Genomic DNA, 72,089 nt, shown 5'->3' with positions numbered 1-72,089 from the left:
TGAGCCACAGCGGATCGTTTTGTAACTTTTTATGCATGAAATATGCATATGGGTGTGAATTCATAAAAATAATATGAAAATTCTCCCAAAACTCTGTTTCTTACCATCGCTGTGACTCAGCAGTTTTCCTAACCTTTTGTATCCAGTTCATTTGTTCTCTGCACCCTCTGGTCCATGGCCAAATGTGAAGTTAATTATTCATAGAGGCGGAAGACTGAATCAGAGTTTTAAAGTTCAAACTCTTACCTGGCTAAATAATGAACGGGTGGCCCCATTTTAAAAGCACCCTGAGACAAGACAAAATCCATTTTGGGGGGCTTTTCTCCTAAATTCACCTTTCCCTGCTCTTAAGCCCTGCAGCTGACCCACCTACAATATGCACACCTCCATCCCATTTCTGTCATCACCCATGTTTTACTCTCTCCTGCCCTCCTCTTTCAACTCATCCTCTTTTCCCTTCATCTCCTCCCTTTTCAATTTCCTCCTGTAGTTCTGTTTCTCCTTTCCTTCACCATCTCCTCCGTTCTTCATCTCAGTGACAGACCATTGTGCTTGGTAACACGGTCGCCTCGAGTCAAAACAACACACACAAAATGTCTCTGCTGCAGTTTGATCCACACTGATAGTCACAGCTGAAATGTCATGGGTGTAGTCTGCTGCTAACTCCCAGCACATCTCATCCTCCACACTCCACGCTGGATGGAAAATAAAAATGAGCTTAGAGTATCAATCCACTGCTGCACAGCGAAGAGCGAGCAGTGCCGTGTCAAGTTCTGGGTCTGTTACATCCAAGTATTTTCATGCAAATGATGACGTACCAAATTAGAACGGCTTAGTGGAAACTGCAGAGTTTGATAAAAAAAAAAGTCTTTTATATTCCCAAGAAGTATTTTTTCGCATGCTTAATGCTGAAGCAGACGTCTTTGTCTGCATATGGTGATGAGTACACATTAGTGGAATTAAAATAGAAAGTTATTCATGTTGTCTGTCGGGGGAGCTGCTGCAAATACACATAAGCCCATAAATATGCTGATAATGGAATTACATCTGCATTTCTGTACTCAGTTGGATAAACATTTTTGGCCTGGAGGCTTTATATGGTGCAATTATACCCTTTCAAGTAAGCTAAAGTGAAAGCCTATCCCAGCTGACATTCGGCGAGAGGCAGGGTACACCCTGGACAGGTTGCCAGACTATCACAGAGCTGACACATAGAGACAGACAACCATTCACACTTACATTCACACCTACGGACAATTTAGAGTCACCAATTAACCTGCATGTCTTTGGACTGTGGGAGGAAGCTGGAGTACCTGGAGAAAACCCACACTGACATGGGGAGAACATGCAGGCTCTGCACAGGAGGGCTCCCCCACCCCGGGGTTCAAGATCCCCCCCTCATCCCTGGGTTCGAACCAGGAACCCTCTTGCTGTGAGGGAACAACATCAACCACTGCCCCACCATGCTGCCCTGGTCTTACCAGGCTATATGCACCTTACTGTCATGCTATTTCAATCTTTTTGTAGATTGCACTCCTCCAACTTTGTATTGCAACAGCTGAATGTTATCATCTGTTAAATCTTGGCTACTGAAAATTGTAGATTCTTATTGGCTGAGAAGTGTGGATTCATCTTTAGCAGTCACACATGATGTATGTGTTTGTTTACAGTCTGTGTCAGTATTAAACTCTGTAACAGAGGCTCAGCTGAAGAGTTTGGAGATAAAGGGTTATTTGTGTAAAACTGACAAACAGATGTTCAGTGAGAGCCGCACAGGTTTATTTCAAACATGTTAAATATTTGAGTCTGAGACGTCCAAATCGACTACAAAAAGAGGAGGTTTGGAAATAGCTACAGTGGATCTTATGCAGGTCTGAGGGACAGCTGCAGGACAAAGAAATGTGGCCAGACCTGCACAGAAATAAAATAAAGACTCTCAGGTAAGAGAGGGAAAGAGTTAGAGATGGGGAGCTGACATGTTTGTGTATGTGTGTAACAGAGGGAGGGTCAAATGTGACGACTTTAATCGACCTGAGAGAAGTCACACCCAAATTACTAGGACATGCTTGAAACACACGTTCAGTAAGTAATGAACTATATAGAAAATCAGCATCAGTAACCCTAAAAACTCCTATAAGCCAGCGTGTGTGTGATTGTTAGAGAATGGCTGTAAATTCTAATTTCTCTCAGAGGAAACACACACACACACACACCAGCAGTCACTGTGTGCAGGCGGTCTGGGTGTGATAGACATATTGCTAACACAACTCTGGTGTTGCATCAGTTCAGAAGGTGAGAAATCGTTTGCAATAATGTTGTGAACTTTAGACTCTTTTTAAAAATGAAAACCAGTTTTTGTGACCGACTGTAGTTTTTAGCAAGGAGTATAAGCAGGAGTGAAGGAGTAAAGCCTCTCTGCCCTTTATTTTAGTCTGCATATGAGGAGGAGGAGGAGGAGGAGGAGGAGGAGGGAGAAGAGGAGGAGGAGGGTGATGGGACGAGATGAGACATTCAGTACTGCCCCTGAGGAGGAACAGCAGCACTGGGGAAGCCTGATGAGAAGAGCAGGGCAGAGTGTGTGAGCATGTGTGTCACTGAATGTGTGTATAAAACATCTTATCCTAAATTTCACGCACGCTAATGACATTAATGAGACCAACTAAAACATTTAACATTAAGTGTGCACATGTGAGTTTCCACATACTTGTGTAGGATATCTGCACATACATGCAGGCACATGAGTGTGTGTTTGGGTGTGTGTGTGTGTAGAGAGCAGTGTAATGAATGGCCCTCACTTTACCTCAGCTTCTCTCAGCTCTGTGATTAACAAGCCCAGATATATCCCAAATTAAAGATGTGGGTTTCAACTTGAACCCCCGTGGAGCGGATCGGCACGGCACAGCCCCTCCCAGAGCCTGTGCAGCTGTTGCGGCCTGGCGATTAGAGAGCACTTTGATTTGGTCCAAAACAAACCCAGTGTGGTGAGGCTGAGCCTGAAGCAGGATACAGCTGGTCAAGACCCCCAAAATACCCATGTACAGTCATAAAACAGGGCTGCTGAGAATCCAGTACACATCTGGAGGGATGTGATCATGAAGATTCTCAGCCATCCAGGTCATGGTAATCCTGAGGGTGCTTTCAGACCTAGAGTTGTCTTGCTTTGGTCTGAATCAGGGACTAGTTTTGTTACAAAGGTTTTGTTACGAACTTAGAGTTGGTTCGTGTTGTCACGGCAGCATTTACAAGCAGACCAGATCAAATACCTTGTGTGAGAAAGCTGCTCTTGATTGGTCAGAATTTTCATGCAGGAAAAATCCAGGAAGTAAANAGGAGGCGCACATTAATAATCCTCCAGGACTGTAACATGCTCATGTTTAACCCAAACAATGTGTCATGTGACTGCAGTTGGTTCGGATCTCACCACAAACGAACTGCACCAGAGTTCGTTTGTAACCAGACCGAGACCAACTCTTCAAGAAGGTCTCGGCCAGGTTGTTTGGGTGCGCACCCGAGTGTGATTGCTGTGTTCACACCTGCCCAAACAAACCGCACTTACGGGGCAAACGAACTTGAGTTTGATTGAACTGAACCAAAAAGGGCAGGTGTGAAAGCACCCTTAGTGCTATATTGTGGGCAACTGGACTTGAACTTGGACCGGTCTTCAGTTCAGAACTGGCAACGCCTCTTGGATGAGAGGTGAAATGTCTTCAAGAAACTCAAGCAAGTGCAGTTGCCTACAATATCACGCTTTGGATTTGGAGGGATGCAGAAGTTTGTCATAAAATTAAGCGCCATATTTGCTCATCTAATATTATCTACTTTACCCACAGAACTGAAATGAGGTTGTTTTTTTCCCAGATGGTTTTGTCCTTCGTTTGCAAAACTTACAAAGTTAAATCAGCTGGATGGAAACTCTGGTGACTGTTGCAGGTTTTGATCTGGGTATTGGATTTCTGCCATCTGATGACTTCAGGGGTTTGGGGAGCGTAACTATCTATTAGACTTTCTTTATGGTGAAGTCTAATATTTTAAGTTGGCTGGTCACATTGCAGTTCTGTGCCATGCTGAGTCAAAGTCAAACCCTCAAAACACAGATTCTGCAGCTTTTGAAGTTGAAAAATGTTTGTGGAGGTTTTCTTGTGTATGTCAGTAGTGACTGTTGTCAGACTGCAGAGAGGAGCTGCGTCTTTGTAAGAGGATTCTACTGGATGCTGTTCTGAGCAGAGCTGTGGTTGATTATCACGTGGTCGAAATGCTGTTTTACAGACTTCCATGTGGTCAGAAACTTTTTCTGGACTGAAATACTGGACTTAATATACACTGTCTGCCTGAGACGAGCATTATAAAGTCAAACTATGAAGTCCTGTAAATCCAAACAGCTCTGACTTATAGTGTGAGCTGTAATAATTAGGTTCTGATCCGGATTTGGGATTTCTGTCATTCAGTGATTTTGGGGGGTTTGGGGGCATAAAGTCATGGAAAAGTTTAAACATTTTGGATGTCCAAGTTGGCTGGTAAAGCTAACTGTATTATGAGCTACTCTGACAAATAAAACACATAAACTGTAGTTTCTCAAAGTGAGGCCCAAGTGGTGGCCCTTAGTCCCAGGTGCTAAGCTCACACTCCTGCAGTAGTGGTCACATGATAAACTGAGCGAAAGGGGCAGGGCATGGAGGGGCTCAGCAAAGCAATACGCTGTGCACATCTCTACAATGAAATTAGATTTTACTTTTAGTAATAATGATGTGGTGAATAGGTGTATTTGACAAAATGGCAAGATCACCCCAGAATGCACACGGATTGTTTTCACTTGCATTAACTGCTGCAAGCACAACATCCTGGTTAAGTCTGACAACTTGGTTGCATGGCAACTAGTGGCACCTCATGTTGTTTCATAATCAGTGATTTTGGTGGATCACTCAGCAGTTTAATGTGGAAGTGAGATGGAAAATAAATGCTGTATCATTGAAGACAAACAGAGGTTTCACTAAAAACTGGTCAACTCGTACTTGGTTGGACCTCAGGAGACAAAATGATCTGCCTTACTTACCTGCAAACAGCTGAATTCAGTGCTCAAGGAATTTAATGTTAAACACCATTATGGGACCAATCACAAATCCTGTGACTTCCTGTGCAGCCCTCAATCATATGTTGGCTCCCTATATTGGCACATATTCATCAAACCTTTGAGAATCTTCTGCGTAAGCTTTCTTACAGAAGCTTCAGCTCTGAAGATAATACATGGTAATTTAGAAATGAATTAAACAACAACCTCGTAACTGAAACACTGAAATGCTACATTTCAAACGTTTAGAGTCCATTACTAAATTCATGGCAAACTAACTTTTGTCATCACGCAGTAACACTAAGACGGCATTGTAGTTCTTTTTTAATAATTTACACTTACTATTCAGTGATATAATTATTTTAAGGAGTTATGCATGACTGATAAATTAGCATTTTAAAAAAATCTGAAGTACCCCCTGCTGTGCTCCGAAGAACCCCAAGGGGTACGAGACACAGTGATTTAGAATATAAGCATATCCGTTTATTTAGGCCTATATTAAAGCAAGTTTGACAATGGTTTAAATTAATAAATTTCTTTTTAAACTGTTTCTCTACCAGAAACCTCAGTGGCTTAAGTTTATCCTGTAATTTTAGACTCATCATTTCCGTCTCCACAACAGCAAGCATGTGTGTCAACTCAAAGGAATATGTTCCGGCAGAGTAAAAAAAAACATGCAGCTCACTGTAAGATGATAAAAGCCGCAGCTATATGCTCAAACAAATGCATGAATACAGGTCTAGATTTAAAATGTTTAATTTTAAGAAAATGTGCATTTATCCCTCATAAAAAAGATGTGAAAATAAAACTTTTATTTTAACAAAATTAAAGACATTCACACCATAAATTCCTGCAGAAAAGGAACAAATTGTTGCATAACAATTCACCAGAATTCAGGAAATTCAGTGTTTAATGCTCAATTTTTTCCGCAGAGGACCGTAATTTGTGTGCACAGTTAATGTAGGCTATATAAATCAACCCACTATCATACAACAGTACCTGCTTTCTGAATAAACCAACTCATATCACCCGTTTTCAGGTACAATGACTGAATTGTTTCCCAGATTATTAACTGTTTAAATCAAGGCAAGTTTATTTATATGATCTCAAATTCTAATTTTGTTTCATTGGGCTTTACAATCTGTGCAACGTACAGTCGGACCCGTAATTCAGACCAGGAAAAACACCACATAAAAGCACAATGAAACTTTGCACTCTTGCAGCCCAAAGTTGTAGCAGCATGTAACTTTAAAATCTGTAAATGTTTGATGGACTTAATTACCCAGAAATCATGTAACATGACATCAGTAAAGAGCTCAGTGCTTCAGGAAGCACTCAACGTGAGAATATCATAGTTTTGCTGATTAGCTTTAACACATCACTGCCTATAGACACAGAAGATTCAACGCTAATAACCACACACGCTCAAGTCTCACTTTAGACAACTGGGCAAGCTCGTCATGTCTCAGATGGACTTCTCTGTTGCAGCCCCAAACTTCAGATTTAGCCATATGTGCAGCCTTATTCTTCTATGTCTATTATGTATGCATTTGTGGTGGAGCTGAGCAGCTTAAGAAAAGCTGCAGAGACCATTTATGTCATGTAAATGTTCCACCGTGTCTCTTCTTTTGCTTCTTCCATCCTGCCCTTCATCCATCCCTTCATCCTGAAAGTTCAGCACAGCAGCGGCCATTAAACATTTAACTGCTGACTTTTACTAGTTTCTCAGAGCAACAAAATCCTTTTCCCTCAGCACATGAATATGCAAGGAGACTCTGTCAATGCCTGAGCGGTATGAAGGCAGACCAGGGCACAGTTACACTGCTGGCTGAAAGCCGCTGTTGTGTAGCCTTACATCACATCATCTCCTGGTGCAGAAAAGCACACTACTGGAACACTAACCCATTAGGCTACAATCTCTGCTGGCTTTTTTTCTGTGTCACGGCTTCCTTTTCTGTGTCATCACAGCTGGAACGCATGCGGCGGTCCCCAGATGGGTGACTCTCTCAACTGGGATCCAGAGAAGTTCATATTTCTGTCACTGCAGTAGGAATCCAACACTCTGCAACAGTGACAGGATTCTCCAAACAGTTCTTGGTGAAGTAGTGATGACCTACTGAACACTGGATGTCCTTTTCTTTCACATCAGTGCTGTGGCTCCCATACAGCTGAGGATGTTTTATAAGGTTTGGTGCAATCTGACAGGACATACTGTAGCTCAAGATAAAGACGTCACGACAAATATTTCACTTTAAACTTGATGTAGCCTCATTTTAACCTACATGCCTAAAACCATTTAAATCTTGTTTAAATAGTTAATCTACATTGCCCAGTAGTGCAGTGAGCATGTAGCAACACGAAGAGTCTGCAGCCATGAGCCACTTTCACACATGCAATCTATGTCAGAATGTTCCTGAACACTTCCTGCATGGGTATATTGTGTGTGTGAAAAGGATCAGGGATCAATATCCAGGGAAATCTGTACCACCAGTTTCCTACCTCAAGACCTATCGTCACAGTGGGCACTTTTGACCTGCCGTACATACCATCTTCTCAGCTCATTCAGTAGCTGTCCACTCTCCCTGTCTCGCCAGCACACCTACCTGGAAGCCTATCACCTGTCCACACATTTCCCACTCCTGTCAATACACCACACGAGTCTGGTTTCACTCCAGTCATCGAAATCAGGCGCTCGGGCAGTGAGTTGTGGCATCAGAAACCAACGAAAAAGGCATCCTTTAATGTCAGCATGATACGCGGCTGGTTGCTGTTATAGTTTAATGGCACCCAGCGGCATCATGGGGAAACGCAGCAGGACAAGAACAAAAGTTAAGGTGGTGAAAGTCTAGCTGGGGCAGGTGAGATAGGTGGTGGATGGGTCCAACAAACACCGACTTTCATCTGAGGGAGCGGTGTTCGCATCTCGCAAGATTCTAAAGCCAAACCCTGTTCTTTTTTCCTAAACCTAACAACGTGTTTGTTGTTGAAGGAAAAAAAAACGTCAATTCTCGGTGTTGTACTGTCGTAGAGTGTTTATTTTTGAAAGAGACCGTATGTAAACAGTAAATTTCCTGTGAAGATGGAAGTGTACTTTGAAAGAAGGCAACGCATGTTCTGTCCCAGAACATCAACAACCAACGCAACCAGGGTACGTACCTTTCATGTCCTATGTGGATGTGGAAAATTCATGACCAAACGTAAATATGTGACGAGGTCAGAGTGAGAATGTTGACCACACCCTCCTGCCACTATAAAACCTCAGCTTCACAGCCTCTCCTTGCCAGATTGGTCTTTGCCACTCCCATGCAAGACTTTCCAGTGTTTGCTCCCAGACTGCTTCCTCCTTGTCCACCCGGCGTGCCCCTGACTGTCCTGTTTCATCTGCTCCCCAGTAAACCACTCATCCTTCTCTTGCTGACCAAGAACTCTCCTTCAACCTCCCTGGTTTCTGTTTGCCTGCTCCCCGTGGCTGAACTGTTTGCTGTGTGTGCGAATGCCGGCTACTAACCTGTTTTTGGCTTTGGCATTCCATGCTAAGAGCTTTAGACTGAACCAGCTTCTTGGAAAGCTCTGAACCTCGACACTGACTCGAGGCAGTGCTGCCATTGTGAGCTGAACTTTTGTTGGACAGCATGTTTTATATCTGTAGCTTGCTTTGAGAGCACCACAATGAACATGGAAAGGCTGATCCCACCACCCCCCAAAATCTGCGATCCATTCAGCCATACCTCGCATGGCTAAAAAATTCAAAGAAAAACGGATTTCATGCTTATGTCCAGTGATTTATCTTTTGACCTCTGACACTCAGGCAGTGAAAAACCCAATCAATATATTTACAGTACCAAAGACTCTTGGGATCAATAAGGACTAATGGCGCTTCACAAACATACCAATGAATAAGTTAATCCATCAGCCACGAGCTATCACGAGAGTCAAATAAGCTTCATGGAGCCACAGATGCAAAAAAAAAAAAAAAAAATGCAGAGAGGCAGAAATCACATGAAACCACAGGACAAATTAAGGTCACTTACAAACATTCCCCAATGGGAGCTGCCCAGCAACATCATAGTGCTCTACTGTTGTGTGACTTGCTCACAGGCACAACAGTAGTATTCCCTTTGGGAGAGTATTGCTCATTCATACACTCCCCCAGTTTTTGCCAGTTGGTATATAAATCTCCGTCACACACCCTCTTTTCTAACCTGTAGGCTAATGTTGCCCTATTTGCATGAGAAAATGAGTCAGGACATTTGTGTTCTTGCTTGTAGCTGAATTTAATTAAATATATGAAATATGAAGGGCTGTGTGTGTGTGTGTGTGTGTGTGTGTGTGTGTGTGTGTGTGTGTGTGTGTAGTTGCCACCAGCACAGAGCCACATGACAACACGGCCAATGCTCAGTGCCACATATAAATTAAATCACAGTGCAAAATTTGAAGGGGGCTCTTTGTGAAATACACATGAGTTGTGTGGACACTGGGGGTGAAATGGTTCACAAGATCATATTTCTCCTGTTTTAGCTTCTCTGCACTGGCTCCCTGTAAAATCCAGAATTGAANAATTTGAAGGGGGCTCTTTGTGAAATACACATGAGTTGTGTGGACACTGGGGGTGAAATGGTTCACAACATTCACGGTTCAGTTTGATACAATACAGTGGTGTCACGGTTAAGTATGTTTTTGATACAGCAAAAATGTAGAAATGCCAGAGAACTTTCCTTGATTTCTAAATTTCTTAATTAATTCATTTATCGAAACTAACACCATAAAGTACTTTGACAAGGAACAATGATGGAGCCATATCTGACTGACCCATCTTTTGGGGGTATTTTCTAACCAGCATATAAAACAAAAGCAAAAGTCTTTTTAATGTATATAATACATCATAATTCCCTCTATCATATCTATTTCATAATGCTGTGAAACATCAACAAATTTCTCTTCAAACAGCTGTATTTATTCAAGTCTCTCACCACCATTTTAACACAGATTCGTTGTTTATGATGTACCATTAACAGGGAAACAAAAGGGGAGTTTACTGCGTCAATCTCTGTTTGTCCAAAACACATTTTACCAGGACGTCGGCTGCTACTCGCCATCTCATCACACAACGAGATCATAGAGCCTATTTGCCTTAGCCATCCACTGCCATCTTACGAACCATCTTGTAACGAGCTAGCTTAGCGTAGCTGCCTCCCAGCGCACTGAGAACATAATATTTAACACAGTTTAAGCTGTTTGTGTTTCGCAAATGTAATAAGATATCGTTTGGTTGGTAATGTGTACCCAACAGAAAGCCTCGTACCAAACAGTTCGATACAAAAACATGTACTGTTACAGCGATAAAGGGCCACAGTTCTCAACATGGAGGTGGCTGAGCCGGCAGCTAGCAGCTAATGTGGAAAACTCCCCTAAATAATGGCATCAGTGCTGACAGAGCTAATGGGGTTAACAAGGGGAAAACCACAAGATGGGCGATACGCTGACAATGCTGGTGGTAACTGCCATATGAGCACCATGCCAAGCAGCAGCAATTAAATTAGAACGAGAGTCCTAAAACCCGGAAATGAGTTAGCGTTGTAGAACTCCTGTGTCCCACATTTAAAATTCAATTGAATGGATTTTTGGTTAGTTGCCTGAAATAAGGTCTGTGATTAACTCAAGCTTAATCAACTTCCATGTTTTGTTTTACGACATAAAATATGTCAAATACTACCCTAGATAATTTTGAAGCTTTTAGGTGTCTTATAAAAGGTGGTTGCTAACAAGTGGCTAATTGAGACTTCCGAAGGTGCCTGCAAAGCTAATGACACTCCCATCAGTCTCTCTGTTTGGTGCTAGATGGTGTTAGCCTGCTCATGTGCTAAACTGAGATCTTAGCGTTTAACTCAAAGCACAAAGTTTCGAATTAAAGGAATTCCACATTTTCAGAAGGAAATTTTGTGCTGAATTAAGATTCTTAAAAATAGCAGCATCAGGCTCCCATGAAACCGAAGCCGGCTATCTTTGGATAAAAATGCCTCGCAGGCATTTTTGTTTCTCTGCAGCTGGAGACAGTCATTGCGAGGTTAAACACTTCAAACTGATTTCCAAGTTAAAATCCCTCACAGGTGTCCTTTTCTCTCTACATCACTCTAAGCAGGTTTTTGTTCGCATCCTTTTGGGAGCTGAAACAGAAATATTTAAGCCTCACCTGGCCTGAGATGCTCCCAGCTGCTGTGTGTGTGTAAAAGACAGAAAGATAGAGATTTACCCAGTGGATGTCCATGTCTTATGAATGTGCAAGTACACGACCGTGTGTGTGTGTGTGTGTGTGTGTGTGTGTGTGTGTGTGTGTGTTGGCAGTGGCAGCCGGCCCCCAGGGGACTCGTGGTGTTACAGACTGCCCTGCTGCTATTATTAACCAGTTGCTCCTCGGGGCCAAATGAAAGACACAGTTCAGCTTGTTTTCAGGAGACAGAGCGTCACACAGTCGCTGATGTCGGACTCTCTTGGGTATCACTGCCTCAAATCATCTGTCCCCAGAGTCACGTATTCAAACTGTCATTGTATTTTATCAGAGATATCAGAGACATACAGTAGCTTTAAACACAGGCCCATTCCTTTATCAAGCTCCAGCTGTAGGAAATGTACTTAAGTAGATATTTTACTTTTTACTCCAATGAATTTATTTGACAGCTAAATTTACTGGTTGGGTAGCTAATCAAAATTTTACACACGAAACACTGAATCAGCTTAGTAGTAAGTCTGATACACTGTTAAATATTGAACTACCCAACAATATGTACAGTGGACCTGATTAAAATCTGAAAACTTATACACGTAATTGATTAATCATTTAGTCAGTTGGTCTAATCTACATAACATAAATAATTGTTCCGTCCCACCAGCTCCAGCACTGCACACAGCAAATGCTGCTTACATGTTGCGGCATCATTGAGAATAAAATAATATAAGTATAATGTCCAGTATGAGAGGGACTGTTCTGCAAAATCGTACTTGACCTTAAATTACATTGATAATATGAATAATAATTATCCATAACAACTGCAACAGTGCTGACAGACCTAAAGATGGCAATAAGCTAGCCAGTCGGACACACTTGCAGGGACTCACATGCACGAACTTGCTTGCACAGTCGGACTGTCCACCACAGCAACAAACAGAGAAGCTTGGATCACAACCAGGAAGTTGATGCCGATTTTTATAGTGGCCCAACAATGGAATTAGGTTCCTCACATTGTTGGCATGTGACCCAAAAAGACTTTTTCCCATAGACTTAAATGGCTAAAGAGATTTCTGTAAATCAGTGGCTAATTGTTTCTGAGCATCATAACCCCCATGAAGTGACTTGTTTTACTATCAGAATTCAATCCATTTGATGATTGACTGATAACATTTGGAAAGTCTAGTCCCCGTGTAAGTTAGCGGAGCGCTCAACCAGCGGAGGTCTCTAGTGCATCTATGGGCCACACAGCAGAAGCAGCGCCGTTTATTGAGGCTTCATGCACCGCTGAGCAACTTTCAAACGAGTAAGCCCAGCCTCCAAAGCAATCTCCAGTTCTCTTTATACATCCATGATTGGGCTACAACACACACTGATATCATTCCCAGCTGAAGACGCCATTACTCCACCATATCTTTACATAGCAAATAGCTGTTTGCTGCTACCTTTAAATGCAGGACTTGGAGTAAAGAAAATGGAGCATGAGAGTATATTTTACATTGTAGTATTTTTGCTACTACTCTAGTAAAGGATCTCACTAATCTCTACTGTCAGCCTCACGTTTTTTAACATCTACTAAATTCAACACCTGAGAGCTAAAAACAAAGCCGTCCTGGTCTTTGATTGTTGATGCTTCTGTTTGTTATCCTTTCTCACACCTTGCTGTGTTTCCATCATGATAAAACTGTCTGAAACCATTTGAGGTTCATATTTGGATGTGGTGGCAGACGAGGTGTTTTCAGTGCTCGTCATGTCTCCAGCAACACTGGAGGAGAGAGAGGCGATTGCAGCACAAGGTGCAGGGAGGACATGTGACAGAGTGTAAAAAAAAAACAAAAAAAAAACCCTGTGGCTGCTCCCTTCCCCCCTCATCGCTCCTTCAGCCTCTCTGTCTGAATTAAATGGGGCCTGTCTTCTTCCTCACAGCTGTAGCTGAGCTGTAACACTGTAAAACGAATGACAGACACACGCATTGTTCCTCACCCAGAGTGCTCCCCTTTGTGCCGACAACTCTTGGAAAAATGTTATGTCATTTTGTCATTTTCGGTCCTAAAACAATTACTTAGCGGGAACATACATGTTAATAATAACAGCGGGCTGACACGTGTAATTGTTGCTATTAACATTTCTTGTTTTGAAAAGGAGGTGCGGGGTGTGTTAAACATGACAAATCCTCTTTGACTGGATACACTGAAGCTATTTCGGTGCCTGTCTGCGAAATGATTTCCATTATGTTGCAAAGAAACCACACACACACACACACACACACAGAAAGCAAACCCGAAATGCTTACATGTACACAAACACGCTAATAGACACATACGTCAACTAAAACATTAATTAGACCCACAAAAAAGTCCCAAACTCCTCTCACATGCAGATGCACAAGCACAGATTCACATTCATTAAACACACACGCTGAAATATTCCCTTTGGTGAAGTAAAAGCAGAGCAGCGGCTGTTTGGTGTTTATTTACAAAGCAGGAACTCGGGCCATAAACTCAAAGCCCAGAGGCCCAGAGAAAATGATGCGGGGTCTGTGTACCTCTTTGTTTTTCATCTAAACCTCTTTCATTTGTATTCATCTTTAACGAGGCAAATACCAAAAGACGGTGGTAATTCAGGCAAAGACTCAATTCTCTCTTTTTTTTGTTTTTAGGGAGGAACTGGATGGTGCGCTGCTCTCTCTTTCAGGCGATGAGTTTGTGTTTGGGGATGGTCCCGGCGGCGTTTCACTGTGCTCTGATGATTTTACCAGATGACACAGTTTGAAACATCAGTGCATCTTCAGCAGAGACACACGTGCACGCACTGAAAGGCGGGGAAGCATTCATATGCTTATGTGTGCCACTAAAGCCAGGGAAAGAGGAAAGAAAATCAAGTTTCTTCTTTCATGCCCATCGAAGCCAATTTGCATTTGTGAACATGAACAAACCCGGCTCGTGAAACCAGAGAACACAGACACCAATCAAGGATCTCCCCCAGCAGAGCCAGGGCTTCTTCATGCTTTAACATTCAAATGAGTTTACAACTGAACTGTCTGCACCAGAAAATGTCTGTTTCCCCTTAAAATTGCCCCCAGCATGTCCAGCGTGCTCCCAATTCCCTCTAACGTTTACTGTCTGTGGATGAGCAGCAGGGTTTGCCTCTTGATTTTACATTATTAAGTGAGCCTCGCTTTCACCTTAAGGAGAAATGTGCTCACAGTTGCACAGACTGAAATTTGTTTTGGATGAAAGTGTTTTTAAAAGTCTTAAAGTCAATCTCAAAACAAGATACAAGTTATGAATGAGCTGTTTGGGGGTTTGATGCTACATTACGTGCACAGTAGTATCTTTTTTTAACAGTTTTTCAGTCAGTCATATTGACACACATCGAAATATCTCAACAACCAGCTTATAATCATTCCCAGGTTGCATATACCAACGCTTTGTCACACCCTATTGGTGTTTGATACAGACGTCCAAGGCACCCCTGAGATGCACCGGGCTTTTAACTAACTCCAATGTAAACCCATCTGCAACATTAACTGACGCTCAGAGCAACTGATGAAGTATAAGGAGCAAGAAACTCCTGGGTCAGTAGATAGGTCAAACAATCGCAGACTTTCACCCACGAGATCACTGTTTGTGTCCTGTGTGCAAGCAAAAGTCCACATTGTTTCAACACAGCACGTTGTAACACACCTAGGGACATGATGTACTTATGTCACTCATGTTACGTACTTATTATGTTTTTTCTTATCCAAACCAAGCAGTTTCATTGCCTAACCACGAGTGTTTGACAACATCAGCCACATGTTACATGTTCCACCCAGGACACAGCTGCGCATCATATACAGATGCTAAAGGATGCCTTGTGCATTGGTATGTGATGCAGACGGGGTGAAACAAAGCGTTGGTTTGTTTATCATCATTGGAATGTGGTCGCGCCACGACATTTTCAGAATAAAAAAAGGAAAGGCTGGAGTGAGAGTCTCTCTCGATGGGATATTATAAAATAGCAGGTTTGTGCATTGAGACCTTGTCAGGCAAGAGCAGGGGTTTGGTACTGACAAGTGAGGATTAGAGTATGTGCTGGTTGAAACTCAGAGTCATGTTTTTAAATGCTTAAAGATCCAATCACCATCATAGCATATGTCATTCAAGAGAGGCAATGAAAACAAAACATCCTTTTACTTTATAGGTATAGTTACTAATGTATGAAATATCTGCCACAGTATGAACAGTGGTTACAAAACCAGCCACAACTCACCCCTGAACAGGAGGGATGGTTCTCTATTGACCAATCAACGTACTGCCGAGTGTTTGTAGCTCCTTCTAACCCCAACAGAGGGGTGACGAAAAATGGGGACAGATCTATTGGTACCGTCCACAACTTTCACAATGGAAACAAAAAAATAACCATTTTAATTAGATGTCCTTGGTCCTAAAGTCCCACTTAAGTATGTGGACCCTGTGTTAAGATTATTCACCAGGTGTCCCCAAGGTTAAAAAAAATAATCTCCACACTCAACCAATTAATGCTGTTCAAAATTAACTGGCACAAGCTCATCCCGCAGCGAGAATCGATACAAGGGGCTACTCAAACACGGCAAAGCAAAGAATGCCACATGCAGCCGGTCCTGTATGTGTGTACAGGTGTGTGTGTGCACGAGTCAATGTCTTCCTGCCAGAGCGAGCGAATGCATTAGAGTACCCTCAGCCCGCACAGAGCCCGTATCTCATCATTATAAAGATAAAGATGTGATAGGAGCAGACAGATTGACAGGAAGCCCTGGAGGCTCAAACCAGCGTCGATCGACCTTCAAGCCACCGAGGAGGAGCAGCGAGCTCACCTGAACCCACACTGTCTGTCTGTCTATCTATCTATCTATCTATCTATCTATCTATCTATCTATCTATCTATCTATTTAAGAATTGATTCATGAGAGTCAGACATCATATATCCCAAGCAGGTTCAGCAGTCGTTAAACACACACACATACACACATCACACTCATCAGTATTCATGAGCGCACACTGCAAGCATTTATGCTATTGTACAGACACACACACACACATACAGACATGGACACACACTCTCCACAGCAGGGATCGGCACAGTGATTACACTCTCAGAGAGGGGGGCCTGCCTGATGTTGGCAGGTTGGCTCCAATGGAAGCAGATTTGCTGCACCTCGATGCAACATGTCCAAACATTCAGACAACACGCCGGGCTCTGATATCAAAGCCGGGCCTCTATTAGTAACTGAGCACTACAGCGGGACAGCGGAACAGCGGGACGCCATAACAACATCAACAGCGTTACGCAATCCAGTGCAAGAGCCCTGCAACAAGTACTTCAACTGTGAGGTTTATCTTGAATATGTTTTGTGTCAGAGAGGATTTGATTCTACTCTGTGGTGATGTCTGAGACAGAGACTGGTGGTCTTGTTGTGTTGGAGAATTGGTTTTCCTTTTATCTAGTCCATCCTTTATGTGAGCCATGAATGAAAGCAGCATCTCTGCTACATCTGGAGAAACAGGTGGAAAACAAAAAATGCTATTTATTTGGTTCAGTTTCAATTTAAATTCACACACTGTTGAGACACAAAGTGATTTGAGGTTTGTTTTTTATCCAGTGAGTCAGACCAGTGATTACTTTTCCAGGTGTTGAGATTTCCAGTTTTCAAAAATTCATTTCCATCCCACCTTAAATTTTCTTTTCCCAGCTGTATACAGTACAGTGAGTGTTATATGCGTTGTTAGCTGCTCACAAACAATCCCACACCATGAGCGAAGGACCAGCATAACACATGATTTTATCACACTGAAGTTCATCACGGTCTCAGGCAGCTCTTACATCAGCTGCAGTGCCGTGCGAAAGTATTTACCCCAGTTGGTATTCTTTCTATTTTGTTGCCTTACAACCTGGAATTTAAATGGGTTTTATGATTTTACGTAACGGACCTGCACAAAATACTCCAAATTAATGAAGTTAAATGGAATTTTTTGGAAGTTTTCCTCAAGAATACAGAACTGAAAAGTGGTGCGTGCATATGTACTCACCCCCTTTGCTATGAAGCCCCATCTTTAACCTTCAGAGGCCACATAATTAGTTAAATAAGATCCACCTGTGGGCAGTCTAAGTGTCACATGATCTCAGTATATATACACCTGTTCTGATAGGCCCCAGAGTCAACACCAGTGCAACACCACCAAGCAAACAACACTATGACGACCAAGGAGTTCTCCAAACAAGTCAGAGACAAAGTTGTGGGGAAGTACAGATCAGGGTTGGGTTATAAAAAAATATCCCAAACTTTAAGCATCCCACGGAGTACCATTAAATCCATAATTAGAAAATGGAAATATTATACCACCCACCAAAACTGAAAGACCGGGCAGGACAATGACCCTTAACACACTGCTAAAGCTAATGGTAAATGGACCTGCACTCGTATAGCACCTTTCTAGTCATCTGACCACTCAAAATGCTTTTTACACTATGACTGACATTCACCCATTCACACACACATTCATACACTGGTGGCCGAGGCTACCATACAAGGTGCCACCTGCTTCTCAGTTGTTTACACACTCACACACTGATGGAGCAGCCATCAGGAGCAATTTGGGTATGTTGGGTTTGGGTACATGTAGGCTGAAGGAGCCGGGGATCGAGTCGCCGATCTTCCGATTGGTGGACAACCCGCCCTACCTACCTCTGAGCCACAGCCGCCCACAGAGTGGCAACACTCCAGTGGTTGAAGGAGAAACAATACTTACGTGTGAAATGTTTCCGACAATGTTTAAACTCAGAGAAATCTTTAACCTCTCTAGCTGCTCCAGGGGAAACGTGGGAAACACCAGATGATACGTCAGAGAGAGAGGAGGGAAGTTGTTGAGCCATCAGTACGTTAGCTAACTTTACTTGCTTACAGCTGTTTCATTAGAATGAAATGACATAACGTGAATAAAACTTTAATACATCTGAACATGACTTTTGTCGAAACATGTCACATAGATTTCATCGGCAGTGGAGGTTGTTTAATATTGGTCCATGAACCCACACTACTTCATGATGTCATCAAAGTCTGCAGCAGAAATGACATACTGTGCATTTAAATCTGCACATTCCCTTGATAGGAAACAAATACTTACCAAATAATGTTGTCATTTTGGACATTTGGGTTTTGAATGCAGCACTCATGCTGTGTGCTCTGTGCAAACAGTGTTGTGTATCCTTGAGATCTGACTCTGCAGGATCGTCCATAAAAATCGTTCCCACTCCACAGCTCCTAAGTGACTATCCAGCAGTATTTTATCCAGTCTTTGTTACACTGCAGGAAATTAGGGCCACTCAGGCCACTTAACGCAGACAGCAGCTGTGGATACTCGCTTCTTGAGAGTCCTTTTTGAAAGAAATATCAACCTGCACCATTTCAATAGGCTGCAACACAGCCTTTGAGAGGCAGGGCACTGTATTCAATTAGCTATTGTTGTGGGGAAATGGCTGTTCATCTGGGTGATATTTAGCTGTGGGTCCTTTGGTGTGTAATCATGCTCCAATAAGCAGCTCAGTATTCAGTTCACTCATCTCTGGCTGTGTAGTAGAGAACCACATGGGGACGAGGAGACGATTATTCTTGTGTGTGTGTGTGTGTGTGTGTGGAGGAGTGGTGATGAAGACCGAGCTCTGTGATGAGAAGCCAATTGGCTGAAACCCTCCTCTTCCTCCCACCCTCCGACACACATGGTAGAGACACGAGAGTCCAGTGACGGATAAACGGATTTCCTCAGTCTGATTTTGACAAAAAAGAAACACAAAAAAAGTTCCCTTTGTTTTACTGTTCTATTGTCCGTTTAATGTGTTATGAAATTCAGCTGTTCTGAACTGTGTCTAGCCCCATCACCACAAGAAAATATTGGCATTGTGCATTTCTGCAGACTGCAGATATGTTACATTTGTACAGTTCATATCAGCATTTCTAAAAAGCCACCATGGCGAGACAGCTGCCAAGCTGCAGACCACTGTTCCACACCAGCACACAGCAGAACAGGATGTTTTTTAGCGGGACGTCAGCCGCGTTTCCGGCTGTGATTGTGCCACCAAAAGCAAATATTTTGAGCCAAAACATGATCTCTAATTAGAAACACTTATATCCATCGATGAATTTAAGGGCATCATCGAGAATGTGGTGACAGAGACATGTGATTGTTTTTCTTGAGAGGCCACTATGTTTGAATAATTGTTGCTTTACTATGGATTGTTGTTGCATCTTAAATGTGTTCTGATTGGCTGCTATCTCGGCCAGGTCTCTCTTGTCGGGACTTCCTGGTTAAATAAAGGTTAAATAAATATTTTCCCAACCATTACCGAGTGGTTTTTCTGCCTAAACATAACCACAGGCATTGTTGAAATGTAAAGATCAGAGAGTTTCAGCATATCCGCAACATAATAATGAATCTGTGGTTGCAGAAACTTATGTACTATTTGGATGGGATTAGTTTTACATAGGGATGTGGACTAATGTCAGTTTACCACAGGATGTCTCCGTAATCTCCGTAATTCTACCAGAGATGGAAGTGGTAGCTTGGGTTGCGCCCTGGTGTCACCTCCCTGTCGGCATGTACGTGCTACGTTGCTTCCTGTAAGCATCAGCTGAAGGATAATAATAATTAATGATTAGCCCAAAATGAAATATTGCCCATGATCAGGATTGTGTGTACACAACAATTAGCAATATGGATTTATATTAGGCCTACCTAACACAACCAGAAGTCTCGTAGCTCTGATGAGTGCTTTCTTCTCGACCTTTTTGATTGGTCTCCCATGTAGGGCTATGCGAGCATTAGAAGAATGTCCACTATCACGACTGCCGACAACACAGAATGCCTCTTCAAGCGCCTCCATCATCGAAAAAAAAAACATGAAAAACTAGTTGCAAACGTGGAAAAATGGTTGTAAACAGGACATGACGAAATATTTACATACAATTTAAAAAGGATCGCTCTCGCATGGGATTAATATTACCCGAGGTATTTTCTCCGGACCGTTTTACCGAAGGTAAAAGTTGCCGTAATTTTTACTGACTTTACTGACTATCTGTAATGATTACAGACATGGCGCACTCGGATGGGACTAAAATCCCTGTTAATAATTACTTTACCCCACGTCTCCACGTTAAACTGATCCTGTCCAAATAGAGCTTTACTCTACCAACATTTACTCTGTCGATTCGGTTGCTATGTCACATTGATTTTGCTGTTTTGAAAAGGTGTCTGCACCTCACTGTCTGAAATTTTTTTTTCCCCAGAAATGGAAAATCTGGCATTTTATTTATGGCAACAAACAGAACATAATTTTACAGAAACAGTGGGGATTGTAGTGAATTATTGCAACACGTCCAACTTCAGCACTCAAAACTGACCGTTCACAAAGATCCCTCCCCTTACTGTTGCTACACCTTGAAGCTTTTCGTTCTCGTACAGCCAATTGACCATCAAAATTCGTAGTATTTTTTTTAAACAGTATATGTTTAACTTTTAAATTTAGATGAGAAAAGGCATTTAGAGGGCGGATTAACTAATTTGTGTGGCAAAGGTAATGCTATTTGACTGTGGTGGCTGCTAATGCTGCTAACATTAGCTATCCTAATTTCTGATGTAGTAGTATCCAGTCAGCTTTCACACGGTGAGGAAATACTACACAATGGATTTGAGCTGCAACTCCACAAAATAACGTAACATTAAATCCTCCTTGGCTGAGTAACAGTTAGGTTTGGATAAGAAAACCCATATTAAACGAGCCCCAGGGCTAATCAATCAAAGACCATAGTATTGATACGATCGGCTATCGGTTCTTAGTTTACTATTTATCTTAAAATTGGTACTTGATTGATTGATTGATTGATACATTCAATCTAAGCTGCTGGCTGAGACAAACAGCCCCTCCTCTCTCTACCAGCACTAATGTTACCTGCACATCAGGAAAGAGGGAGCAGGACAGAGGACAGGAGGACAAGAGGAATGACTTACAGTGACTAAACTTGTGATGTCAGTAATATTATTTATATAGTAACTTTGCTGTTGTAAAAAATACTGTTGCTGCTCTGGAAACAATATTTAGTTATATTAAAAATGTTCAATAACTTGGCTCTGAATTTATTCATTTTCAAATTACTATATTTCTAAAAAGCAATTATTTAGAAATGAAAAAGAACCGAGTATCAAAAAAATCTTAACGATACCCATCCCTACTAACAGTTACAACTGTAAGTAGGCTGGTAAAGCTCGTTAGCTGGACATGCTAATGTTTGCAAATCAGGTTAGAGAAGACAAAAGGACACATTCCTTGCACTTTTGCTTTGTTTTTGGAAATCTAACAGCCACCACTCTCCGAACTAACTACAAAGGCTCAGCTAACTGTCATTTTACAATTTTAATAAGCTATATTAGCACGTGACATTGAGATATGTGGTGGCTCGTGACAAAAAAGGGCAAATACCTGAAAATAATCAGAATACAATTAGCAATTACAAAACAGCTTCTCATTGAGGAATATTTTCATGAAAAGCCTTTAATGTTGAACGAGGACCTTACACCCTGAAGGGCAAATACTCCTGAATAAATTTCCCCTTAATGTAAATAGATATTTTTTTCATGCAGCACACATTTTCTGGTGTTTTGTTCTTATTTCACCGAAGGCACAGTGTGACTAAATGGCAAACCCCAGGTGAGGACTGAATGTGTAAGCAATTATACCTCAAAATGACTTTCTGGGGGCTGATTTATCTCCACTGTGCACGGAGAGTGTATTATGAAACCCAGTCAGCGCACAATAAAACCCTTATTACACAAGCAATGAATTTCATCAAGGAGTAGAGCAGAAGAGAAAAAAAAAGATCCAACCATCCATCCATCTGTAGAGTCACTGAGTCTACCTTGTGTTGAGCTGCAGCTGAATACAGAGCAGCCCAGGGAAGCCTCCACAATCCCTGGCAAGATATTCATTACAGCCACAAACCTCCAACTCAGCAGAACAGGAGAGCAGGATTCAGTCAGAGCAGCCATCTCCAGTGGCTCTGATTTCATGCTCCAAGCCGCATTTCCCCCGTTGCGGAACCCCCCCCCCCCCCCAAACCCCCCCCACCCTTGTTTTTCCATTGTTCCAGCCGTTTTTCCGCTCGATGTCGGCCCACAAACGTGACTGCACGCAGAAAGTGGCCATCACGCTCAGGAGGGTGAAGCTCTCCTCCATGAGCTGCCAAGAGGAGAGGGATTGGATTTCATCACCTGACAAGAGCTCTATTTACCTGTGTGTGTGTGTGTGTGTGTGTGTGTGTGTGTGTGTGTGTGTGTGTGTGTGTGTGTGTGTGTGTGTGTGTGTGTGTGTGTGTGTGTGTGTGCCCTTAATTGTGGCTTCATCCATGAGGAAAAAACGCTCCTGCATTTCTGTAATATAAACCCATGTAATAATACGAGGTCCTCTCTGCTCCGTTGTCGGGGTTTTAAATCAATGGCGGAGGCTCTGCAGCCCTGACTCCAGTTCAGGGTGGATAATCACACAGAGATCCAGCACACACACACAGTCAGTTTTCATGCAACACACATTGTTCTGTTGTCACCAATTATTTTTTTCTGTTCTTATTTTTAAATCTCACAAAGGTTTAATAGCTGAGTTCTTCACATATGACTAAATGACTAATAGGAGGGAAGCATGTAAAAACTCTAACGGCAGGCTGACTCAGTGTTCAGACTCTCTGACTGCAAATGGCCAGATGTCAGCAGCTGCCTCATGAAGAATGTGTTTCTCTCTTTGAGGATCACCTCAGGGTCAAAGCTCATCTACCGCAGAAGCCCGCTGGTGATACACGTGTTCTGCAAGACAAATGCATATATAGCACGGAAAAGCAGAGACAAAAAGACGACATCAAGGAGGGTCAACCCTGTCCCTTAGAAATCATGTTTGTATGTTACTAAACTGCGTTCTTCATTATGTCGCTTGTGGAGGTGAAATCTCTGCCTGGATTATGATCAGAGTCAACATGTCTTTCAGGTAATGAAACATTACATTCATGTATTGTGAAGGCTTCACAAGGAGGTGGCTGGGGAGGATGGCGGGGGGTACAAAGCGTAGGACCATGACACCAGAACCTCAGGGTTCAGGGCTCAGGACTCTGGTCATAGGTTTAGGCAACAAAAGCACCTTGGTTACAGTCAGGGAAAGATCATGATTTTGGTTAAATGTTAATAAAAAAGGTAATAAAATAATATCGCTGCAGTCAAAAGTGGACACTGTATGGCAAGATTGCTTGTTTTTTTTTTGGTGTTTTTTTACTAAACATCTGATTTAGCTCTCTCAGACAAAATGTACAAAGCACACATATGCAGGAAGAGGTGATTACAGACAATCACGAATATACTGTTAAGCATCTATGTATCATATGTACTGTATATGGAAACACTCCGTCCCATTACAGTAGACACTGATGCAGCAACATTTAAGTAAGAGAAAAGACAATAAATACCAATTAAAAGACATAGTATGACAGAATAATAAAAAAAAAATAAAAGACACTTGGGCAGTGACTTATGGCATCAGACACTGACGAAAAAACTTGTCTTTAATGTGGGCATGGTAGGGAGCCGGTCACCACTGTAGTTTAACGGCGCTTGACGGCATCAGGGTGAAACACGTTGGGACAAGAATGAAAGTTAAGGTGCAAAAGTCTGAGTAAGGTGGGTGGGAGGGGTGGTGGATGGGTCCAGCAAACACAGACTTTCACCTGGGAGAGCAGTGTTTGTGTCCCGTAAGATTATAAAGCCAAACCCTGTTCTTTTTTCCTAAACCTAACCACGTGCGTTTGTTGTTGGAGGAAAAAAAAGTCAATTTGTGGTGCTGAACTGATGCAGTGTGTTTATTTTGAAAGAGACTGTATGTAAGTGGTAAATTTCCTGTAAAAACAACAGTGTATTTTGAAAGAAGACAACGCATGTAACAGGCAGAACTTGACACGGTGTCCCAGAACGTCCACAACCAACACACCCAGGGTACCTTTCACGGAGTATGTGGACGTGGAGAGTCCATGACCAAACACATCAGTCAGAGAAGGAAAAAAGTTAAATAAATAATAATAAAATACCCCACTTCATCATCCGAAAATGTCACTTTGCCAATTTTCAATACTGCAGTTTATCAATCCCCTTATGTTAGATATTCCATTGGTATAAGATTGCCTGTTTTGGTAGAAAACTATTTCAAATTAAGATTGTACAGATGACTAAAATATGTTTTCAGTGAACGTTTTGTTCAGTATAAACAGATTTGCAGTTTGCCAGATATGTAATTAGCAACACTTCCTCATTATGTTAACAGAAAACGTCATTTGCTCGACTTTAGGTTTCCCCTTAAAAAAACATATTTGCTGTTTCAAATTAGTTGTACATTTCTAGGAGACAGGGCTGTGAGGGCAGCACCATAAAATAATCTAATAACATAATTGCAAAACGTTTTGCCTTGATATGATTTAATATGGCATCTGATGGTGACAGCAACCGATTTTTATTTGCACTAAAGGCAACCCCCATCCATTATACAATAAAGAATACAGGAAACTACAGATAAGGGAAGGCATTATTAATATAGATAAAAAAGATTATAGTATCATAAGATAAATCTGAACCCAATTAAACCCACTGACTCATTAAGATACACAACAACTAGAAAAAGACAGATAAAAAGAAAGGAAACTGCTACTGAATAAATCTCTGAATAAATGTGGTGACAGAGGATAAGCATTAGGTCTCCCCTCCTCCTCCTCCTCCTCCTCCACCGCCATGAATAACTATGCAGGCCAATGACCTGGTGCTATATCACAGGGGGGACAAGGTTAGATTAGCAGAGAGGGGGAGCAGCAGAGAGTCAAGGCGCTGGAGTGAATTGATATTGAAACATCACTAACACCGCTGCAGCCATCGCCTCCTCTCTAATGACCAGGCTCGTACACACACACACACACACACACACTGGTTGTGGTGTGTAATAGTCCTGTGGGAGCTGGAGGGAGAATGAGGTAATGATGAAAAAAGCCTGTGACAACAAGAGAGGAGCTGTCGTCTAATGAGCTATTGACATTTTCAGAGGATGAGTTCGAGGAGACACGCTCAGCAGCTGGATTTAAAAAACATGAATGAAAACTGCAGAAACAATTGAGAGGCATTAAAGACGACTGACACTGACATGAGAAATTAAAAGCATCGCAAAAACAGAAGATCAGGTTGCAAAAATTCAATGATGAATGCATCAATAGTGAAATCATGCATGATGGAGGAGGAAAGGCTCAATGTGAGATATGATTTGAATCCCAAATCTTTTCAAAACACATAACAAACATCAGAAATAACTGCACAGCGTTGGGAACTCCCATTAGGGCCATTTTTATGCCTCTACAGTACAAGCATGGTGATGTCTTGAATAATCATACAAAACACTGCACATACTGTATAATCAACACCAGTAATGATGTTGTGTTTTGAATCGCTCTAATTTACAGAAGAAGAAAGAGATGTGCACACACTGTGTAGCACGGAGCCTGAGCCGTATTTTCCTGTAATTATCACAGCAATTTGTGTCGTCTGTGTGAAGTTAAGACTGATTACAAAAATATTAATTAGTGTATGAATTGATTTTCCTTCTTTTTAAAGCACTTGGGGAGTTTTAGCTGTGTATTTTCACATGTCTGAATCGCAGAGCAAAACATGATTGTTTGTGCCGTATGTTAGTCAGGTCACAATTTCGATGACTTTGGAGTGAGACCAGGTTGTGAAAAACTACATTCATGTATCACGTATGATTTTACAAGGAGGTTAGACCAGGCTACTAGGGGTTGCAATGTCTGTCGGTCCAACGCATTCTCACTCCGACCCTGTCACATATTGACTTTCTGCATCCACATATGACATGCAAGGTACCCTGGGTGCATCGGTTGTTGACGTTCTGGGACGCTGTACCAACTTAACATTTACATACAGTCTCTTTCAAAATAAACTACGTCGGTACAACATTACAAATTGATGTTTTTCACCTTCAACAACAAATACACATGGTTGGGTTTAGGGAAAAGATCAGGTTTTGGCTTTAGAATCTTACGGGACACAAACACCACTCTCTCGGGTGAAAGTCGATGTTTGTTGGACCCATCCACCACCCCTCCCTTCCACCCCAGTCGTACTTTTGCTGCCTTAACTTTGGTCCTTGTCCCACCACGTTTCCCCCTGACACCGATGGGTGCGTTAATCTATAGCTGCAACCAGCCGCGTATCATGTCGACATTAAAGGATGGCATTTTTCATTGGTTTCGTTGGTTGCTTAAGTGTTACCACAGTACAGAGGAAAAGGGGCGGGACTCAGGAAGGGTTAATTGTAGAAACTTAAAAGATCCATTCATTGTCATCAGGTCAAAATTTGAATTTGTCCAGTACTTTGGTTCATGACCAAATACCTGCAAGACTAATGACATTCCCATCAGCCACAGCTGCAACATTAGTAAGCAACCACATTAAACTGAGATGGTGAAACACTGTAAATATTATGCCTGCTAAACATCAACACACTAACATGCTGACATTAGCATTCTGCTCAAAGCCTCAGAGAGATGGTGGCATGGCTTTGGACTCCTTTAGTCTTGTTATGGGTTGAGTGTGCAGTCACGACCACAGACATTTGTGGTTAGTTTTTCTTTCTGTCCTGTGCTGTAATTTAATCTTTTTGTACATCCAAATGCTTGTATTTGTGAGTAATCGACCACATTTCCTGGAATAGCTGCCAGAGAAAACTATGTCACATGGTCTTCATCTCTGTAATTACTACCTACTTCCTAAAAGTCCTAAAAATGTGCCACAGATGGAATAATGACAGCTATTGAACTCACCATGCAACAGATCCATTTCAGTGACAACTCTGCAAACTCAATCAGCTGATGAAGACTGTGTGATATGGTTAAAAGCTCTGGAAAGAAAAATCATCACATGAATCATGGGTTTGGATTGTTTGGTTAAACTGCAATTTTCAAGGTCAAGAATAAATGTGTGCTTTCCAAACTGGAATTACCACCTTGTGGTTGCATCCCTCTGTGAACCACTCAAGTTGCAGTTACTAAATACATCCATATCTGTCCAGACACATATGTCGCCATGACAGTAGACACTTTTCAAATATGGATGCTGCTGCAAAGAAGCTACAAATCCTAAAACATGGATGCTTCACACACATCCTCAACCCAGCAGCACAGAAGATCTATACAGTCACCACAGTTTCAAAATGGGCACCCAGGATTAGTGTCACCAGTATCCGACCAAATGTTTCCCCTTCTGTTCCTCAGTTATGCCCTGTGTCCGAAATCATTCACTCATTCACTGCTCCATAGTCACTATAAAGGGAGTTAAATGTAGAGGACTATATAGTGAGCTCATCTGCAACATGGACAAACACTTTCGGACTCTACTCAGGTCATTTTCTAGGTGCCATTAATTACGTCATTGCTGTCACACAATTGAAGCATGTCATATCAACTTTAGCTGGTGAACCATCCATAACAAATACTGACATGTGTATGTGTGATAAAAACATGTAATTATATCTAGCATACAAAGTACTTTGTGGCGATTTGTATTGTGTTGTGTTGTGTTGTGTTGTGTTGTGTTGTGTTGTGAGATGCTGCTCTGCTCACATTAAACATGTTAATAATGTTAATGTTAATGGAGAGAGAGCAACACAATTGCAACCTGTCCTACTAAAATAATTATTTAGTGTGTAACCTTTGTTGTAATGTAATTACTTGTGAATTCAATGGATAACATTATGCATTATGACATTATGGCACAAATCAGAGCTAATAGCGACCCAGCTTGCTAACATTAGCTAGCATTATTAGCCCTACTCTGTACAGTAACTGTTAACCTCTACAGAAGATCAGTTGCCATTTTTATTTTTATCTCTTCAGAGACTGATGGTTACACATTAAATTTAAAGTTTATTACATGGCAAAGAAAAACTGGTGAAACAAACTTCAACATGTCAGTATAAGTTAAACATGTACAGAAGGTTGTACAAGAGTTGCTCTTTCTCTTCTCGTCTGTCTTGGTGTCCGTCCCATACAGTCCTGCTGTTCCATACAGTCCGTCCGTTCCTTTGGCTCAATGCATGATGGGATTTATTGCTTGGTTAGTGACCATCAGTTGTACACTACTTTTCACTGTGCACTGTGGGATACTTTGAGTCCACAGTGTGGTTCCAACTATACTTTAATTCCCACTATACATTCGGACAGCACAACAAAATGTCTAACTCACTTTATAGTGGACTATATAGTGAGTAGTGAGTGATTTTGGACACAGCCATGGTTCTACAGTATGTACAAGTACATTATGATGTCATAGTGAAGTTAACCTTTGATCTTTTGAATAAAAAATGTCACCACTTAATCATTATATCCTATATTATATCAGACATTTGTGTGATTTTTTTTCGTAACTAGCGTATGATTTCTTTATGGCCAAAAACATGTTTTGTGAATTCAAAGTGACCTCTGACCACCAAATTGTAACCAGTTCATTGTTGAGTCCAAGGGACGTTTGTGCCAAATTGGAAGAAATTCCTTCAAGGTGATGGAAAACCCCAAAACATAATTCCTCCAGCCACAGCTATCGCCTGCGCAGAGGCATGAAAAGTTGCCTAAACTTGTTTCAGTCATGTTGGAAGGAAGCTACAGTGATAACAATCTGGAAATCCATCGGTAAAAAAAACCTTCTTTACCTCTGGAGGCACTGCCCGTAGTTTTTCAACTAACGGAAGTGCGAGGCACTGCCCGTAGTTTTTCAACTAACGGAAGTGCAGGGGCCTCGGGGATCGCTCAACCCCTTCGCTTCCGGCGGTGCCCCCAGGGAATCGCCTTGTTGTTTACAAATACTTCCAGGTAGAAAACCAGCAGAGTTTAGCTATATATATATATATATGTATACATATATATATATTTATATTTGTATATATATATATCTATATATATATATATATCTCACATTTTTCGCGTCACTATATCACCGTGTAGACTAATCTGATGTTTGTATATAAACACAATGATTGAACAAACATTACTATTTATGTGTGCACGTTTTGTAATTAATAACATGGTTATCGTACATAGATTAGCTGGGCTAACCGTTAGCTGTTAGCCCCGTTAGCGGTGTCTGTAGTAACTCAGTAACTCAATAAACGGTCCATGAAAAAGATATTTTTTCCAGCGGATGTCTTAGTTACAACATGATTGAGCTAGCAAAGCAGTTTTATGTTGCTATGTGTGGTATTTATTCAGTTTTGGGAAATCACAATGTCTAGAAAGCATCAGTGGCTGCAGCTGACAGGGACAGCTAACAGCAGCAGCAAAGCTAACATCAGGACGTCATCTGTTAAAAGCCTCCGGTTGTCGGATACGACATGAAACTACTCCAGTTAGTTCAATCATTTTGTAACTAAGACATCCGCTGGAAAAAATATTTTTTTCACGTTGACAAGACGGCGTTTTGGGTGCAGCGGTCGCCATGGACGCGGAGCTTGCTGTTTCTGTAGGTACACATTTCCTGGGGACACCTGCATGTCTTGGCCCCGCCCCCTCCATTGTGATTGGCTAAAGCGCAGCATAGTTCAAACTCAAACTGCTGTAGAGTGAGTGACTAACAGACAGCAAAGTAGGACCTTGAACTAATGACTGAGGATAAATTTTGACCCCGTGGCTAGACTAGTTGCGAACCACTGAGTTAGAGCATTATCAATATAAAGTCAAAGGCTTTGCTCCAAATTCAGGAGGTTTAAAGGTTTAATTGGATTGTATTACATTGCTGTTGGTGGAAAACAAGATGTCCTCTTTTATGACTGATGTCAGTCTTTATGTTAGTTGAATATCTGTACAAAACAGAAAGCCTTGGAAGAAAGATATTACTCTTGAGAAAGCGTGACAAATATTTTGAATATTTTTACATTTTTCCTCAGACTGTCAGCTGTTTCAGGGGAAGCATCTCAACACAAATACATCATTTTTAAAGCGGCTTTCACCCTAAAAAATAGCTGCATCTGTCCGATGATCGTGATGAAACCACTTCATGAGGGTGAGATGATGGGAGCCATTTTTCTTGTACTATCAGAGGCTGTGATGCATTAGCACAATCTCGAGACAGACACACAGTGTTGCAGAGACGTATCACTAAGAGTAATTGACTGGAACTCGAGCCAACAGACACAGGAAGGTCTCAGTAGAGTGGCTGCCACTTTGGGTTTTAAACACATTAACATTGATTTTTCAATGTTCTCTTGTCATCACAAACTGTACAGGCCGAGAATCAGGAAGCCATATTGGATCAAGCTTCTTTTACAGGTGAAATACTCTGTGATGTGTCATAAATCTGAAGTGTGCAACATTTCAAAGGGCAGAGGTGGTACTGACCAAATTAACACAGTCAAGTTCAATAATGAAAAAAGTAATTATAGTGGCTTTTAATTAATTAAGCATTCTTCTGCCAAGGTTAGTACATACATATGTAATATTGTACTAGAGTTATGAGTTTCAATAAGAGGAAAGATGTGAGGTAGTTAGAGGCTTTAACAGCAGAACTTTATAGATGAATATCAGGAAATGATTATTCTGTCTTGTCATAAAAGAAGTCCATCAACTTTGTGATTCAGAGAGCAATAATGAGTTCGAAATGAACCATTAGTGATAAAGTGTCACACGCATGACAAGTAATAATGGAGCACTACAGAATCAAGTACAGACTTTAAAATGGACTGTTTTACAAATTAGAATGGACCAACAGCCTCTAATTTATATACAGAAATTTGGTAGTATTTGACGCCATGGGAATGAGAACAGGCTGAAAGCAGACTGAGGAGGGGTCAAGGTCTTAGTTGGAGTGGAGCCAGAGTCACATTAAATTGTATCATGTGCATATAAATTAATTTTGAGGTACATGTTATTTTTATAAGAATATTATTTATATATAATCTGAACAGTAATAGACCAAGATTAGAGCCCTGTGGCACTCCATCACTGATGATGCTGATTCAACACCATCACTCATAACAGTGTAAGCTCTCCCTGTAACAACCAACTGAGCGCAATATCAACTAAATACTGTAGTTTGTTAAGAATAGTTTAATGATCAACAGTATTGAATGCTTTTGAAAGGCCACTAAAGACAGCAGCTCAAGAATGGAGACAGTGTCAGTAGTTAATGAAACTGCAGCTGTTATAAAAGATTACTACTGTATATAAAAGTACAGCAGGTTATAGTGTTGCTGTTGCCTGACAGATTTGAAATATTCAAGACTGAGCCACATTGCCTCCAGTTTTCCATACACCAACTGTCACAACCAAAGAGTCACTGCTGTCTAAACAGTCAGGCCACAAACCTGTGCAGCTATATATGTGAGTGTAAACAAAGACACAGACTGTGCTGCACGGCTGCCTGTGTAAATACAGGTGGGATTTGCTGTGGACAAATTGCCTCTTATTCCTAATGCAAACATAAAAGAATACCAGAGGGGGAAAAAAAACATCATCCATTTTCAATTAGGTGTCACTGCTAATGAGATCTGAAGCCCTTCATTTTAATTACAAAACTGTGCGATCGTAATCACGGGCAGGCTGGAATATCCATGTTAATAGAAAATTATACATTCAGCAATGTGTGGAAGGAAAAAAACTAAGATATGGAAAGTATTTGGAAAAGACATTGTGTTAATATAGTTAAAATATATATGGGATAGTGTATTTGTTTAAGTCCAGAAGTAGCACCATCTTGTACAAAAATTGCCTTTAAATCTTCATCTAATTGAGACAATTATAAATATATAGAACGCACTTTCTTTGAATCACTGAAAGTAATATTACAGTCATGTAACAAATGAACAGACAAACACTAGAAATGGTTGAGAAACCTGGGGAACCAGGCATTGAAATATATGGAGTATTAGACAATTACCTGGGCATCAATACAGCATCAGTGTACATCATCAAAATAAATAAATTACAGACAGGAAATGGCAGATGATGAATCCTGGGAGGGCAAACGTAACCTTGCACTCCAAACTGCCAATATTCCCCTGACACTGAAGCTCATGTTCACTCCCTCTCCAGAAAATGCATTAGACGCAGATGATATCCCGAGCCCGGGCCTTCAATCTATCCCACACAACCACTAATCTGTTAATTGATCTGGCGAGGGGAAGGAGAGAAAGGGTGTGTGTGTGTGTGTGTGTGTGTGTGTGTGTGTGTGTGTGTGTGTGTAGGGGATGGGGGGGATGACATTACAGATGAAATATATAATCTTTTATAATAGGTTCAGGGACCTTGAGTGCGATGAAAGCTGGCTGTTGTTTGGAGGCCCTCTTTAAGAATTCATCCATCCCAGTTTATTGTTGCGATCTCTGAGAGCAGTTTATGCTGCCATTGTTCAATAGAGACTTCAAACTGTGTTGAAGATGTAATTCAGACACTTAAATGGGACATTTTTTGACAGATAGCACCACCCACAATACAATATATTTTCCAACTGAGAAAAGGTGTCAGATTTCAGAAGATACTGCATACATCAAAGTGGGACATCACTGGCATGATGATAATAAATCTGAAAATGTCAAATGAGATGCTAAATGGGATGTTTTACTCAATAAAATCAAATTAGAAGTTACGTTCCTGCCTTGTCTTTCATTCTCAGTGTGGAAACAAGACTAAGGGCCCTATATGAATAATTTATATAGGACAAGTTCATTAAGGGCACGTCCAGCCACTTTTGCTTGTACAACAGCACATAATCTGGCCATAAAGTAAGGTGCATGGGGAAAAGGAGTTATATTCAGTCCCTTAATTTATCATAGGTTTGTGTTTTTTGCCTCAAAATAGAAATACACTAACAAAATGGGAAACTGAGAGGCATAAAAATGGAAGCCATACTGTATGACAACACAAGTATGGCTTCCATTTGTATGCCTCTCAGTTTGCCATTCACTATTTTAAAAAAAACTACACCTCCCAGGAGGTGGAGCTCCTACCACCACGGTTGCACACAGGTGTATTGTATACAGCCAGTTAGACTGCAAATGGTTACTTTTTAACATCCTGTCCATTGTTGCCTTCTGTATGCCCTGATAAATGTAGAGCAGATAGAGGCATCAGGAAACAGCAGCTAATAAACATCAGGTTGCATCAATTAGGTGATGCTTAGTGTTACTGCTTGTAAGATAAAACATCCACACGTATCAACACCTATGGTCATGAACTCTGTGTAATGACCGAAAGAATGAGATCGCGGATACAAGCGGTGGAAATGAGTTTCTTCCATGGGATGGCTGGGCTCAGCCTTAGAGATAGGGTGAGGAGCTCAGACATCTGGAGGAAGCTCGGAGTAGAGCCGCTGCTCCTTTGCGTCGAAAGGGGTCAGTTGAGGTGGTTCGGGCATCTGACTAGGATGCCTCATGGGTGCCTCCCGCCCGCTGGAGGTGTCCCGGACACGTTCCACTGGTAGGAGGCCCCAGGGCAGACCCAGAACACCCTGGAGGGATTACATATCTCGTCTGGCCTTGGGGTCCGCCAGGAGGAGCTGGAAAGCATTGCCGGGGAGAGGGATGTCTGGGGTGCTTTGCTTGGCCTGCTTCCCCCGCAACCCTGCCCTGGATAACCGGATGAAAATGGATGGATGTATCAACACCCAATGATTTCAGCATGATGTAAACAGCTGCACTTTCGTAGAAGTTTCTAGACCAAGGAGCGGTTTTATCTGTTGATGACAAATGCTTCTTTAAGATAATATATCTTCACTTTGGTCAATTATTTTGGGGTTTTTGTATTGTCCATTGATGAATGTCTTTTTCGTGATGTGGTCTCCCGGAGCAAAGATGGTGGCACACCTGAGGCCTGTACTACAAAGCAAGATTTGGAGTTGGCGAGGCAACTTCAGGGTTAACTCTGGGGTTTCAGTGCTGTGAAGCTGGTTCTCCTTTTACCAAGATAAATCATCATGGTAACTTATGTTGAACAGCTAACTTGCTCTGGAGCAGGTTAATTTCAGAGTCACAGCCTGTCAACGACATCTGACCAATCAGATCACGGAAGAAAAAAGTATCCATGGACAACTGGAAGTCTGGAGTCTCAGGTAAAGGAGAGGAGCCTCAATACTGTTACAGGTCAGTAGAATCATATCATTGTTCCAGGGCTCTGTTTCCACTGGTTTTAAAACAGGTTTTGAGAAACACAGAGATCATTTACAGGATTTTAACTTATGCAAAGTTTATTTTAGTCTGCAGTGATAGCGTTGCTATTGATATACTCTGATTCCGTCACTGCAGCTCAAAATAACATGAGACACCTGTGTCAGAACCAGGACAAAACAGTCAGACAGTAACACCCTGCCTCTTGCACATGAATGTGCTCCTATCTGGATAGGAAAACCCAGAACTGACTGAACTAGTTGAAAACCAGCTTTGTAGTACCGGCTATTCAGACGGCCAGTGTTAGGGTTAGTCAAACCAGATAATGAAAAGATGTCCTGGGTAAGCTGAACTGGCTTCACAGCGGAGTCAGTCAGCTGTTGTTTCTGGACATGTCTCCCTGCTCCTGAGTAACTCCAGTGTTACAGTTCAGTCCTTCCACGCCTCTCTTTGTTCAGCAGGGTATTGGCATGTTGAAACAGATAGAGGTCTTCCCAAACTAAAATATATTTGTTAGCTGTAGCATTAAGTTTTCCCAAACTGGAAGGAGCCTGTCCTATCATGAAAACCGTTCCACATCAAAGCCCACACAAGTATGACGATATGAGTGTCCATTTACTTTGGTCATACAGTGTAAAAGCATGTAAATATTTGAGGGACTGTTACCCCCAAATCAGAGCTACATATTTTCCCTCTTACCTGTAGAGCTATTTATCAGTCAAGATTGTTTTGGTGTAAATGTGGAGCATTGGTGATATATAAGCTTATTATACCATGTTTTATACAAGCCCCAATAGCTGTATACTTGGGAGGATCACATTTTGTAACACCCAGAAAAAGAGTGCTTTGATTTGACTCAAGCCCACCTGGTACCAAACAGCCCTCCTACTTTTCTGAAGGGACCTGGAGAAGCTGGAGAAAGCTCAGACCGGGGGAGTCTGGAGGATGACAGCAGGCATTATTTCACAGGGAGGATAATGAATGCAAAAGTGTTTTGGTATTACTGCGCTTCTCAACCACTAAAGGGATTAAGGGCCCGATCAAGGCTGCAGTGTAGGTGATAAGAGTCAAAAAAACAAGAAGAAGAAGTGAGTCACACGCTCTAATCCCTTTTCCACCGTTCTCACCAGCAGACATTTAGCATCCTCCTCTGCTTGACACGTCCCCCTCTGAGACATAAGGAGCTTAGATGATGCAGCACATTTTTTTTCTCTCCTCTGAAAAATGTTCAGAAAACTTGAAGAAGAGCTCGTGCTCATGGTCTGCCTGGTTATTCTGACTCCTGATGAAACACAGACGCTTCTGGTAGTGTTACAGAATATATTATGCTGTAGGTTTCATTCAAAGTTATACGATACGATGCGATGCAATACGATAAGATACAATAAGATACCATACCATACCATATATGATGTGATATGATATATGATACCATATATTATATGATACCATACCATACCATACGACACCATGCGATACGACACCATACTATACCGTATATGATATGATACCATACCATACCATACCGTATATGATGTGATATGATATATGATACCATATATTATATGATACCATACCATACCATACGACACCATACGATACCGTACATGATACGACACCATATGATATGACACCATATGATACCGTATATGATATGATACGATGCCATACGATACGATACCATATGATACTATATATTATACGATACACCATACGATACGACACCATATGATACTATATATTATACGATACGACACCATACGATACGACACCATATGATACCGTATATGATATGATACGAAGCCATACGATACGATACCATATGATACAACACCATACGATACGACACCATATGAAACCGTATATGATATGATACCATACCATACCATACCATAAGTTACTATATATTATATGATATGATATGATACGATACAATGTCATACGATACAATACCATATGGTACTATATATTATACGACACGATACGATACCATATGATGCTATATATTATATGACACAATACCATACAATACCATATTTGAAATGACATGATATGATACGATACCATATGATACGACACCGTATGATACCATATATGATATGATACGAAACCATACGATACAACACCATAAGGTGTATGATAACATATTGATACGGTACGATACGGTATGATATGTTATACATTTATCATACAATTTTTACTGAAGTAGCTATCCCTTTAACGTGTATGGTTTGTTTTATTATCCATAAACAGTTTATCATTGATTTTTCCAGAATATAACAGCTGAAACAATTAGATGATTTATTCATTTAATTGTGAGGATTTACTTTTCTTTATCTAACGTGATTGTAAATTTAACGGGGAGCTATGCCCCATTTTCAAAATTCAAGACAAAACAGTTAGAACTTTGCAGAGAAAAGTTGCAGCTGTGTGAACTGGCCGTCTGTGCTGGACTCAAGCCGGCTGATGGTGTCTGGTCTTAAAACATCAAGCATGTCACCTGTTTCCGCAGCCAGTTGGCTTGTAGTGAAGTCCGCTGGTCAAGTCAAAATGGCTGCACAACTGCGTGTTCGCTTGCTGTGGCAGGTGCTCCCTCCCCGCTGAGCCCCGTTTCTGTCCTCACGTGATGTCACCAAGTATAAAGTCTGGAGCTGCTCCATAGACAGTTGGTGCGGCTGAATTTCAAGGAGGCTACATCATCTTAGGATTCATATTAGGAATTTTTATAAGATAATGTAAATTAAATAGGCTTACTATAAGGCACAAATATGTATTGCAGCACCAGATAGATTTTTTAAAGTAAAGGTCACCGACCCCTGTACCAGACCAAGTGAGGCTATGGCAATTAAACCTCTGATTGTTCAGAAGTGAATAAGAGTGTTTCATTGCTTATGAACTCAACATCTCATTTGTAAAACAGAGGACGTAGTCTGGCTTCAAATAAAATTGTAATCACATTTGCATCTTCTGGTATAAAGCACAAGCTTAGGTTTGTAAGTGATTATGTATTACAACAGTTACGGTAAGTATGTATCTTTAATATGAAGTTTAAACTGAAATCAGCTCAAATTCATCTGCAGTCACTGCCATTGAGGTGGTACCTTTTTCCAGGTAAATATTCATGAAAACTGGTATTTCATCAAATAAAAATCATGTTGACTATATCCAGTTTAGCCTTCAACCTTTCATCTAGTCTGATTTTTAAATCCCCCCCAGCTTTTCTTTGCACTGTAAATCAGTGAGAGCAGATTACAGAAAATCCTGTATTTCAGGTGAGAAACTAAAATGAATCCAGGTTGTGGAGGCTCAGTGTACAAAGCACCAGGATCACTGTGAGATTTGCAGCACACACTGTATATCGTCCTTCCTTCTTTCCAATGTACAGTGTTTTTGTGTGAGGAGGAATAATCATGAAAAGATGCACTCATTTCAATGTGATTGATTGTCCCATTATTCCACATTATATAACTCAGTGCTGGGATGCAGGGTTTGAATCAGTTCACTGACAGCTTCTCACTGAATGCGTCATGGATTTCTGTTCATATACTGACACCTTGTGGTCATTTAAAATAAGGCAACACATCGTGTGTATTGTGGAGCATCATACACTTTAGGGGTACGTTTTTTTCAACCTGTACCTTTTTTCCCCCATGTTTTTGCACCTCATTGACTAATGGGACCAACAGTAGTAATCGGTCCAGTTCTGAGCGTCATTGGTGCAGTCAGAACAGCATCCCAATGTCAATATATGTCCACTAAAAGTGTTTTTTTCCCTACCAATAACATGCTCTGACAACTCATGAAAAGCAGATTGACCCTTCTGTTAAAGAGTAAAATCCTTCTTTTTTTTTAATCCTTTAAAACCTGGAGCAACATCACTTTTCTTGTGCTGCATTCAAAAGCCTTTGACGAGTATTTAAACCTTTCAAGATTGAGCAAATTGGTCCCATTTCTTTCAAAAACATGGGTAAAAAAAGGCACTGAGCAACTTGGTAATGTCCCATGAACTGCAAAAACATATATATATATTTAGAAAATTAGTTTTAAAAAAAAATAGGGTAAAAGCTAGGGAAAAACTATATTTATATTTATAATAATTATTATTATATAATGTTTATATTTTTAAATTATGATACAGAACAATTATAGTTTTTTTCTTCTCCTTTTTACACTAATTTTGTTTTTAATTTTCTTTTTTTTTTTTTTTTTTACTAATTTTGTATTAATTTTTAAAGGTATTTTTTTCCTTTCACTGTTCATTGCCTTCTTGCCTTCCATGTTCTTAAATGAGTCAATTTGCTCAGGTTTAAAGGGGTTAACCAGAAACAGCTCTAAAAATTGCGTCAACAATTTCTACCAGACTCCATGTAAATAAACAGTAATTTAAGCGTGTACAGAGAAAGCATATTTTTATATCTAATTGGGTGGATGAAGAGTTTATTCCAACAAAACCTGAGCTGGTGATTGTTGATACAGTGGAAAGATGAACCAAGACCGTTTTCATGACTTTTATTTTGCATCTGTCGACTCTGACGGAAGTGTGAGCTACAGTGATAAAATTACTGTATATTTAAATGGAGTCTGGTGGGTAAGTTGATGGTGAATTTGGGGCTGGTTCTGGTTTAACAAAAAGGGTTTTCCTCTTCAACTGAAAGGTCCGTCTCTGTAGGGATGCTTTCTGTGCGTTGTCAGACACTCAAGATATTATTCTATTAGTGGAGTGCACTTTTAGTGGACATAAATTGATGCTGCACTGCAGGGGTGTCACTCAATAGTGGACCAACTTCAAAAATTGTTACTCCCATTAATTTCTTAATCACAAAACACAGGAAAATAGGGCCCAGGTTGTATACCCTACTGTTACTTCAAATATGTTACTTGTAGAGCGCACATACTGCCATAACACAAACTGCCTACCCTCCCTCTCAGTGCCACCTACTGATCAATGAACACAGTGGTTTCATACCTAACAAAATGTCCACGTGCAGTTCCTATTTTTGTTCCATATAAAGTTTCCAGCCCTTAAAAACAAACCTTTTAATTTCAGTCTTCTCAAATAAGTCAAATCCGCTTTGGATAAAAGTTTAATTCACAAAAATACATTGACCAATATAATGAAAATGTACTAAAATGTACTTTAATAATCCATAAAAGCTGGAACATCATTGACAGAAAAACACAAGAAGCATTATTAGAGTTGGTTTAGTATAATATATTTCAGCTTCAAGAGACATAGAAATCAATCCTTATTTTTCCCCATATTTCTTCTATAAAAGACCCATTTTTTTTCTGAAGCATTATTATGCAAAAAATGGCATTAGAATATATTATGGGAGCTATGAAATCCCAGTGACTGAGTATAAAATTAAGTCACATCAGAGAGAGATATTTGCAGAAGAGAAGTCCATGAACAACAGGGCGAACAAAGAAAAAAATATATAATAAAAATAATAATACATATTATAGACCTTGATCTATCATCACTGACATGACAGGCATGGAGAATAGGTGTATGGCTATAAAAAAATTCTCACTTTTCCACTTGATTTCACTTGAAAACATCTACACTTAATAACTGATGCATTTTTTTCATGCTCATTTTTGAAGAATATTTATAATCATACAACTAAAAAGAGGTCAACTTCCATGTCTTTCAAATACGATATTGATATTGAAAAAGATGAAAAATACTGAATCCAAGTTCTAACTTTGTTTTTCCTTCTTTTTAACGCTGTTATTTTCTTTTTGTTAAAACTGTCAAGAAATGAAAATAAGTGGGCTGCTGTCTGGCCACGTAGGCGGCTCATGGACACTTTTTTTTTAAACTTTCAGAGGCTTTTATCATCATCATCATCATCATCATCATCAGTTTGTGGTGTTTGTTGGTGCAGAAAATGGAGACTGTCCGTTCAGGGTTCACACTGAAACTGAGACACAGAGGAAGGTCCTCGGAGGCGAGAGACCAGAGTCTTCTCTTTCTCTTACTGTCTTTTCTTTCTCTCTCGTCACTCTCTCCATCTCTCTTTCTCTCTCACTCTCTCTGGTGTAGATCATCCTCGTCTTTGATAGGAGCAGTTCAGTCAGCTGATTCACCGTTTATGGCTGATGGAGGGAGGGGGGGAGGGGCTGTTGGAATGCTGGCACGTTCCAATCAGGGCAACAGTTCTTCATTACAGCATTTCTGCAAGACAGCACAGACGTTAAGACCTCGTTTCAAAGCTTCACTGAACACCATGTACAAGTAATCAGCGCCCTCTAGTGGCAGGTCAGTCACATTACACCTGTAGGAGGAGTAGGAGGACAGTGTAGGAGGAGAAAAACAAATTCAGGGCCACTGTGTTACATAAAACCACTCAGGAGTAAAATTTTGGCCTTAAAGCTACGGCTGTTAACTCTTATAAAAATAACCTGCAGTGTCATATTTGCCGAAACTGTCACTATGTTCTGAAAAAAGAACATGAGACAGATTATCTGTGAAAAAAACATGTCGCTCCTCCTCCTACTGCTTCTAAAGGCATTTGCCAGAATCTCCCACAGCTCACCAACAACAACCCATCAGAGCTGAGGAGTCTCTAAGCAGCTGTCAATCATGTCAATCACATTTTAGCAAGGCAATTCAAAGTGCTCTACATAAAACATCAAAAGCATCAAGACAAGGTGCAAAGAAACACATTGTAAAAGGACATTTTAAAGACAACTATAATATAGAAAATAAAAAGTTAAAATATTCTAAGACAGGTATAAAATCCAAGAATAAAAGTTACACTGCAGTGTGATAAATTAACAGACAAGTCATAGGCCTTGATTTAAAAGAACTGAGAGTTCAGGTCTATGGAGGGAGTTCATCTGGAAAAACACTCTGAGGTTCTTTATGACTCCCTAAATTAAAAAAATCACAAAGCAACGACCTGAACATGGTTAGTGCTGGAGAATGTGCGTTAACATGTCTGCTGGTCATTTTCATATCTTTTGGGAGTGTCCTAAAATGTCTTCTTGCTGGGTAGATGTGGTCACAGAGATCACATCAATAATGAGCTTACTAGCAGGTTGTAAAAAAAGGAATAACCAGGAAATGGCTGAGTAACAACCTCTGAATGGATAGTTAAGGAAATTTTGTGTGCTTTTTTCTTTTCATAAAAAATAAATAAATTGTTTAATTAATTGTTTAAATAAATAAGGCTTAAAAAATAAAAGAACTGAGAGTTGCAGCAGACCTGCCATTTTCTGGGAGTTTGTGTTTGAAAGCAGGAGCAGTTTGATGAGCACTGCCTAGTTTGACAGTTTGACCACAGTTCACTAGCGCTGACTGGCATGATTGACAGCTGCGTTAAAGACTCCTCTGCTCCGACTGGTTGTTTTTGTTCACGTGTGTTAAGGCGATTAGAGGCACTACAATGCAATAGACTAGGCATTGTATGATTTTTTTATTTTTTTTTACTGATTATTTGTCTCATTTAGTGAGAGTTTCAGCAAATATTACAAGCAATATTTTTTTTTTTTACCAACTTGAGCTTTAAGGGCGAAAGATCCATTTTTAATTCTTATTCTCCGATTCAAGATTAAGTCAAGTCAATTTTATTTACATAACTCAATATCACAAATCAGTAGAGATGGGCAGATGAAGGCTTACGAAGATTCAGGGCTTTCTTTCTAATTGTGCTGAAAAAAATTCAAAGCTTAAGGGTTTTAAATGCAGCAAACACAGTGACTTCTAATGGCTTGTAAAACTTAAGCATTCCTTCAAGATGAGTATGAAACACTGAAACATTAAATTTGTTCAGAGGAGCTGTATTAAATGTAGACGGCATTGCTTTGGTGCATCTGCATCATCTGCCCATCTCTACTAATCCGCCTCCAGGGGCTTTACAATCTGCACAGCATACGACACCATCTAACGTTGGATCCTCAATTTGGATAAGGAAAACTCCCACCCTCGAAAAAAATAATCCCTTGAACGAGGGGGAAAAAAACGGAAGAAGCCTCGGGAAGAGGAGGAGGAGGGATTCCTCTCCCAGGATGGACAGAAATGCAATAAATGTGTGTACAGAATACACCAACAGAGTAAAACTGCACAGCTGACACACAATACAACCAAATTGTAGATAGACTGTAAATATGTATGAAGAATAAAGTGTCATGCATAAATGCTCCCCAGTGTGGAGACAAGGTCTTAGCTTTCAAATTATTTAAGAGCTCTGCAGAGGTCTCCTGATTCAGTAACCAGCGAGGCAGCAGCTGCACGTCTTCCATATTTTTGAATAAGTGTATAAAAGATCCGAGGTCTGAGCTCATACTCACACTACCACAACATAAAAAAGGTTCATGACATGATGGATTCAGTGTAGTACACATTAGTGCGATTCTTCCTAATGTTCACATTGAACATTAGATCGCTCCCTGGTGGCTGACTGCAGTACAAGTCATAAACCTCACCCCATCCATGTGGACAGGACATGGGACGAACTAAAAGATCCACGTACACGTCAAATTCATCATTCATCAAATCATCCTGGGCTCCTTCTAAAACGTTTGGTTTTAATTTGTTTTTGATGCCCTAAAAATCAGGTGTGGTGTCATGATTGCGTGTGTGTCAATCAGTATGCTAGCAAATGGTGGCGCTGCTCCCGTGGGTCTGGAACTCAATACCGCAGCTCCACTTCCTGATCACTACTGCACAGACTCTGGCTCCAAAACTACAAGATGGCAGTGCCTGTATCGGAGATTTGTACGGTGTGTAGAAGAGGAGACAGGTCGTCCATCTTTTTATACAGTCTATGGTTTTTACCAATGGCAAAGCCTGAGGGTGGAGGACAGACAACAGTCCTGAAGGTGCCATGCTACCATCCAACCAGCCAGTGAGGGCAGTTGACTTGTCTCAGGATGCCAAGGAGAAAGTAAACCAATATTTTTCACAGCTGACATGTTGACTTGTGATGGTTACGAAGCACAGATGTTATTAACAAGATTAACGATGGATGCATTCCAATTAAATGTTCCGAGGCCATGTTATCATGCATGCTACTGCAGCTCACGACATGGCATGACCAACTGAGGAACTTAAAAGGAAAGTAGCCGTAACTAATGTCCTTGGTTTCACCTGTGCTTTTGCTGCAGTGACAGTCTGCTTTGGAGAGAGAGTCTATTGTGAAGTCTCCTGGATGTTTCTCCAGGTGGGAGGTGTGTATGAAACTCTAAGTGGATTTTAACGTTTAAAAGACAACCCAAAGTTACTAAGTCTATAAACTCTAATGGCAAAGTTGTGTATTGCAGTAATAAAACAACATGTGGGCACATCTGACTCAACACTGCAGAGTTTAACACTGAGGGGGAAGAAAGCCACCTGTTGCCTGTAAGGTCTGTCTGATTTTTCTCAAACACAGTTATACTCAGATCTTTTAAGACACATCGCTTCTTTTCTTTTTTTTATCTCCCATGTCTACAGTATGTCCTATAAATTCCAGGTTAAGAAAGGTCTATAATACTGGGGCTGCATCTGTTCTTGTATTGGTACTGAACCGTCATGGTCTGGAGGTCATGGTTTGATGCACGCAGCCGCACGCAGAACACACGGTATGTAGATTGATGCATGTAACATGGAACCAAAGATCACAAGCAGGAGCTCCACTCAGAAACTCAACACTTGCACTACCGTTTGTTTAAAATGTCTTTTTTCCTTCTGCTGTACCAAACTCACACCAAACTGTGAGGTACGACCTCTACTGAGCCAGCGAGATGCTGAGAAGCTTGTCCGTGCTTTTGTTTCTGGTCGTCTTCATTATTGTAATGCCCTATACACCAGCCTACTTTAAATTGCTATTGCAAAGGTGCTATAGAAATAAAGTTCATTCATTCATTCCTAACCCTAGGTATGAACTGAAATGTGACTTTTGTGCATCGTTACACCCCTAACAAATACTAATATTCTGCACCAATACAATCAATATACCATGATATCAGGTATCAGATCTCTGTCACTGTCAGCCACAGTAAATCCAGTGGCGGCTATAATCGCAGGCTGACAGCTCATGAGGTCAGCAAACTGGAAACTGCCCATGTTGTACAAAGTGAAATGTCCCATTAACTCTCTCTCTCTCTGTCCTGTCCGAGACTGGCACAGTAACCCCTCCCTCTCTCCTACACTGTATGAGCTTATGTGTTGGGAGCAGTGGAACAGGGGCGCTGTAATCCCATTAGTGTTGGTTCACTGGGCTGGCCAGCGTGTGAACGGGGGCGCGGACAGACACCGCCCCAGGGCCTGCTGACAGAGGCCCCACTCTCACACACTGGACCACTAACTGACCAACACAGATGGATTCAGACGAGGAACGCAGTGGGTGGTTCAGTGACCCTGATGTCTGGGCTGGGCACAATGGTGCTGTCTGTTTCACTAATCCTGTGTTATCTGTCATATCAAAGTTTTATTCCCCCCCCCCTCGGCCCGAAAGTTAAAAGTGAAGGTGGATGTAAAATCTCTGCTGCTGGCTGATTCGGTGACGCTTACGTTTTGTCCTGACAACATAATGAGTTTAAAGTGATTGTGAAACCTTCTGACCAAAACTTTTGAAAAGCTCTTGTAAAATGTGAGCTGCTCAGCCACACCCATTTTAATATATGAACAACAAAGAGGCCCTGCTGCTGACACCAAACCCACACTGCTTTAAGTTACATCTGTACACTTTTAATGAACTGTTTATGCTTATTATTTAATGCTGGCATACTGCATAAAGATCTCACAGTCTAATATAGAAAGCATTACTCATCAGGGTTTCCATTATCCAGTAATTACCGTTCTTTAACTGAGGCCGACATACTTAAATCTCTGTGGGGGAAAACTGAAGAGAATATTGTAGGTCTAACATCGAAAGCAAGCACTCATCTATTACATCGCGCCACCTAACATTGGACACTTTCTGTCTACACTTAAATTAGTTAAATATGCACTTCTCTTAGGTCAGTTACGTCATGTGAACAAACCACACACCTGTCAGCTGTGTGCTCCAGATCAGCCTGGATATGTGGGGTGAAAACTTGCTATCTTCCGCCTTTGTACTTTTTAAACAAATAAAAAACATTTTATGCTGTGATATTTACTGGAAATGACATACGGTGTAGCCAACAGAAAGTATGTTGTTATTAATGATAATCATTTACCAGAAACTTTCAGCTCCCTGGCGATCTCCCTCCAGCCAGCTGCCACCTTATTTAGGTTTTTGTAGTGAAATGAGGGGTAGGTAACTCCTCATTTCCACAAATCAGCCGCTCCTTGTCCACTGTGGTGCTTTCAAAGGGAGTGACAGGAATAACGGGGTTGTCCGGTAAAAGTTCAGCTCAGGCCGACAGAAAACAAAGCAATCAAACTGATTTTGTTGCCAACACTCGCTCGGGTAGCATTCAGTTAGAACATGATGTAAAGCTGATGGAAACTCTTCGTGTTGTATGCTATAATGATGAAGACACCAGATTTTAGAGGATGAATAAAGTGATAAACAGGTGGGCAACAGTCTCTCTCCTGCAGCAGTAACTCAGTACTAATATCAGAAACAATACAGGAGATTCAGCAAGAGACATTCATGTCAGAACACTGTCAGCAGAGAATATAGCTATTATGATTACTTGATTATGACAATGTGACACTGAGGTCTGTGTTAAGAAATATATTTTTCAACTCAAATAAAATAGTCAGCTACAGGACGGCAGCCCTGAACCGTGTCAGGATCAAGGACACTTCAGCGTGGTTGACACCCACAGAAATGACAGCTCATACTGAAGTCCTGCAGTCTAGGACAAAGTCTATTCATTTTGCCACCCTGGTGCCCATTAGTCTCAATGACTAAACACAGTGGGGGTGAAATAGAAAGCTTCTAAAAATTCGGGCAGCAACATGGTGTCAGAGGCTCCTGTATCATCAACAAACATGAGCCAACTAACCCAAAAAGTGTTGAGGCCTTAGTTACAATATTTGTAACTGTCCACTGACCATCATGCCCCCAGGCAGGGCTTGAACTTCTCTGTCAAAGCTCTTTTATTCTTCATACGGCTACGTCCTTCACTGTTGGTGTTTCAATCCAAGTGCAACACCATGAATGCCCTTTGTCTCATTCACACTGCACAGTTCAGCTTGACTCAACTCACGTTTCTACTGCAGGTACCCCCTCAGTGTAGGTGTAGGCTATCAGCTGATCGCCATAGTGACGCTGCATAAACTGCAGAGACGTCACGTTTAAGACAGCACTCACTGAATGCTTTCATCGGCAACCAAACAGAGGGATGTCTGTACTTCATCAACTGTATGTTGTAGTTTTGAGGGCTGGCATTTTCTAAAATCTGGAGAGCCAATAAGGAGCAAGTCGAGTTGAGTAGAGCCGTGAAAATTCAGCATTTGACTCTCCGTCCAGCTCCTCATCCTGCCTTTGAGAGTGGCCATGAAGAACATTTCTTTCCCAGTATAGTGTACGCTTTAGGCTTATACCTTCAATGTTTGGAAATACTGAGGCCCAACTCCGTAATCTCCATGTGAGGCTGGATATACATCATGAGATCTCACAAGATCTGCTCAACTGACTGAACCTAAACTCATCTTTCAAAGGAAACTTTCCACATCAGGCTGGAAACATTCTTACTGAGACTTTTTAAGTCAGCGAGTGGTGGGTTAACTGGGGTTAAATCTTATCAGCAGCTCATGGTGACCTCTGACCTACAGTGGGTTTTTGGCCAGTGTGACCAGCAGCAACTGCATAAAAGGGCAAAACACCATGTAGGATGGAGAGCTTTTGTCCATGGCTTCAGGGAACACACAGGCTAAAGTAAGTGTGTATATACAGTATATATTGTGAGATGATAGAGATTTGTCTCTCTGCAGTGATTTAGCTTCAGAGCTTAAACCAAAGTAGCTATGCCTTTACTATTTCTGTCTGTTTAAAGCTATTATAGCTGTTGTTACGAATCAATGACAGGGTTTTCCGACACATTTGTTTATTTGCGACAGCCCGCCAGGATTGAAACATCTGCTGCCACGTTTTGATTTTCTGTTTTTGGAGCTCATTAGGTGCACTGTTGGAATATATACATACCGTTTAGTTATTCATTGCTCCATACTCTGGCAGTGCAGAGCGTACTCTAAGCACAGAGAGCAGCAGAACGTCAGGTGCAGTGACAGTGAAAATCATTGTGCTGGCTGTTTGTATTGTATTGTATTTTGCTTTCACTTGCAAACAGCTGCTCCCCTCATTCATCCATCAGATCTGATTAGATCAACTGATTAATAATCCACCCTGCAACTTAAACACCACAAACTGCTGCTGAGGGACAAAATGAAGAGTTCCACCTGTGCTGCCTTCATGGACCCACAAAAACCTTAGAATTTACAGAGTGGACACAAACTGATACGCAAGGACACCCAGCCAAGAAAGGGGAAAAAACGGACCTAATGATTTAAACCGGTAAAAACACTGAATAAAGCAGTTCGACGTTTAACGTCATGAAAGGACTGCTAACGACAGCGGTCGACGCAAAAACACGAAGGAACTGGACTACTGTAGAAACACATTGGTGCAACATGCCGGACTCTATGGACGATGACGCTCTCCCAAAGTCGACGTAAACGGCTCATTCTAAGATAACGAAAAGACGGTGATTCTTATTTTCAGTACCTGGTTATACATTTTAACTTATAATAGTTTCTCAGCTGAATTTTCAGGTAAATCATGACACATATGACAGCAGATGTAACATGACAATTTTCACCTTCAGCTAAAATAAAGATGTATAATATTTAAGACAACTGTAGAAAAATCCTTAAAACATTACAGCAGAAGGGGAAAAATGCAGCTACCAATGTTTACAGAAAGGGCTGAAAGGTATCTAATGTCCTGTTAAGCTGCAATACAACACACCTACCATAGATGAAGATTAATTATTGCATCACGTACAGTAAATACCAGTAAACGCCAGTCTAAAATTAACAGACTTGATTCTCTATTTAGAAAGACTGACGGGAATAAGCAGCTTCGTTTACAGAGCGTGTCTGTTGCCAGACTTCCTCTTTACTAGTATCCGGTCAACTGTTAAAAAAGGCTGCGAAAAATACATGAAAAAAAAAAGAAGAAGCGATTCTGACTTTCCTGGGAAACAACCTGATGACAGATCCAGATTTCCTCAGATTTAACCAGCCGCTGCAGTCTGTTGAGGGCCATGTTTAAATCCAGCCATCATACAGTGACTCATTCATTCAACCGCTATGAAGACGTACAAAAAATTTGCTAATGAAAGCACTTCACACGTTTGAGGGCTGACTCAGGGGATGTTTGCCTGCCCAGAAACATTTAGTGGATCAGCATCAAAGAAGTGCTATTCATTGTCACAGGATGACAACTGCAGCCATTGACAGAGTGTGACAAGACATGTCGGACACATACCGCTGGGAAAAAGAGGTCTGATCTGTTGTCACGTGGAATAGTTCCTCTTAGGACAAACACTCCATTTGAAACCCAAGACAGAGAAGAGTTACACAACTAAACACCAATTAGCTGCAGTGGAATAACTACACACACCTCAAAACACACATATGCTTGGTCAAGTAAGATTGGAGGTGTCAAACACATGGCCCACAGGCCAGAACTGGCCCGCCAGAGGGTCCAATCTGTCCCTCTGGATGACTTTGCAAAGTGTGAAAGTTGCAAAGACGTCATTAATTTCATTTCTTTTTTAAATAAAATGCACAGCTATACTGTGGATCAGTGTAAACGGTCCAGTTTTACTATTTCTTCACTGAGGTAAATGGGAAGCCAGTGTGTTTGGTGTGTTCACGGTACCTTTCAGGGGTCAAGAGTATAATATTTGGCGCCACTCTCTGACTAATCATGGCAAAAAATGTAACTGGCGTGGACAACTGAAAACACAGATGATAAATGAAATGTTGGCAGGTTTGAGAAAACAGCAGACTGTTTTTATTCATATCCAAGAGATAAGCGATGCAGCTGTTAGCTACCTAAAGCTAGCTGCCTTATTGCTAACAAAATAGCATCTGCATCAAAGCCATACTATGAGGGAGAGTTTGTGAAGACTAGGGGTGCAATGAATAATCAATGTAGTTGACAAAAATCTATGACCAAATTAACTGCCGATGAATATAATACTGCAATGGCAACACTTTCACAACTAAAAATCTCCAAAGTGTGGGAACATTTACTGTTAACTCGGCCAAAAAAGATTGTGTGTTGTAACATTTGCAAAGCTGACCTCGCCTGGCATGGGAGTATATCATTTATATTGGAGCATCTGAAGAAGAGGCACGCTGGCTCTCCTGATGATGAAGGCTTGTCTTGTAAGTTAATTAGCTTTTTAGCTAGCTAGCTTAGTGTTAAAATCCATGATTTGAAGGAATTAAACACCATCTGTGACCCGCATTAATGTCCAGTGGCACATGAGCTGTAATGTCTTTTGTTTGACCAAAACACTAAATCCGACAGCGTCATTCAACCAGGTGATTTTTTTTAATATGGCGATCTGACAGAGTTAAGGAATCTGTCGAAAAAGAAGCAGGAGATGTGTGCTTCATGTTGAATAAGGACTGTTGTGACAGTAGGAATATTGAAATGCTGAAATGCCGTTCAGAGGCAGCTGCACAGCGGAGTCACTGCACATGTTCAGGGGAGCGACCATGCTGCTATATTGTAGAGGAAGATAAGTAAACAAACTACGACACGTGCCCCCTGTGACACAAGAGGTCAGGAAATTGTACACGATTTTATGTGACAAATAGATAAATTGATTGATTAATTGTAGTATATAGCAACCTGTTTGGACCCGGACAGGACGTGATTTCAGTTGAACATTTTGTTGTATCAACAGGAAAATGTATACCATCCTTTTTGTTAGCTAGCACAAACAAAACAGTCTCAAACTACATTTAAAAAGGTAATAAGCTAAATAAGAGCCATTACTTTATTGTGCAATTCATAATCTGAATAGCTGATTGTTAGTTAGACTATCAGACTAGTCCTTAGTTGCAGCCCTTGTAAAAACATGCATGCTGAAAAAATGAGAAATACTGTTGAAATTGGACTTGTTATTCTTAAGAAGTCAGACATCAGACAGGTTCATCTGTTTCATAAATGGATTGTTCATTAATTGTGAATGTTTTCAGAATTCAGAAAACATTTCAGAATGTGCATGTCCTTCTTTACATGAAAAGAAAGGGAAACATTTGGAGGTCATGTTATTTACAAGTTATTATGTGGCCCATGAACTTAAATGAGTTAGATGAATCGTACTCAGATGTTTATGAGGAGTCAGATTATTTGGACTAAACTGACCCTGTTAACTTAACCTAGCAAAATAACTAAAGTTTCCACAGAAACATTTTCCTTCTTCTCCTTCTTATAGCATTTGTTGCACCCCCATCTGCCTGGAGGGGGGGCTCTCTCTCTTCTCCAATACTCCTTATGTGCTCAGGTCCTTATAAAGCTAAAGAAGGGACGGTAACAACTGTTGACGCAATGTAATATTACGCTATACTGATTAATTTGACTCTACTTCACTGCAGGTAAACTTGTAATAGCCTGTGATGAATGATGACCCACAACTGATGTTAGCGGCATCATCTGAGATGACACAGAAAGATCAGAGCTATTATGTAACGCTAATTAACCTGACAGCCTGTGCCTATGCATCATGACCCCGTGAATAGGCAAGCTGCTGGGCCATTATGACTTACACTATGTGTCGAGAAATTTTAGACACACACACCTGGCTCAGAGCTGCTGCAGGGGCTGGAGGGGGATCTTTAAAGGAGGACACAGTTGGATTTCTTTTTTGCCTTCTTCTTTTCCACTGGCGTTTTCCTATTTATCTGTCTGACCAGGTCATAGAAGATCTGAGGAAGACGCCACAAACAAAAGAGAAAACTGTTAGTGATTTGACAGTGGTAAAATAATCCGTCATCATTCATACACAGCAACACACTGCGGCACCTTTCAAGGGGACCCATTATGCTCCTTTTCAGGTTCATACTTGTATGTTGGGTTTCTTCTAGAACATTTTTACATTTTTTAATGATCAAAAAACACTTCATTTTCCTTTATAATGTCTGTGCAGGAACACCTGTATTCACCCTCTGTCTGAATCGCTCCATTTTAGCACTTGTCTCTTTAAGCCCCCCCTCCCAAAAAAGCCCAGTCTGCTCTGATTGGTCAGTGTTTCAGGTCTTCCATATCCTGGCATCTCCGCACCATCATTGCAGCCATGGGAATGACTGTAGCAGAGTTTAGCGGTACTTTCTGCCATGAAAAAAAAAATCACCAATAAAAGCTGTTACACTTCCAAGCTCACAATCGGACATGTTCCAGCAAAAATCTGATCCGAAATCAGGGAGGAATTAACATCAGCAACCAAGAATACATGTTTCCCTGTTGTTAGCATGTAGCTACACATAGCAGTGTACTTGCAGATAAAGTGTGACTATGTATAGCGGCACTTTCTACTATTAAAAACCACCAATAAAATCTTCCCACAACCGTACATGTTCCAACAAGAATATGATCCAAAATCATAAAGTAACAATATCTGCAACCAAGATTATGTTAGCATGTAGCTACAAGTAGCAGTGTATGTAAACACTTGCAATAGCATGCCTGGAGCAGATGACCATATAAAGACATCCATCACGATCTGACATGAGTATTCAGCGGTCACACAGGGATTACTTTCACATGTGCTTACCTCATTATTTTTAACTTAAGCCACATTTCACATGAACATCCAACATTGCGACATTATATGTATAATGGGAAATAAGGAAAAGCATAATAGGTCCCCTTTAAAAAAATCACTTGTAGCCTCATCACTAAATGGATTTATGTCAGCGTTTACACACAGTAGGTTTAACAAGGGTGTAGCACTGAGTAGAGGGAGTAATCCAGCTGAGCTCATTATCACCTGCATCTTGGATAAACCTTAGTGATCTTTGTTAACAAAATAAAACTCTGCTGAGGTCGCTTTTCAATTAGGTCAGCATTTAAACACTTCCCTGAGAGATAAATGTAATGGTGTGTCTTGTGTTTGAGGACTAATTGTGTATAATATGGGCTGTGATTTGTATCTGTGTGCACTCACATCGAGGACGTTGATCTTTGACTTAGCAGAGGACTCTAAAAAGGCACAGTGGTTCCACTGTCTGGCCAGGTTCTGGCCCTGTTCCTTCCCCACCACACGCTCATCCTCCAAGTCGCACTTGTTCCCCACCAGGATCATCGGCACCTGAGGACATGCAAACAGAATGTAAGTATGAATCCCTTTGTGGAAAGTGTGTTAGTTTGTTATACATATATACACATAAGTTGACTGCACACATGCCACTAAAAATACAGCACTGTTTCTTTTAAAATATTTTCTTTATACAACATTGTACAACAAAATTGTCAGCACCCAAAGAGGAGAAACAACATCTGAAGCGATGAAAAATGCTGATCAAACACAGATGTGTCTTGACATTTATTTGAGTGGTAAGCCTGAAGGTTCAACAGTAAGCCCATAAAAACAGAGAACAAGAGGCAAGAGGAAGCGAGTGGTGAGGAACATTTGGTAATAAAAAATTAAAAGTTAGACAGAGAGGAGAATAAAGAAAAGTAAGGGCTTTAGAGGAAAGTGAAAAAGGATATGGAACGATGTTTGTGGGACAGTGTGAGGCATGAGCGAGATTTTTTTTATACAAGTGCCAATAGCAGTACACATTTTAAAATTGTACTTGCTAGATATAACTTTGATAACATGAGAAACAAGTTCTTTTTTTAACAAAATTGTCCAAAATTTATAAACAGTGTGTATGCATGTTTGCATCTTTTTTTATACTTTGCTTCGCTTGTGGAGCCAGCCTCAAGTGGCCATTAGAAGTACTACAGTTGCTGCTTGGTGAACACATGATTAACAGCTAAGTAGTCTATCCACTTTAATTTGAAGCCTGGATTATAGGGTCACAAACACAATCAAGGGAATCAATCCATCCCTGGAGGGAGGCCAAAGTAATCATTTAGGTTACACAACAGTGACAAAAGAGATTAAAGAATCAATATGAGCTTCCAATGAATGCAGTTTCTTTTGGTTTTGTTTCTTTTGAAAGAAAATCTTTTTCAACCAAAACTGAAAACACAACCACTGACATGAAGTGCAGCTGGGTTTGGAATCTCCCAAATACACAACACTTCTCCTTTCGTGCCCCGACTCAGATGTTTCAATGACCAAGGTCAAAAAAACAAAAACTCTCAGAGGAAGAGAGAATATTCTGGGCAAAACTTCAGCCCTAACTGTCACAGTGGGCAGAGCTGGGGCAGTCAGGGTGTCGGGATGCGTCTCATCCTGCCTGCTGTTTCCTGACCGTCTATCTAGGGAGCACGCTGGCCCGGAGGAAGTCATGGCAGCCCCGCCCAGCCCGGGATAACATCGCTTTCCTTCCTGAATGTTTTCGAACATTTCAGCTGGATTCCACGCTCCGACTGCTCCCTGGAATTATATGATAGTGTGAGGCTGTGTGTGTGCTTGTGCTCATTCGTCATTTAAAATTAGCTTTACTTTACCGCCCTCTATAAACCTGTATGACACCAGCGAAAAGCTCAAGACTCAAGTCTGAGGAAGAGTTCAGTGCTTTGTCTCAGTTTTCCAGGGGTTCACGGGATATTTGTGTTTGTGGTGCAGCTTAGCAAACAAGACACATAATCAACGAGTGGAAAATTTTGCAGGCAGCACAACGGGCGCCAATAATATATCAGCTGGGGAAATCTATTTGTGGTGGGACTGCAACAAATAAATCCATGCATGGGAAATCCTGCCTTCTCTCCCTTCTCCTGGTCCAGAAACAGCACCCAGACGTGTCTTGTGGATCTGGAAAAACTGGGTATTTGTCAGCAATATGGTCGTACCCTGACATGCTTTGACTTGCTCAAACTTCAGACCTTCTCCCACCCACAAGTCGACTGCTCAAGGGTCGTTTTTGACAGCACTGTGGCCACACTCCTCCAGAAAATAATACTTTTAAAAGGCATAGCATGAATATTCCAGGGTTCTTTTTTCTTTTCTCTCTCGCCCTCTCTGAGCTGTGGGGCAGACGACAGGAAACTGCGATGTTTAGATTAACCCCATGGAGGTTGCTGCTTGATGTTTGATATCCAAACAAGCCCTCACACTGGACTGCTGAACGACATTTCTCCCAGGGGTCCTGGGAGAACGAGTGCTATGCCCCTCCTAACACAAACCCTGGGCCAAGCTGGGATGAAAAGGATGGAGAGAGCGGATGGTAGGATGGAGGTATGCAGGGAGGTAAAAAATGTTCAGTGTCAGCAGCACACGAGGCAGCATTAGCCTACTTTAAGAATCCACGCAGCCCACAGAGAATCTGTTCAGAGGCTGTTAACATGTTACAGACAGGTCCTGTCCCGCCCACAATGGCATGCCAGAGATTGGATTGCAGGGAACACAGAACGCAGTATAGAGTGGCTTAAATGAATGGAGCCAGTCGTTCCAAATGGAGCGGTGAGTCACAAGCATGGAGTCAAGCATTAGCACTGTCCGAGTCACACAAGCAGAGACGGAGATGGCCCGGAAAAGTCATAAGACCTCTCTTACATAAGAACAGTGGAAGGAAGTAAAGGGAGTGAGCTTTTAATACACTGGTGACTGCTCACTCACTTTATTCTTCTCTCCTAACGACTTTTTCTAAGGAGATGGAATTTGGCCCCACTGTGTTAAATGTACAGTCATTAAAAGGCTTGTTAATTGAGCTTGGCGATATCAAGTGCGTCTGTTCATTTTGCCAGCTTTGCAGTAAATGTTGCGTAGAAGAGCTAAGAGTGAGAACAGCTGCAGCAGCAACGAGAATGTCTGCTTTAGCAAAAGCTTGAAAGCTTTCACCAATAAGAAAATTGCTCCTCTTGGATGGAAAAAAAGGAATGAATGTTAAGCATTTCCTTTGTACATTCCTGCAAGGGGCAAAGAAAGATAAACAGATGTCACAGTCAGAGGTAAAGGCTTAAATCACCAGTGGACTGATAGCTGACAGAGTGGCTGTTATACCCAGATAAGCACAAACTGGGGATATATTCACAGGCAACATAGTTAGGGAAGAAAAGGGACGTCAACCGTTCTCCTGCACGCTGAGGAGCCACTGATCCTGCAATCCATCTGTTAGCCTGAGGCTAACCTCAGCTCCCTGACCACGTAGGCCCTAATGAAGAACCACAACCTCACGATCCTGTGTGTTTTTGATGAGCTGAGGCTTTCCTTGCACATCATCCCTGACAGTCCAATCACCCGCACAGAGTGCCAAACCACAGTAAGACCACAAGGCAGGCCGTAAAGAAGACGGGGAAAACACAGAGCAACAGGCGCTGAAAAGGCCAGTCAAAACAACAGGCAGAGGAGAATACTGGCACAGATATAGAGGAAGGGGAGCAAGAGAAGGACTGACAGAAAGATGGACATAAAAGAGTGGTATAAAGCTTCCTCGCCAGGGCTGCATTGGGGCTTTTAGATGGTTGACAGGGAACAGAGAGATGCAAGGGAAGGAAAGAGTGAGGAGGAAGAGAGAGAGAGGGTTATGGTAACATTCCCTCCAGAGATCACCAAAAAAGGGCATCTAAGATCCAGCTGACGCACTATCTTCCCTACCAGAGAGGGGACGGAGGGCTTACTCACTCTACAGCCTCACAATTAAACAGAAAAATGGAAATGTGCTTCTAACAAACAGCGAACTAGGAAAATAATGACACATCCTCTTTTTATTTGCACTGTTTCGGGCAGACTCAGAGGGGAAAACCACATCCTATGCGTGTTAAAAAGCAAGAATAAGGGCTGAACATCCACCAGTGAGGCAAAGACATTCCCTTAATTTTAATTAGCTAAGTGGGGACGTTGGCTCTGTGTCCATGTTAAACAGAGATGAAGTAATCAAACCACAGGGACCTAACATTAGCTAATGCTAGGCTACGTACAGTACACAACTTTCACTGAGTGCTTTCTCATTGTTTTCGCTCCACGGACAACACAGAAATGACACCATGACACCGTGTACATTATGTCGAGCTCATACAAATTTGTAATTACTGGCATAAGATGCAGTGATTACAGTGTTGAATGGTATCCATAGCAACAGTGCAACCAGGTCCTGAACAATGTAGGCGGCTGAGAACACAGAAGTGGGGAGCTTGTAACCTATCTGTACCGTTAACACTGTCTGTGTTGCTACAACCCATTCAGCCATGATTTAAAGTTGTGTGAAAATGAAGAAGAGCTGGGGTAAACATGCTTAATAAGAGTGTACACTAAATACTTACATCCTCTGTGTCCTTTACTCGTAGAATCTGTTCTCTCAGGTCCTGGAGGTCGTTGAAGGTGGACTGTGCTGTGATGGAGTATACCAGGGCGAAGCCTTGGCCGTTCTTCATGTACAAGTCCCTCATTGCTGTGAACTGCTCCTACACAGCCGGAAAAATAAAGAGCAAACAGCTCTGTCACATGTTCTCTGCGATTTTACAAACTGCTGAATGGCTATTGTAAAAGTCTACTGCATATTAACAGGAAATCACAATGTCGTGATATGATCTGAGACTAAGTACATATAGTGACAGATGTAGTGCAGTGGAAGTGTTGGATCTCTGTCAAGTCTTTCCACCACACACACACCGTTGTTCAGTGTGGGTAGACTATCAGCACCGTCTGATTCTTTCCACTAGAAACAAGCATGAACACGTATGTTGCCCCTGCACCATCGACATACGTACAATTACCTTACATTCTTCCAGCATACCTGTGCTGGACAAGACAGAGGTATTCCTACATGAACAAGACTTACAGTCTACAGCTATGTTGTAAGGCTGTACTTAGCTTTGATGCTAACATGCTGATGTTGAGCTGGTATACTTACAATATTCATCATCTAAAGCCCCTCTCACTTATGCACTTCAAACTTGAAATTACCTAGACATTACCTGGAGGAGCTGTATGTAAGTAGGCAAGTCTGAATTACTTGGATTGGACATTAAACGAACGTCACCCTACCAGCACCCGAGTGTGTGACTAAAGCAGGTAATTGTCCAGAAAACTCATAGCGAGCAAGTGGGTGTGTAAATGATGTATCTATTGTGCAGCTTGGGGGAAACTGGAGGAAATCAAACATCTAAGGGTGAAGAAGGAGGGTCATTTACACAAAGACAGCAACAAAAATGTCTATTAGCATGCTAACGTATACTGATGAGAGCTGCACACAAGAGTTAAAGTTAAAGTTATTTAACTCTACTAAACCACTAATGTAAACTTTAAGGTGGCACTAGGGGAAAAGTCTGGGCGTCAACAAAGCCAGTAGATTTCATCCTGTGGAGAACAGGAGTTGCCAACTCTTTTCCAATTAAAGTAGCTAGCTCCAAAAGTTCACCAGATGATGTAATGCACTCATATGCATTTTGGTGACACCACTGTGTATTAATTGGGGATAATGGAAGCATTTTACAACTTTGCTAGATTAGATTCAAAAGAAAAATCCTCAACAAAACATCTGAATGCAATGAGAGCTTCCAATCCAGAGAGCCAGAGTGTCAACTGAGCCATAAACTACTGAACTCCCACAGTGCAGCAAGCAGGGTCTACCCTCCTCCCGCCTACACCACACCTACTGACTGCCTGCACCGTGCTGCTGCATAGCAGAGAGCGGGAGAGACCCCTTGCCATCATCAGAGGAGCAGCAATTACTTTAAGCAGCATGCAAGGGAATGAATTCCAACTTAATATCTTTGAATCTAGTTCTCGTGTTTCCTCTAATGGTCTGAATAAGTCGCTAAGTGTGTCACGAATCACTTTTTAGAAATAATGTCGCAAAGAGGGTCTGAAAAGTTGCTAAATCTAGATATAAAGTCGCCAAGTTGGCAACATTGCCGAGTACTCTAAATGTCTTTACAAGATTTTATCTTTATCCATAATAGTTGTTGAGTTTGATTCAAATATTGTTTTAATCTGGATCAACCTCCCTTCCAACCAACACTGCCATCCCTAGATCCACGCCACTCACATGGCTAAACTGTAACACATAATGCTGTGCAAGAACAGGTATCATACGCTACATTTATGCAGGGGGGGGTTATAACAGTGTCGCACAACTTGATGGCATCTCAGGTGGTAAAATCTTTGAATGCAAGTCCAGACATTCGGTTCACCGACAGCTTTTTTTTTTTTTTTAGATTTTCTTCAAAGATTCACATGTTAAGCCTGACATTTCTGAGAGAAGTTTCCATCATCTAAAATGTCACCGTTCAATACAGTGACTCAGGGGTCCGTATACACAGCGGTGCAGGGTATCAACAGAGACTTCAGTTGTATGGAGTTCACTTACTGTGCCTGCTGTGTCGAGAATTTCAAGCATACATTGCTGGCCATCTACCTCCACTTGCTGTAAGAGAGAGGATAAGGTAACACATTTCAGGATAATGGGCAAGTCATTTCATATTTAAAATACTGCATACAGTGAGAATAAAGACAGACAACTAACACAGAGGGAGAGATGAGAGAGAGTAAAAGTGTAAAGACAAAAAAAAGAAAAACAGGAGGGAGAAGGAGAAATAGAGAGATGAAGGGAGCACAATATCATGACGTGAACCCGCCGAGCAGCTGCTAACAATCAGCTCCTTCCTATCCAGCACTCGGCCTCCCCCTCAACCCCCCTCTAGGGACACTCACCTTTCTGTACGAGTCTTCTATTGTAGGGTCATATTTTTCCACAAAGATTCCCTGTACAAACTGAACTGTCTGTAAGAGAAGACACAGAGCGAGCCAGCGTCAGATCAATGTGACCTCCCCGGCCACAAGAACAAAACATCCAGAGTGGCAAAAATGGCCCCAAGTGCCAGATGTCCTTGCTGGGCAGGAGATTGGAGAAGAGGTTGTTCATGATGTTGCCAGAGAGACCAGAAAGGACGCAAGTAAAAGTCTGACTGATCTCATAGACAAATGTGACATACATATGCAAATGAAAGACTCTTAGGCAGGACAGTGCTACATTAAAGTGACGGTTCACTCGAAAAATCAAAAATATATATTTTTCCTCTCACCTGTAGTGCTGTTTATTAATCTAGATTGTTTTGGTGTGAGTTGCAGAGTGTTGGAGATATCAGCTGTAAAGATGTCTGCCTTATTTCTAATATAATGGAACTAGATGGCACTCAGCTTGTGGTACTCAAAGCACCAAAAAAAAAACATTTGAAGATCTCAACAGCAATGTCTCTTTACAGAATTCATGACTCAGCTACTATTTTCGTTGTACCGAACTATACCCGCCAACCGAATCACCAAACAGAAGGAAGAGTGCATCTACTCATGGACCTCATGGTCTCATAGTGAGGCTTGTACTCGTGACAGCTCCATATTTAAACATAAACTAATCAGCTGAACTGTGACATTAGCTAGCTCTGTGATGCTAGGTGGGCTAGCAGTAGGGCTGGGAATCACTAGAGGCTCCACGATACAACATTATCACGATACTCCAGGCACGATACAGTATTATTGTTATTTTAAACGCACTGCCATATGCTGAGTATTGCTATATATTGCAATTCATTACCTGTTTTCAACTGCATAAAATGTCCAAAAACAAAAACCTTACAGTTATTAGATAGCACAGATGTTGACAAAGTTATATTCACCTCAGTCACTTTTTGCAGCAGCAGCAAAATATATCTAGTGGACTGAAAAAGCAACTGATTATATTATTCAAGATGGCTACCTAAAGTTTAATTTGTATTTGATATATTGATAATTTATATAATACAATACGATAATGCCACACAAAAATATCGCAATACTATGCAATATTGATTTTTTTCCCCCCTCCCATAGCTAGCAGTAGATGCACATTTCCATCTGTGAGGTGACACGGTTGGTGGGTGTAGTCCAGTTGAGAGAAAATAGCTCCTACATCACGAAAATGATGACAGTAAGGTCTGTGGATTATCTTGAGTATCCAGGTCATGATTTCTGGAAAGAGACATTGCTGTTTATTTGTTTAATTGTATAGATTTGGCTCTTTGAGCACCACAAGCTGAGTGCCATCTAGTTCCATTATATTAAAGAGACGGCAGACATCTCTACAGCTGATATCTCCAACACTCGGCAACTCACACCAAAACAATCTAGGTTGATAAACAGCACTACAGGTAAGAGGAAAAGTATGTATTCTTCATTTTGGGGTGAACTGTCCCTTTAAGCACTGTGCCTAATGGTAGGTTTACATTAGGGGTAGACTGAGTTCACCTAATAATGTCTTAAGGTCTAAACATGTCTGCCTGCCAGTTTGAGGGATTAACCTGACTTCAACACCTGGTCGCAGTAAGCTAAGGAGGACATGCAACATTTTACAGACATTCACAGCCTCCCGACAAACTTACAGTGACAATAAAGTACACAGAAGTACAGGACTCTGTGTTGGTACTTAATCAAAATGGTGAATTTGGAAATGGATTTCGACTTCTATATATCCGTCAATCCTTGACAAATAGATGGGGAATACAGAGTCAGAGAAGCCTGCAGCACACACAGCTAATCTTTTGAAAGAACTGTACTGTGTAACACCGGGCTTGAAGACTGTAGAGCTGAACACTTACCTATAAATAGTGATAGCAAAACAAAACACTTTAAGTAAGAAATGGGAAACAGACAGTTTGTTCTGAGGTGTTGTTGCTCGCTGTGACAAAAATGCCTCACATTATTTTACAACAAAGTTTTCACAAAGTTTCAATGACAGCCCTACAAAGCCTGAAGGCAACACACTGCAGAGGTGTAAGAGGTGATGGTGGTGGTAGGGGGGTCAGAAAGGGGTTCAGGAGTGAATACTCACCAGAGCGGACTTGCCCACACCTCCAGAGCCTAACACCACTAGCTTGTATTCACGCATGGCGGGTTTGCTTCACTGGACAGCCCAACAGTCTGCACTGGACAAATGTGGGAAAAGCAAAAATGGACAGACTGATTAGAAAAAGGTGCAAAAAATAGATAAAGACAAAACAAAAAAACAAAGTCGAGCTTTTCAAGTAAAACAAAGGAATTTTCCCAGTCTGGTCTGTGAGTTTTTCCACTCGAGAAAAGGAGGGATTCTAGTCATTCCTGGAGGTTATGGACAAGAAGCAGCACAACAATGGAGGGAACACCCATAAGTGGAGCTGCTTCAGGGTGGAGGAGGTGAAGAGTATGTGACCCCTCTCTAACACAAACCAGCTGTGGTGTGTACGAGTGTGGGGGGAACTGAAGGGGAGATGATACATGGATCTGGCAGATATTCCTCCTAATGACACAATAATCTGGCCTTCACACACCAAAACACACCCTGCTGTCAGATGTTTCAGTCACTCGCTCGTTCTTTGGTACTGTAACACAGCAACACACTGTCAGTGTTTTTTGACTCATGACAGAAAACAGCTGAGGGAAGTGGAAACTGCGATGGGGAGGAAATTGTGAAATCACTGGAATATCCCTTTAAGGGATGCAGAGGCTTCGACTCATTGGCACACAGTGTGGCGTAAAGTCAGTTGGGTGAGCCAACTGGGTCACTACAAGTTGGGCTACAGGGACGGAGAGACGGCTACACTGAGGGATAGCTGAGGATGGGTGAAGCGGGGGATTTTGGATTCTTTGTTTTCTTTCTGGCTTTTTATCAAATTATATTGTTGGAAAAGCTGATGATATACAGTCGGGTAAAGATTCAAAATACTAAATGTAAAACCAGCCCTACTTAGCAACAATACGTTTTTAGGTTTTTCAATTATATATTTAGTTTAAGAAATTGACATTTTCAACCCCCCAAAATATTTAATCCTTCAAGTTAGAGCTGCCAAGACTTGTCAATAAATCAATAAGTTTATTGGAACTACTTTTTTGTTAACTGATGAATCATTTTGAATCAGTGTTTTGAGAACAAACCCCAAAATTCAATTTACAGCTTCTCCCTCTTTGAAAAGACTTTGCTTTTAAATGAATAAAGTCCTTACATCTAAAGACAATATCAGCTTTTAGTCACACATTATCAGATTTTGCAAAGACTGGACCACAAAGACCACAACTAGATTCCTTTTGAGAATATTTCACATCCTGATCCAGGTGGAAAATATAACATCAAACTCCCTTTAAGAAATATGACATATGAACATTACATGCGTGTCTGCAACAACACAAAACTGTAGAAACCCAAGATAAAAGGTCTCATATGTCAACTGTGTTCTTGTCATTTCGGCATCAATATAATCAAGAAAGAAACACTACATTGGCATACAAACGCTCTCTCACAACGCTACCAGCCTCCATTCATTTACTGCGCTATTTTAGTGGGAAGAGACAGTGGGAATGAGAGGCAAACGGTTCCAAAAATGAAGATTTCTCACTAAAATAAATGCTGGTCAGTGGGTCACATACACGCCAAATTAACACGGACTCTTGTTCACTCAACAGCTCCACCAGTTTCTCCTCCTTTTCCACAGTCCAAGAGAACCAAGACACCCAAGACTTCTTGCGCCCCCTAGAGTCCCCTCCATGTTTATCGTCTACCTGGTTCACGACACTGAACTTCAGTATTTGCATGAGCCAAGTCTAAAGATTTAGAATATCCAATACGTTTGATTTCGACGGAGTGTCAAAAGAGGAAAAGGCTCAATTCAGACTGAGTTTTATGACCACCTTACACCAAACAATCAAGATTTTAGAGGTAAAACTCTGATTTAAATTTGTCTGCGACAGTGAAACCGCTTCATACGTCATTTGGTGTAAGGTTGGCATAAGTCAGAGAACAGTTCATCTGAAGATTTGACCTTTGACAATTTTCACCATTTTCTGACTATTTATAGTCCAAATGATTACACAAGAAAATAAATCTAATCTATAATGAAAAAAATAATTTGTTGCAACCCTACCTCAGTTCACATGAAGAATCCCCATTCACCAAATTTGGAAATGCATGGTTTTTACTGACAAAAGCTGTCATGTATTTCTTCTGTGTTGAGATCGTTTTCCCCTTTAATTCATGTCAATATTCTCTTTAATTGAAATTTTCATCATTTTTGGTGTCTGTTCCTGCACTGGGAATAAAGATGATGAGCAACCAAAATCGTAATAGAGACTAATACTTAATCAAAGGCGAGGCTCAGGTAAGGCGCCGTCATCATTTCAGGAGCCACTTACTGATAAAAGTCAGAGCTGGAGCTCCTGTACCCAAACTTCCTGAGGGGAAAACAGACACCCAGTTTCTTTGACTGAACATCAGAGGACTAACTAGCCTGTGATCCCAAAACCAGAGGATACAACTTAGGTTGAAAAGTGCAACACGTTGAAAATCAGACAGTGGCTTCTGTTAAAATCAGGTCTCAGGGGAGAAAGTAAAGCCTCGCATGATAATCAACCCTTTTTACAAACCATTAAAAGCTAATCGCCGGCCATTCTGGAAAGCAGATGATCCCCTCCTACACTGTTCTTTTTACAACACTCTCCATCGAGACACTCAGGGGGTTGGACAAAGGACCAAGGACCTCAAACTTCAATCACAAGCAGTGACCATGTGGGATATGAAGCCCCGACTGTGAATAATTCATACTCTCTAATCCTCTACACACAAAGAGAAGTTCTCCTTGCACGATTAGGGAGGAGCCATTACAGGGGAGAAGAAAAAGACCAGGGCTGCACGAGTGCTGTGCAAACAGTCCCTGCTGCACTCTCATGTAAACATTCAAGTACAGAGTCAAGTGCATGCACAGTGTCACATATACGATGTCATACAGACAATGTCACGCTTAGATTTAGGCTAGGCCTCCCTTGTCAGCTACCCACACGTCACGGTTCTTGTACGGACGCTGTGGACTGAGACAGATGACCCGCTCTGTGACAGTGGCTGTTAGATCATATTGTGACTGCTCCAGAGGTCGTTACGGGGGACATCTGCTCCTCCAAAAAAGTATCAGTCAAACTTTATCTGTTCCCTCCCACGTTTAAAAAATCCTTGAAGGATGAACAAAACTGAGGCGCATCAGGCCTTGGTGTCCAATCTATGTGGTGGTGTTTGTCCAAAGCCCTACTCGCATGAGACTAGTATTACCTGGGGACCTCTGGTAATTTATAATAACCATGGAGGTCGTCTGTGATCTTAATCCAGTGTTAATCTGCCATGTCCGTAATTCGTCACGTAAAAATTCCAAGATTTTGGCAAACAGAGGTCATGTCGATATCTATTTGTTTTGGGATCTTTTTTTTTTCTTTGCAAGGTTGTTTTATCTCCACCCTTCTTTGCTGCCTCTTTCCCAGTCTAGAATCATGGAGTCTGCGTTGGCGATTATAAATGAAAGTTTTGGCAGCACTTTTAGGTGCAAATTCACAAGGCTCATATCTATACAGTCTGGGACCAACAATTAACTGAGTCACTCTTTGCGCGTCCAATGCCTGTTTTTCTTCTTAGCAGCCATTGCTCTTGTCATTCAGGAGGCGAATGTCATGCACTGCCTTGACATCGTATTTGGGGGATAATGTCAATAAATTTGAGTGAAATACAGACACTTCTCAAGTGAATGAGCCGCACAAAACCCAGACATGGAGAGCTAACTTCTGTATCACATAAGATCCCCTGGTAATACTAGTCTTGTGCAAATAGGGCTAAAGGCCTATTGTTTTCATTTTTATCACAAAAATACCAATAATTTGACTGAGTCCGTTTAAACTCATTCACCTGCATTTTACAGGAAATTAGACAGTAATGCAGTGTTGTCAAAAATATCGCTTCATCAATCACTATCAGTCACCTCTGAATATTTGAAACACTTACGAGACTCATTTTCTGCAGTATCGACGGTACCAGCAGCTATTTCTCACTGTCTCTTATTGTTTAAGTTCACTAAAGCTATTATGTTTTTTTCTGCTACTACCGAAGAAAATAATATTCATCATTATCATGTTACAGTCTTGATATGTTTATCAAGACTGGTAGAGCCTGCACCCCGACGATCTAGGCACTGACCGCTGTTCGATCGAAAAGCAAAGCAAAATTGCTGGAAGCTTTTATTACAGTGTGGATCTTCTATTTGATTCTTGCATTAAAGTTAGAAAATTCAGTATTGTGACAACACTGTAGCAATTAAATAATTTCTTCTGTTGGTCGAAGAGGCACTCCTTATTTCAAGAGAGGCACGGTGCCTACATTTAAAAATGTTAAGGGAAAACGTGTCATGAAAAATGAGCACATTGTATGTCCTGTTTCTATGGTCTATGGTTTTATATGTATAGCCTATCTCGATACGGGGGATGGGTGTTTGGTTTGACACCACAGGTGTTTCAACAAGTTTGGTCACCAACTAACCAACTAAAATGAGAACTAGTGCATACGTTTTTAGTTTGCAATTCCGGGTGCTGACCACAGCAAAAAACACAGCACCATGGAAAAAATAAATAAAAATAGGGAAGAGTCACGTTCACAGCATGAAGTAATGGTTTCTCCTCTCCAGAATCCCCGAAACTCTAGAGCAACTCTCATTAAAGAAACGAACATTTACTCTTGGGATGTAACTAACGATTATTTTTTAACATCAGATATTCTGTGGATTATTTTACCTATTGGTCGATGAGTTGTTTGGACTGTAAAAAGTCAGAAAATTGTGAAAATTGTTGATCAGTTTTTCTTATGACGTCCTGAAATTTCTTGTTTTTTCCCACATCGCAAAAACATTCAGTTTACTGTCGCAGAGGAATGAAAGAAGAGAAAAAATCTTAACATTTAAGAAGCTGGAATCAGACAATTTTTACTGATTTTTACTTAATTTTTTACTCAAAGCGATTAATTGATTATCAAATTAGTTTGTAATTCATTCAATAGTTGACAAAAATTAAATAATTGTTGCAGCTCTAGTTTATCCAAAGTAGAAATCAGAGTTTATATGACAAATGTTTTGGCAATGTTGGCATTGTGATTTAGTTACTTTAAAGTTAGTTGCTTTCCTGTTAACTTTCACATAACCACGTCATAAAAGCGTATAAAGATTGGCTGGTAATGAGCCGGTAAGCTGACGATTAAGCTCAACATTTGCCTACAAATAAAGACAATTAAGCTTTTGAATTCAAAATGCATCATTACATGTAGGTATTAGGCCACTTAAAATGGCAAGACTCTGAGTGCGTCTTACTGAGCTCAAGTAGGAGTCAAGGACAACAATTCTCAGCTCGAGTGTGTAAAGTCGTGTTCTCGAGAAAAGCAAAGTGGTTGTGTTGCTTCATGCCTGCCAAGACACAAATATCACTCTGCCCAAATCAAATGACCTTACTGATCAACGCTCAAACAATTTTTGCTTAATATTCAATTCATGAACAACACCTGAACTCCTTTTATTTGAGCTCCCCACTCGTAACTGTAGTGCTTTCTACAAATGGCTGAATAGGATGCTCATGCTTTGACACCTTTTCTACAAACTTTCATACCAGGAAAACTACACACAATGCTGCACTCACTCAACTGCCTGCCTACACACTCACTACACACACACACACAAGGCCATTTAAGGACATCTCCCTTTAAAAACCAAACCTCTCCCGCTTTCCACTGCCCTCAACTACACACTGTCATTCCCAACAAAACAAACACGCTGCTGCCGTTCCTCTGCTCTTGTAGTAACCCCAGCAAATAAGGAGCGAGGGAAAGCCACATGCCACAGCAAACATGCTCCACCATGACATCACTGCATCACTCACCCTCTACAGCCAAAGGTATGTATCCATCTAAGGCTGGGAATTGGACGAGGTGGTGCTGCTAGCGAGAAAATGCAGCGAACGTGCCTGGATAAAAACCACGTCTCAAACCAGAGGAAACTGAATTGAGAGATCAGGAGGCCTCACAGCTAAACTTACAACATTCAGGATGCACCGTTTCCTGGTGTAGTGAGGCTAATCCGACAGCGATGAAGCTGTCACAGCGCCTGACTCAGCAGGACGGTGTGATTGACAGCTGCCCTCTGTATCTTCCACCCCTGTGCGGATGGTACAAAAAAAAATGCACACATCCATTGGTTAAGCTAGCAGCATGATACCGACTCATGTGTCATCTTCTTATGTGCCTGCTTGTTGACCCACATGACAATTACAGGAGTTACACTGAACAAAATATCCCCTTGAGGTTTAAGGGTAGAAAAAAAAACAGGGTGAGATAATAGTTGTTCTGGTAGAGTGTTTTTTAATGTTGATAAGCTCCTGGTTACTCATTACCTCCACCACAACCACAGCTCACATCACTTGTTCACACTGAGCTTAGCATGAGAAACCCACTAACTTCAGGGGAATAACCCAGAAACTACTGACGGCAGAAAACCTGTCAAGTAAAGAGCTTGAGTAAAGAAGACAGGGCGCTTTAATTTACAGCCAACTTAGAACCAACTAATATCCTAATAATATCTTGAAAATTTCCTGGATAGAACGATGTTATTTAGTGCTAATTATAGAGGGGAAGAGACTGTTTGAGTAGTTGTGTTGAGTTTAAAACCAGCTGCTGAAATCCAGAGGAATTCCCCTCAAAAAGTTGAACTGTATTATTTCATCTACTGTATTAAAGCGCATGATACCGCACATATTTCCATGTTTAGCTGACCTGCTGTGCCCTTACTAAAAGACTACTTAGCTTTGCAGTTAATTGGAATTAATTAATTGGAAGTATACTAATTGAACCCTGTCACCCTGTAATTAGTGCCAAATCACATAGTTGTTTCTAGGAAACTTCCCAGGAAATTACGGATTTACAAGCCTGTAAAATAAACCACTACCATCACAGCTTAAGGAAAGAAATGCCACCTTTTTACAGCGGCAACTGCTTTTAACACTTCACAGACAACACCGCATCATTCAAGTAATCAAGACTTATGAGTAATGAGGATGTTTATGATATTAACACTTGACGATGGTGTTAAACTTCCTGCACAATCTTTTCCATCAATGGTATACCTAAAAGTGCAAAGAAGCGAAAGCTCCTGTTATCTCATTGCAAAGTTCTTACATCTCTTTTCAGGTCCAATACAACCCTGGATGCCCCTGTGAGTCAGAGCAAAACTGCAGCCCGGCACACAAAACTTCACTCTGACAAAGATCTGTAACTGACAAACACCATCAGCCGACTACATCTGTGTCGCTGGGGCCTTGACCTGTAACCACATCCTCTTTGCAGAGAGCAAAAAGGCTTCATGCTGATAGGATGGAAAAGGAGTAGCTACCAACTAAAATAGCCTCTTCCAGTCTCTGTTCCTGTTCAAGACTCCAGACAGCAGGTTTGCATCGAGAGAGAGGGGGGAGGAAGTGGGTTTTTACAGCCTGTATCTCATCATCAAAAAGCTGGGCTATGAAGAGATTCAGGGCACAGGATGAGGCAGATGTATCATTTCAGTTCAGAAAAAAGAGACTCCTTACAGCAATGTCTACTTCACTTGGCAACTGTGATGATCCATTATTAATAAAGCAGACCTCCTGTGTGTTTATAGTTTGAGGATGGAGTACACACCTTTTCTGTTTCACACCACTGTCCCCCTGCAGCAAAAATAACCTGCAACAGGCTGGGGCTCCCAGACATGAGAAAGTCATTTGAGCCCTTGGGTTATCTCACTGTGAATCTACCTAATTTGCTTACGGCAGTAGCATATGCTTATCACTCCAGGTCATGCTAAGTCCCTGCAATCTGTGGCTGTGGCTGTGCACCACAGAGCAGTAACTAACACTCCGTCGATGCATCATTATTAGCTTCCATAATATTAATCAAATTCCGTTCAAATCACAAACCCGCTTAAAGATAAATACCTAAAATACCCATAATCTGTAATCCAGGCGACTGAGACCAGCATATGTCCATAAACAATCTAGTTTCATACCAGCAAACTACACTAAGTCCCGTTATCAAAGCTTGTTAGCTGCATTCCGCTAACTAGCTAGCTTTAACTGCTCGCGACGGGCCGCCGACACTTCACAACCGCTAGCAACGGCTCGTTAGCAACAAGCTAGCTTAGCCGACACATTCCTGTCCTCGGCGTACAATCAAAACACAGCTAGGTTGTCAGAAACACGCTGCAATCAAGCGCATTTCACAGCTCAAACGTCAACCGGGCTTGGCAGGGTTGAAATCAGCCCGCATCACGGTGTATTTGCTCGGGAAAGACCGACTAGCTAACGTTACCTGCCCTTCCGCCTGGCCTTGACTAAAATGGGAGTGCACACTCCGTTTTGTACTTGCGGACAATTCTTCTCATTTCTCCGACACATATGAAAAGACGCCGTGCACTCCGCTGTTTCTGCTCGTTATCCCGCGTGTGTGGACGCGACGTGCTCCCACGCAAATGACTTATTTGACCGCGTTTGGCGTGTAGTAAAGTTTGGCATTTGCACTCACCGTTTCTCGCTCGCTGTCTTTCGCCGCTCCGCAAGTGTCAGTTTGCCTCCGGCCTCTGTGCGCAGCAGACGTCACTCCCCACTATTTCTCATTTTTCTTAAAAGGGCATGACACAGCGGCCACTCGTCCCGCATCATTTGCATGATAACGGGGCTGCACAGTAACGATGAGTGTCACTAAAACACACACGTACACTGATTTAATCCATTATTACCTATATGATGCAAACACATTTATTACAGGAGGATTTAAACAATTTACAGTCTTGAAGCATGACTCACTTTCTGCATGTGAAATCTGTGCAAACATGACAAAAACTAAAAGAAAGAGTACTTTTGTGTGTAAAGTGACATCACTAATTATCATGTTATTGTATTATGTCCAAGATATCTAAAAGTCCATGAGTAAGAGCTGCTGTAAGTCTATTCTGTGCAAGTGAAAATCAAGTCAGCACAAGTCTCAGGTCCTTGAGGGTAAATTCTGAGCTTCTTTCTGTTCAATTTCAGGTTTCACACAGACACAGCATCATTTTTTAGTCATTTTTTAATTAGGGATAGATAGATAACAACAGTAGAGATTTACAAGTGCTACCCCCCCCCCCCCCCCCCCCCTTTTTTTTTGGTTAACAGAACAGGAGCAGTGAAAATAGTCTCTGCACTGTCAAATAATAATCATAAATGATTTAAATATTATCAAGTATTTTTCCAAAAAAGACACTACAGTGAAATGTAAGTAAGTAAACCCTCACAGTTAGCTTGGTTAAAGAGAAAGAAGGAAATGTGGATAAATAGAAGAATAAAAATCAAATAAAAAAAGGTAAATAACAAATTCAAAATAAATGAAAAAAAAAATATGATTAAAATAAATAAAAATAAAATTAAAAAATGGTTAATAATAAATTCAGAGGGAGTACATTCTTAAAATATATATACAAATAAATAACATAAATAAATAAAAAGAATAAAGGGGGGCGGGGGGTTAGTCCAAGGACAGGGTTGGTAAGGAATTAAAGTAGTGGACACACCCTTTAGAACATTTTCCTCGAAAATAGGTTAAAATTAGAGCTGAAAACATTAGTCTTTTAATCAAATAGTTGATTGACAAAAAATTAATCGACTTTAATAATCAACTTATTGTTTAAGTAGAGTTATTAAGTGTCAGGCTTAAGCTCCAGCTTCAAAAATCTGATTATTTAGTCCTCTGTGATAGCATACTAAACTATTTGGGGTAAGCTATTCTAATATGTCAAATGACTTAAATTCTTTGGGGCAAGTTAAAATAAGGTCTCAAGACAAGTCTTAAGCAAATTTCAAGTCAATTCAAAGTCTTCATATGAGGTCTCTGAATACTGATCATTAAAATGACAAACATTTTCCTTTCAAAGCTGTTAGTAGTGTTTATCATAGACCTGGCTGAGACCAGTGTTGAGGAGCAGTTGACTAGATGTAGTTCAATTACTTGTGTAACTACGGTCTGCAGTGTTTGGCTGTCAGTTTAACTACATTCAAATCTCAGTAGCTTGATTACTGATTAACTACTGCGGGTCATGTAGTAAACTTGAAGCTACACGTTCATACTACTCTCATGATGTTTTTTGCCATACAACATGGCACAAGATCACTCACCTGCCATTTGACTAACATCAGCTCTGATTTGCAACCAACATGTCTGCACTCTAATACTAGGAGTTTCCCTACAAGTGTAGTGTGTTTCTGCTTCCACCCCTGCAGCTGCTCCCTGTCGTCTCCTTAAAACGCATCCTCAGGCTGCCTCAGGGAGGACTGCCTGCCCTCGTCCCTAAATCACACACACCTACAGTTTACTCAGAGTCAGTGTCAGTTGTACCTGTGTGTAACAATCTGACACTCCAGACTCAGATAGTGATCATTTCCCATAATGCAGTCTGGACATAGTTGAACTACATGTTGAAAATAGTTTTACTTTGACAAGCTGAACAATTCTGAGCATAGTTAAGATGTAATTTAACTACTACTCATTATGAAGGACCTAGTAGTTTGGTAAACCACAGTTTTAAAGTAGATTCTCCAACACTGCCTGAGACCAAGTCCTTTAAATTCAGCAACTGGTCGATTAATCAACCAATCTATCAATGGAAGATTAAATAGCAGCAGTTTTTTTGATTCAATAAAGTTACTTTT

General features: G+C 41.1%; 1 protein-coding gene across 4 annotated transcripts; it reads right to left on the bottom strand.

Moving 5' to 3' along the window:
* Window positions 1-39,595: 39,595 nt before the first annotated feature.
* On the bottom strand, window positions 39,596-70,044 carry LOC126385501 (ras-related protein Rap-1A-like). Of its 4 annotated transcripts, none has more exons than XM_050037243.1 (8): window positions 69,931-70,044; window positions 61,393-61,481; window positions 59,241-59,309; window positions 58,897-58,953; window positions 56,849-56,989; window positions 52,641-52,784; window positions 51,276-51,402; window positions 39,596-40,710 (listed from the first exon to the last, which is right to left on the bottom strand). In XM_050037243.1, the coding sequence occupies exons 2-7, from the start codon at window positions 61,447-61,449 to the stop codon at window positions 51,313-51,315; spliced, it is 558 nt and encodes a 185-aa protein (XP_049893200.1). In that variant the 5' UTR covers window positions 61,450-61,481; window positions 69,931-70,044; the 3' UTR covers window positions 39,596-40,710; window positions 51,276-51,312. The 4 variants fall into 4 exon arrangements, with proteins under 4 accessions (XP_049893200.1, XP_049893202.1, XP_049893201.1 ...); XM_050037245.1 differs by having other exon boundaries at window positions 61,393-61,486; window positions 69,931-69,973; XM_050037244.1 differs by lacking the exon at window positions 69,931-70,044 and adding an exon at window positions 67,263-67,412.
* Window positions 70,045-72,089: the final 2,045 nt, after the last annotated feature.

Source organism: Epinephelus moara, chromosome 24 (assembly GCF_006386435.1).
Source record: "Epinephelus moara isolate mb chromosome 24, YSFRI_EMoa_1.0, whole genome shotgun sequence".
In the NCBI taxonomy this organism is placed as follows: domain Eukaryota; kingdom Metazoa; phylum Chordata; class Actinopteri; order Perciformes; family Serranidae; genus Epinephelus; species Epinephelus moara.
Note: the sequence above shows the minus strand (reverse complement) of the source record. Positions and strands in the feature narration are given on the sequence as shown.

Coding starts and splice junctions, on each gene's coding strand:
- LOC126385501 (XM_050037243.1), bottom strand. CDS start 61,449: ATGCGTGAATACAAGCTAGTGGTGTTAGGCTCTGGAGGTGTGGGCAAG. Junction 56,990..58,896: donor TTCTCGACACAGCAGGCACA/GTAAGTGAACTC, acceptor CCGGCTGTGTAG/GAGCAGTTCACAGCAATGAG. Junction 51,403..52,640: donor CAAAGATCAACGTCCTCGAT/GTGAGTGCACAC, acceptor CGTCTTCCTCAG/ATCTTCTATGACCTGGTCAG.